The 72,089-nt window shown below is 33.0% G+C and overlaps 4 protein-coding genes across 5 annotated transcripts; 2 read left to right on the top strand and 2 right to left on the bottom strand.

The window, feature by feature from the left end:
• The first annotated feature begins 43,470 nt into the window (after nt 1-43,470).
• Nucleotides 43,471-48,778, top strand: Cp190 (centrosome-associated zinc finger protein CP190). Of its 2 annotated transcripts, none has more exons than XM_088228662.1 (2): nt 43,471-43,591; nt 43,821-48,778. In XM_088228662.1, the coding sequence occupies exon 2, from the start codon at nt 43,897-43,899 to the stop codon at nt 47,893-47,895; it is 3,999 nt and encodes a 1,332-aa protein (XP_088084788.1). In that variant the 5' UTR covers nt 43,471-43,591; nt 43,821-43,896; the 3' UTR covers nt 47,896-48,778. The 2 variants fall into 2 exon arrangements, with proteins under 2 accessions (XP_088084788.1, XP_088084789.1); XM_088228663.1 differs by lacking the exon at nt 43,471-43,591 and adding an exon at nt 43,646-43,752.
• A 1,759-nt stretch (nt 48,779-50,537) lies between these two features.
• On the bottom strand, nt 50,538-52,229 carry l(3)neo43 (cytochrome c oxidase assembly protein COX16 homolog l(3)neo43). Its single transcript, XM_088228664.1, has 2 exons — nt 51,981-52,229; nt 50,538-50,766 (listed from the first exon to the last, which is right to left on the bottom strand). Exons 1-2 carry the CDS (start codon nt 52,106-52,108, stop codon nt 50,589-50,591), a joined length of 306 nt encoding a protein of 101 aa, XP_088084790.1. The 5' UTR covers nt 52,109-52,229; the 3' UTR covers nt 50,538-50,588.
• Nucleotides 52,230-53,332: 1,103 nt separating this feature from the next.
• ear (ENL/AF9-related super elongation complex transcription factor) lies at nt 53,333-57,357 on the top strand. Its single transcript, XM_088228668.1, has 3 exons — nt 53,333-53,502; nt 53,759-53,961; nt 54,138-57,357. The coding sequence occupies exons 2-3, from the start codon at nt 53,781-53,783 to the stop codon at nt 56,387-56,389; spliced, it is 2,433 nt and encodes an 810-aa protein (XP_088084794.1). The 5' UTR covers nt 53,333-53,502; nt 53,759-53,780; the 3' UTR covers nt 56,390-57,357.
• A 3,718-nt stretch (nt 57,358-61,075) lies between these two features.
• On the bottom strand, nt 61,076-70,208 carry Smg5 (Smg5 nonsense mediated mRNA decay factor). Its single transcript, XM_088228667.1, has 4 exons — nt 69,853-70,208; nt 66,183-68,538; nt 65,384-65,639; nt 61,076-61,868 (listed from the first exon to the last, which is right to left on the bottom strand). The coding sequence occupies exons 1-4, from the start codon at nt 69,924-69,926 to the stop codon at nt 61,393-61,395; spliced, it is 3,162 nt and encodes a 1,053-aa protein (XP_088084793.1). The 5' UTR covers nt 69,927-70,208; the 3' UTR covers nt 61,076-61,392.
• Nucleotides 70,209-72,089: the final 1,881 nt, after the last annotated feature.

The following is a 72,089-nucleotide window of genomic DNA, read 5'->3' as shown; positions in this document are numbered from 1 at the left end:
AAATGTTTTCTTGCGTGAGGTAAAAATTAGAGCATTAAATTGTATGGCAAAGTTTCTTGAAAATGTACGACAAAAATTTAAAAAAATATTTCAAAAACAACACACTGCTTTAAACGACGTCACTGGTTCATATGAACCAACCAATGATATTTCCAACCTCTTTCACAACACGGACTATCTCTTCGTTCTAGTAACGAGAGAACCCTTTTAATACCCTATCATCGCTCTAATTTTCTTGCCTCCTCTTTCACAGTAGTAGCCGCTCGATTGAGGAATAAACTACCTACTAATGTTAGAGACGTCCCTTCTTTATTTACATTTAGTCAAGATCGAAATGGCACTTTCTAAATATTTAAGTTGTTCCTTTATTCTTCTTCTTTCCTTCCCATCCCCTCTCCTCTCTTCATAGTATAGTGTTATTTTTTATATTCGTAGTATAGTGATAATTTTTAAATATTTTTATTTTTTTAATCTTTGTTTTTAATTTTTGTATTAAATTGAAAGATTCCATATATCCATGTATTTGTAATTTTCTCAAACTTGGTTTGGGTAGGTGGGAAGAAATTGCCTCAAGGCAATATGCCCGCCCTTATATGTATATATATTGTATTTGTATACAGGGTGTTCTTTAAACTCTGTCACATCCGAAACCACGGTGATCAGTATTGGCAAGAAGATATATTAGCATATTTAAAAAAATATTTAGAACAAAGAAAAAGTTTAAAAAAACAAATGGTTGCTTACTTCTGCAGGGGAAAAGTGAGGGAAGCGCGGCGCAGTGTCAGACTCCCCCCTTCCCCCTCCTCGTTTCACCCCTGCAGAAGTAAGCAACCATTTGCTTTTTTGATATTTTGTTGTTTTAAATTGTATTCGTTCTAAAAAAATATTTTAATGTTCCAATATGTCTTCTTGCTCATACTGATCATCGTGGTTTCGGATGTGACAGGGTTTAAAGAACAACCTGTATAAAGCGTTAAATAAATAAATAAATATATAAGCTGTGAATGATATCCGGTTTGCTTTCATTAAACGAACCAATCGGGAGAACTGACAGAGAAGTACCTCTGACGTACGTCACAGTAAGAAATACATAACTTTAAAAAATCATAGCGCTGATAATACGACACATATATACATTTTTTTTAAATGCACTAAATTTCCTCATTTTGTTGCAACAAATTATAAAAAGATATTTGTAAGAATTCAATTCACCAAGTGCCTGATATCAAAAAGCTTTGCGATTAATGAACTCAAAATCGTCCGAGTCGTTAACAGTTTTATTCACTTATGCATAAACATAAATTGGATATGTTTTTTTATGATTATTTTACTTTATATTGCTTATTACGAGTATGTTAATAATTAAGTTAATTATATTAATTACGTTTTTATTTCCTTATCATGTTAAATTTATTAAATAACTAATTTAAGGCATGTTTTACATATTGCAAAATGTTTTCCTCGGCACGGGACACCCCCAGTGAGGGAACATTATTCTGAATAAAAATATAATACTAACATTGTAAAAGTATAAATAAATAAATAAATGTAAATTTTAATTGTTTTAATATATTAAACAAAATAAAATTACATTGTTTTTATGTACCACTTATATTTTTTATAATTTGACAACCAACTAGTTTCGGCAATACTATGCCTTCTTCACTAGGTGGTGAAACTAGTTGGTTGTCTATTTAAAAAAAATATAAGTGGTACATAAAAACAAAGTGATTTTATTTTATTTTAATATATTAAATAATAATGTTCCACAAAGTGCTTCAAACATAAAAAATAGTCAGTTGTTTTAATTACCAAATAAATAATAAAGGTTTTTATAACTTTTTTGTTGTTTTTACTTATCACGTCACACGCGTATGTAGCATTTACCATTCTATCCATGTTTGATAACACACTGATCAGCTATTGAGCACTCCACTCGTGATAAAAAAATGAAAATAGTTCGATATTTCCCCCCCTAGTATTCGCATATTGCATGTAAGTTCATCCCCCAACGTACAATTAGTGGTGTCACCCTGTGTGGAGTACTCCGTGGATGAGTGGGCTAACGCAAAACACGCGACCTCCTAACGAATTGGGTTCTACACCGCTAATCAGATGCGCTGTCATGCTTTTGTACTATTTTTGATAAGATGATCGCACAGGACAAGTGTCGTAACGTAATTTTACAAAGGCAATAAAAAATGACTATTGAATAAATTGATTTAATCGCAAATTGAATTTTTTATTTTATGTTGTTTTATATTTCAATGAAATTTTAAGTTAAAAATTTTATATTTTTATTTTGAATCTTGAAGTATGACAAACATAAACATATTCCTACATAGGAAAAGATAAAGAAAAAAAAATCTCAATTCAAACTGAAGGTTAATAAATATGACCTGTCATTGGCTGGTTTAAGTGACCACTTTACACACTGTGTAACACTCACCATTCTGCCCATGTTTGAACATTTCCTCAACTCTTCCATCTGTTGACTTTTGTGAAGTAAAAGAGCTGAAACCTTTATCACGTGGGTGAACCAAATCACCTACTAGGCAACGCTTGAAAACAATTTTCCAATTTTTATACTTCTTCTTTTACCAGGTAGATAATACCAGGTATCGCAAACGAGTGGAGGCGTATAAAAAAATTTTTAAATAAAATTAAATTTAAAAAAATAAAAAATACCAGGTATGTAATAGACTTAGTGGAAGTGGACTAAATTTATATTTAGATTTTAATTAATATTGGAGATTTTTTCACTTAAATTCAAGATACCATTTTAATTCAATCGTTTGGCTTCTAAACCCGGCAAAATTATGATGGGGTTTAAGAGTGGCTTAAAATCGATAATGCATTTTGAACGTATCAAACGCACTATGAATATCAAGTTACTACATCTGTCATAGAAAGTATGAGTATGGGAGTACAGTAGATTGAAGGTTGAAGTGTAAAGTTGAATCATGAATATATTATTATATTAAGTGTATTGTTTTATTCACGAAATTTATTGAGCGGTCGGCCTCATGGTGTAATGGTCAGCGTGTTTACCTACCATGCAAGAGGTCTCGGGTTCAATTCCCGGCATAGTTTACATAAAATATTCATTTAAAAATTAGTTTTTTACACAAGAATATTTCATAGTCTCTAGACTGGTACCTGGAGCGCAAGACCGATCACCTTACCTTCATGTAACAAAAATGATGATACGCTGCGATTGGTGTACCAATGCTCAGTGGCGAACGGTGATTTTATTTACAGGTAAGCTATAAAAAAATATCATTTATTTGTACCTACATAGTAGGTACATAATATAATACATACATACTATAAATTGGAATTTTTGTGTGGTTCTGTTTGATATAATAACTCTTATCTAAGCAGTCACCTCAAACAACGTAACTCCGTGATATATTATATTGTGCAGCTATTTTATCCATTAATTTAACACCTAACTTATATAAAAGTTTATAATTCAGTCACTATTAGGTATGCTCATTACGATTGAAAAGTCAACTGGCAATTTGATCTAGAAATGAATAATGCCAAAAACAGCCGCGTCAAGCGCCACATGTGTTGCGAGTCATATGTCAAAAGTATCATCTCAAAGAAAAAAAGTCCTTAAGAAATAATGTTTGAAATACTGTTTTCCAAATCGAGAATCTTCAAAGAATTTGTGTAATCTGCAAGTTTAGTCTGGGAGAAAATCCCGCTACTGTGTTTAATATGTTCAACATATTAAAAAAATATTTGTATGAAGAAATAAGCTGGAGTAATCTGCTACTTCCTTGGCTCATTGCTGGCGCTGGACGCGCTTTATAAATATTTTTATTTATATTTGGAGAAACATACAAATGGAGGCAATGATTTATAAAAAATAGTTATTATTTGTTTGTTTTCCTGTAAATAAAGTTACCGTAAATCATTATTATAGATAGTAAAATATAATGACTTATCTTAATGCGCATAATCGCTCCTATACACTATTTGTCCCTACAATGCAGTGACCTATGAAAGGGAATGATAATGATGATGAATAAATAAATAGATATATAACATACTACATATATCAAAACATAAAAAGAAAAAAAGCATTTGCAAAGAGATGCAGCAACGCTGATTCGACTGGCCCAGGATCGTGATTAATTGAAACATAATCATGAATACAATGGTAATATTTATTGTTTTACTTATTATTTATATACGCCCAGGGGGCTTATAAATGACATGTATAAAATTAAAGAGTTTTTTGGCACAACAGCTTGATACATATGTATTAATCTAGTTAAACAATAATTAAAATAATTTTCAAAAGTATCAAATGATATGATGCTTTATAGATACAAAGATAAAAGACCATATAAAACTAGGTACGTACATAATCAAAAGTGTTTGAAATTTTTTTACGGTAAAAACAAATTAAATAAACATTGAACAAAATTTTATATTGAGAAATTAATTATTAATATTTTTTTTCCCATTACAAACAATGATTGATAATAAAAAATAATGTGACTTCACTGGGGTTACCCGTGCAGAGGACACTTAATAATATACTTTTTTTTATTTTTACGCTTGAAAATACCTTTACTAAGAAGACCTTATATACATAGATAATAACCAAAATGTTCAGACAGTTTTAAACATATCGTATTTATGTTTACATTTAATTAATGTATACTATAAACGTACTTATAATAATAAAAATACGTATTTACTGGTGACCAGATTTCGTCGCGACCGACATCGTCAGACTGGTAGGAGACTAAACAAATTTCTTTGTTGTATACGAGTGCAAGCAGAGGTTGTAAATCATTATTAAATTAATGAAGAAAGAAGGAAAATAAAAAACAAAATTAAGTTATTGTAAATTAAACGTAATTTTATTTTACGCCCCCTAAATATGTATATATCTATATATATTGCCGTCTATATATATTAAAATTATATCTTTATGAATATATATATATAAATATACAAAAAAATATATGTATAAAAAAAACAAATATTTTTACATTACAAATTTAAGTTGTTTCTATTCACTCATATCAAACACACACATATCCTGTCCATAAACCTACCCTCACACCCATATACAATCACACACATATTCACATACCTACCAAAACCACACTCCACTTTTTTACACACGCATCCTTACACAGAAAAAACTCGCACACATGCACTTCTATGAATTATATCTAACTGAACTGGATTTTTATAATTGTATTTATGTGGAAAACTAATTTAACTTAATTTTGTGTTTTTTTTTATAATGTTGTGTATATTTTTTTGTATTGTTGTTTTTTTTTTGAATAAACAAAATTTAAAATTAAATTAAATTAAATACATAATCGAATGCAATCAAATGCACTTATCAGATTATTTGAAAAATCGAATAAATAGTAGGGCTTGCCCTCCAATTACATGTATTCAATTGATTTTAATAAAAGAAAGCACCGGTTTAAACTGTATAAAAAAAACATATGTAATTGAAACAAGGTTCTTGATATAAATTTAAAAAATACAAATTAGGACAAAACAAGAAGATAGTGGGAAGGAAAAAAAAGGAAAGTGATGAAGAATGTACTTGAATATCCTTTTTTACTTTTTATGACTCCGAAAAAAAGTGAAATAAAACAATAAAACAGGAAAGTTAGGGAATGAGCTGAGAAATAGTGACTCAACTTAAAATACGCCACTTTCCAGTGTTTTTTTTTTCTATTAGAAACCTCGCAGGATTCTGTAATGGATTGCTTGAATGGTCACGAATCATTCATACGTTGCGTCGCTTATTACATACTATAGAAACAATGCGATCCGAACAATGTGACAGTACACAGGGGTCCGAATCGGACGGGGGTTGATCCGCTTGAGTAGGCTTTATGAAATATTAATAAACAAGGCAAGGGGCACGGGGGGCCTTAACCCTAATAATTCCTAGGAGTGCCGCCTCTCCCACCCCCTCGGGAAAATAAAACAACAGGGGGATGCGAGCGAATTGATTTCTGGTTAAAATACATCCCCTAGATTATGTATTCACGGACTTCGTTTTTCAATGCGATCCCCCCACTAATTCATGATTTTATGGATTTTTACATTGAGGTAAAATGAAATTGTCCACCACGTGGTGCGGTGTTTACCGCGTTTGAGTAAAGCACGAGATCCCCTGTTCGATTCCTGACAAGATTAGAAAGAAATATTATTTTTTCAAACGGTATTTTCTTTTATACGAAGTATTAATCAAACTTCTTGTTTTTTTTTAGTAATTTATATTTAAAAAATTTACTTTGCAAAAAAACGAACCATCGCGGCACAAATGGGGAAACGGCCCGCTGTTTCCCCGTAGAGGTAGGCAGAACTGATTTTATAAATATTTTCAAGTCTCTGTGTACCTAATAAATATTTGCTTACAAAAGTAATATTTGTGTTCATAAAGTTGCGTACAAAAAAATATTTGCGATGTTCCTATGATTTTCAAATATATTGTATGCAATCATTTCTTTTTTTTAAAATAAATAAGAATAATAAAATAACCACAAAGTTAGTGCTTCATGTATAAACTTTATTATAAATAAGAATATTTGCGTTCTCATGATTTACCTAAATATTTCAATTCTGTGCCATTTTTAACGAGTTAATAATTCACCATAGTAAAATGGGAATCAAGTTGGGGTATTTGGGGTTAGAACCTCGGACCTCTGATCCATGAGTCCACAACACTAACCACGGGACCACAACCCGATCAAAAATGTATCTAACATATAAAGCGATACTCCATACATAATACTTATTTTGTATGGAGTATCAATTTACATCCATAATATGTCGGGTTAAGCCACCCCCAAATCTGTATAAGGGTCAATTTGAGATATTGAAGTCTAATGTTTAAAATTGACAGTTAATTGAATAAACATGTTTATTAACAAAATATTTATTGAAATACGCACTTCAATTTATACGTATATTTTTTTGGCTGATCCCGTGTAAATTGGATTCGTTTCGACGTTTCGCCTACAGAAGCCAACTTTAGGGTAAACTGTGTGAAGATGGCTCCTGCAACGAAAGCCGAAACGTCAGAACGAATCCAACTTACACGAGATCACCCAAAAAATATAGATATTGATGATATATTTAATAACTTTTATTGAATCTTTTAAACGTGTCTTTTTAATCAATTATTTTTTGACATAAATGCAACCTATTATTATTTGTAAGACTTATTGTGTAGTTTATAAGAAACTCTGTATTGTAAAAGCTCTCTGGACGATTAAAGCATAAAAATAAAATAAAATTTGTGCGGAACGTGGCAATTGAGTTGTAGTTCAGTGATGATCAAACATCGGATATTTCCAAAACTGATATTTTCAAAAAATGTCCAAAACACTACAACCCGTTCCAAAAATGTAGACTTAAAAAAAGCAGTAATAAGTTTTTGAATTTTCAAATATCAAACAACTTTCTGTTTTATTCCCCTTAGATATGATTTGATTTGATATGATTGCCTCAGAAATGATACATGGAGCTCGAAGTGATAATGACATATCACTTCTCTTCTGCGTAGGGGTAGGCAATGGGGAGGTTTACAGGGTATGAGCAAAGGGAGTTTGCGGGGTGAAAGCAAAAGAGAACACGTCCAATGTTTAAACGAAGATTTCAAATAGAATATAAAATGCTTCGTTATGGAACTATTCAACAAATAATCATTTTAAAAAAACTAATGAATACGCTTCCATCATATTTTTTTTATCCGCACCCAGTTGTGCATAGGTCACCGCATTTGTATACCAAATCCAGCATTGTCTGTTCGTTATTAATGTGGTCTTACGCTTCAGGTATCAGTCAAGGTATAAGGAATAATTCACGCATTAGGGCAAGACGTTTGGAATACTATACAAAAATAAGTTTATCATTGTCATTCTACTATTCGCACCCGGTGGTGCATAGTCCCACTGATTTGCATGTTAGTGTAATTTGTGTCCTGACGAAAAGACAAGTACTTCTTGATAGCGGCAGACATAGAAAAGTCGAAAGGTGATTTTTTACAATGATTTACTAACATTTTATACATATTTATCATAACTTTAAGGAATATTATACTTTATTATTGAATTACATTTCTCATTAATAATTTATAAAATCGGTTTAGTTTATAATTTTCTCTTTTGTAAGGGCTGTGATTAAAATGTTAAAAAACGCTTTAATTACCGGTTGAAATAAAACATGGCACCTGTCAGAGAAACTTCACGAATGTTCAATAAATATTTTTCCATAAAGTTGTGTAATTAAATGACTGATGATTGATTAATTGATCCACCCCTGTGCGTAGGGTGAGATTGGGGGGCAAAACGGAGGAGGCAAATGTGTTATAGAAGACATAATGCGAATGTAGGTATGTCTGTGGATTTAGATTTGGGGTTGATACTTTCCTACCGTGAAAAAATGTCCGCCCTTTATTTTAAATGCGGCTTCGATGACAGTAGGGGTGAAAATAAGTTTATGGCGAGACGAAATAATAAATGTTAAATCTGGTAATACTGTAGCATTTGAGAAAGTTTATGTTCTTATATTACTGCGTAATATTCTAGGGGGAACTTTAAGATTTCTATTTTTTTTTTTTTTTATTATTTTTAATGTCCAACAAAATACAAATACTTATACACCGTTTCCTAAAATATTACATACTTACTACATTTTTTTACATTTGATTGTTTGTTATTTTTATTTAATTAAACCTACAATACAGCACAACTGCAAATTACACTGTACAAACATGATTATTATTTACAAAAACATATTTTTCAAAAAGTTTGCATTAGATGCATAAAGTCCAACAATTAGTCCATGAAAACTGTAGCGAACAAAGAAAACTGTAACATTTAACTGAAATAAAACAGTAACAATGAGGAGAAATAAAATATCTTCAAACTGTTTATAAAGAATCAACTAATTTAAATTAAAATGCATTTTTAGAGACTAAAACTGGTAATCCCAGCATGGAAAAGATCCACCTCTCTCTGTTCGTCCAGGAAAGCATTCATCCAGGTTCTGGTTCTTTATCACACACAGAACTGTATTTCACTTGAGAAAATGCATAGCTAGGCCTTCGTTATTACTAAAGGTCACTAACTTAATGTTTTGGAATCCCATACAAAGTAACTGACCAATTTAAGAATAACAAAAATAATATTAATTAATTTTAATCTTGCCATTTAAGCAGTGTGCCTAACAATATTTTTTGTTTCATCTTAGTACAAGTACTCGTACGTACTTAGATTAAATTTACGTCAAATGTCATCCCTCAGTGCCTCAAAAAGTAAAATTTACACATAGGAATAATGATATACCTTCCCATACAATTGAAGGTAGGTACTGCAAACGGCAAACTCCCCTTTCTCTAAAATCTTAGGGGTAAGACAACCTTTGTTTTAATATCTCTCTTTAACAGTTCTCTGGTCCCCAGAGCCTTTCTGTAATGGATCAATTCTTTGTATTAGTACTTTACGTAATTTCGTATACACAATGCATACGAGTATGTTTAAAGATCTTTCAAATAATTTTATAAATATAAACAATATTTTTTTGTCTTTTCGAAGAAAAAACGGCATTTATCATTTCTCCGCCTATCTTGTTACATCGATAATTTGAATTTCTTTATGTTAAACGCCTAAATCTGGTTGTAAATGAACGTTTATAATATGATCATGTAATTAAACGTCAAATTAAAAATACAATCAAATCGGAGACGCCATGACACGCAAACATTTCGTGACAAAGGAAAAAAGAAAAAACTACGTGTACTGATTAAGCAGCGTATGATTTTTCCATTATAATCGAAAACACAGGGATATGATATTTATTTTTTAGATCATTCATCAACTTCACATCCCCCGGTGACAGGAAACGCGGGTTGTGTGCCATTTATAAAATAATTCACTCTTTCGCTGTTGCCATTTTGAAAAAGTAATGATTGAGTGTTCGACTTTCAGAAATTGAACGTTTTTACATCTTTTTCGGATATTCAAATATTAGGCAATGCTCGTTCAATTACTTTCCAACAAAAGTATTGCCGCAATGCAATAAATTACTGTCCATAATGTATTTATTAATTTTAGAAAAGTATGCGAATAGTAAACACAATTAATTGTAATTTTGATTTAATGTGAAAAATAACGAATCAAGAAGACAAAATAATAAAAATGTAAAATTAATATTATTGAAGAATTGTTAAGACAGTAAAAAACAATCTGACATAAGAAATAACACACAAATATATAGTCAGACAAAATCAAATTTTAAATATTTCTCCTGGAGATGATTTTTATTTTGGAGAATTTAACATGCTCGTCCAGGATACTGAACATTCTTGGGGACACAAAAGATAAATTTCTTTGAAATGTTTGTATTTATTTATATACATAAGTTTATTGTACATTATTTGAGACATAAGTCCCGACTCCATAGGACTAAAAGTCCTGTGTTGAGATGGGACTAGCAATTAGTTGACACAGACACATGAGTATCACCACAAATATAGGATCAGAAATATTTTTTTATAATTTTTTTTTAACATATATATGGCACATCAATATGGTAAACAGTAAACTCAAACATTCGGAAAATCATCAAGGAGTTTCCTACTCAAATCCCTCCCACTAAGGAAAATCCAGTCCTCAACTCCTTTCTCGAAAATAGTTTTTGTCCTTTTCCAAAATATTGAACACTCTCGGTGCGATAAATGAGAGATGTCTCTGAGCAAAAGTCGTACGGGTATTTCTATCATATTTCTTAATCTACCGCCAAAATGGCGTTATTTAATTTTTTTAAATTATGTAATCGGATGACGACAACCTGTACTGCCCTGCTAAGCCAAAAAGTCGTTACTTATAAAAAAGTGGTTTGTAATTTTTTTTCGAAAGGCTCACATATTTACTAAGCCAACAAGTCATTTCTGCTTCACAAATATGAAATATTCTCTTGTGAAAAAAAAAACAGGTTGGCAAAGCATAAAACAGTAATGTTCGGTAAAATTAGCAATTTAGCAAATACGACTTTTAGCATTAGCAGGGCAGTAATAATGCGCCAAGCTATAGAGGAGCCCAAACGTAGGAAAACCATTCTATGACTCTTGGGTATTAAGTTAGCTACAGTTCGCAGCAAAATAATGGGACGTACTCAGGTTGAGAATTGCCAAATGGATATTAATTTGCATTGTAAATAGTTTTAAATATGTACCTGTGTATGTATTATTGCAGGGTTATTCCAATTTATTTTTCTATAATTCGCCTTTATTTATTTTATAAAATTGAAAATACATGTGTTTGTTTATTTATTTATTCATTTTATTCACAATATAATATACATAAGTATGTTACATTTATTGAGACATAAATCCCAACTCCATGGAACCAAAGTCCTGTGTTGAGATTGTTTTTCTGTCCGTCACATCTCCGAAACGGCGAGTCGTAACGGCATGAAATTAGGACACGTCATTTAAGATGCGATTTCAAGGTTAACTTTATTATTTTCGAGTAAAATTTTAATCGACCTCTACCCGATAAAAACTCAAACTTTAGACGGATGCCTAGTGCGGCCCTGACATATTGTCCATAATCAACTATCAATATCAACAGTAAACATACTTTAATTCACAAATTTATCCCCTAAATTGAGAAAAAATAGTATCTGAAGTAAATATTTTGTTATAATGAAAGTTTTTAAGCAAAATTATACACGTGTCGGGATAATAAATCCAAAAAATCAACGGAAATCATGGGAAAATATTTGAAATTAATTACCTGAGAAAACTGACTCCTTCAACACCTTTGACGCTGCAACCAACCATACTGCAATTCACCATAGTCGATTTTTATTTATTGTAAGGTATTACTTTTATTATTATTATTTACATTATTATTATTTTTTATTATTATTATTATTATTATTTATTATTAATATTATTTGCATTATTATTATTTACAAACAAAGCCAAGGACAGCGACAAAAGCATCCGATCGAACCGTTATGTTTATGTTGTCAAACAAAACAAAATGGCCACCAATCTGTTGCTAGCCAACCAACCAACATCATCATTACTCTAAGATTTTATCTCATTAAGTGTTTGTACTGTTATTATGTAAAAAAAAGGTTTTTCGTTCATTTTCAGGTAGCGCCAAAACAATTCAAAAGAATATCAATCATCAAATTTGATACGTATTATATTTAAAAATGATAATTAATTATTTTAATGCGCTTTTAATTCTAGATTATTATATAATTCATGTGGAGAACCAAAAAGCGGTACACTGGCTGCATTAACGCATTATTTATTTAATTGTTCCCCCGTTAGGAAAATATGTTACCGTCGCCAAGAAGAAGGAATTAATAAACTGAAAAGGGAATTCTTAATGACAACGCCACTTACGAATTCCCACCCCCTCCATAGTGATGCGAATAGCCGGTTATCATGGCCGATTTTTTAAGCGGTTATTTTGGGAAAATCAAAGAGATGCGAGATCTTGGTTTATATTTGACGAGGGACTTGACTTTTTATCCACTTCTTAAAATATGAAAACTTGGAGTTTCATTTTTAGATTTAGAATCAGCTGAGGCTGTTGTCTGCCAAAAAAAAATCAAACGATTTTGCCATTTTAAAATGTTGTTCTTTCAAAATAGGCCATTCATTTTCTAAGGTATTTCTTATGAAAAATATACTCAAGAGTTTGACTTAACTAATATATCGGTAATAAATTACTCTTGAACCGACAGATTACGCCTCTTAAAATTTAGGCTTAATTTAGGTATATTGGTTCTCATCGAAGTATTCAATTTAAATGATCTAAAAAAATAAATTTAACTGGAAAGTTATTAAAGAAAATAATAATATTTTGGTTTTTAAAAATAAATTCAAGTATTATTTATGTTCAAAGCATTAGCTTTGTAAACAAACATTTTAATAAATGTTAGTAAATATTTGTATTCAACTACTTGCCGACTTTTTATATTTACCGGTTTTGAGACGTACCCGTCTCTTCCTCAGGACACTCCCCACACCAACATGCAAATACTTAAATACACTATCACTGTAGTATACATAGTGTTTACCGAAATAATAAATACTTATATTTACTGACGTAAATTCAAGTATTAAAATCACACAAGTTTTGTGGTATTTTTCTTAAATTCTATGTTATATTATAGCTCCAATAATAATCATTGTAAAAAATTGATAAAAAGTAAAAATATTTCAACTCTTGTTAAACAGCTAACATGCATATAAACATTTTGCTAAAAACATATTCTAGAAATGAAATATTCGCATCCAAAATATTATTCTAAAAAACACTTACAAAAAATATTATTCCAAGGGTTTGAACAAATTTAAAAAACAAATTAAACGATTATTAAAGGGATAATTATTTAACCTAAAATTTAAGAAAAATATCATAAAATTTATGTAAACTATAAGCTACTTATAAACTTAATGCTTTTATATAATTTTAAAAACAAAAAATTGACCATTTTATTTATCAACTTTCCAGTTCAATTTTTATTGTAACAAACTTTACTTAAATGTTTTGTTTTATACGAGTACCAATATACCGAAGTTTTGCTTAAATTATAAGAGGCGTAATATGCCGGTCGAAAATTAATTGTATTTTAGTTACATAAAACTAATTTTTATCTGAAAAACCATAGAAAATAGTTGGTTTTTTATCCGCTGCCTGTTTATTTTATTTTTATGAAAGCGTAATTTTGAAAAAACAACATTTCAAAAATTTGAGATTTACAAAATTCAAACAACATATCCTGTATAGCAAATTTAAACTTAACTCTTCCATCTTCTGACTTTTAGGAAAGTATAAGCGATGAAACGTTAATTAGTGTAGATGAGATTCGCCTATATAAAATATTTTAATAATTATTAGGTTATTTTTTTATCAACCAGTGATGCACAACTCTACGATCCCCTCCCGCTAAACTTTTTCTACCACTTTTATTTCGACATTTTTCACAGAAACTTCACGCGGCTGTAAAAAATTGAATTTATTCAATCTCCCGCCTCGGATTTCGTGAGACGCCTCGACAAATTAGTTTCAAAAGTATTTTGTGCTTTTATTAATATAAATTACTTGTAAGCAGATGAAATATGATAATCGGGAACGCAGGATAGCTCATTATTACGCCATGATGATTTAGAAGCGATGGAGAAGATATTTGCTCCATTTGTAAGAAAATTTTATCTCTGTTGGGTAGATTAAAATGCATGAAATTGATAAACTTTTCATTAAAATAAATGTTAGTAAATATTTGTACATAACCACTTACCGACATTTCTATATCTACCGGTTTTGAGACGTGCCCGTCTCTTCATCGGGACCCTAATTAAAATAAAGTACAAATCCCAGTAACACATTCACAATAGTAGAAACCGATAGAGACTTGTTCAATTACGGGTTTCCAAAGATAAAATTTCAAATTTTCATACAAATAAACACATTTTTCTTACCGAAAATTTGATTTTGCTTTATAGATTTACAATGAGGAAGTTTAGTGCCATAATGTTTTCTTACACGCGGTAAACATTAGAACATTTAACTGTACGGTGATGTTTCTCGAAAATGTATGAAAAAATAAATAAAAAATATTTTACAATAAGGAAGTTTAGTGCCATAATGTTTTCTTACACGCGGTAAACATTAGAACATTTAACTGTACGGTGATGTTTCTCGAAAATGTATGAAAAAATAAATAAAAAATATTTTAATAAATATGAACTACTCTTAAGTACTAAGTGCGTCACAAGTTCTAACGACTCAACCACTGATAGAGTGTTGTGATAGATTTCCGGTTTCCGGGAAGCCAAATCACCAATCAGCAGTATTTAACAACTAGAACTTGTGACGTCACGGGCGAATTTTTATTTTATTATTTATTTCAATAGTATAATTATACATTTTTACAATTCAAAAAAATTTCACTTTTTATATTTTTACTAAAACTAAAATCCCACCAAGCCACTTTCTGTAGCTTGTTGGTGAAGATTATATTTATACTAACTTAATAATATTATTAACAATTATAAAAACAATGAATAACAGATAAAAGTTAACAGCCGGAAAGATCAGAATAAACATGTTTATACAAATAATAATATATAAATTTAATTTTTAAATACAAGAAAATACATGAAAATTTAAAATATTTACACCTAAGCTATTATTAATTTATAAACTTTTTTATTAATGATTTCAAAATTACAAAACTTTCAAAAATCAAAGCATAATATGATACATAATATTTTTTTTATTATTTGGGTTAGTTAGATAGTATATTAACAAAAAAAAATTGAAAAAAAACACTGAAAATAATGGGAAGATCGTTATCACATTATTTTTCAAACACAGAACAGTATTCTTCGTCCGCCTGTATATGGACTACTGTTTAAAGTTACAAAAAATGTATAATCGAATAAGACATTAGTTTATCCAACAATACATTAACAAGTTGCATTATAAAATCCAGTACGTATGTAAATATGAAAAAACATTTCAAATTATTTATATTCAAACCCTTATAGTTTTAGTGATAATATCTTCGTGTGTCAGAAATATTATACATGTCACATCTAATGAGACAGAACGAAAGATAAGATGTTTGGAACAGTTTTGGAACACGTAAATGTTAGAGGCTGAATTTCGTCACCCCCACAGCGGGGACGCTAACTGTCGCATATCGTCATATTTCTCCATTTCCCGATAATTTGCGGACAAACCCCATGTTTAATATGTCGCCACATGTGCGACCTTTCCCGCCATAATTCAATTATCGCGCCGAACCGGAAGGCCCGCCATGTTGGATCTGGGGCGGTGTTGCAGCTGCTACGTACGCATAATGATATGGTTACACTGAACATCTAACTCAATTAACGATGGACGAGCACCTCGTTCAATTGTTTGTGTTCACCGTCCATAAATATATAACTTGATCGCACGAGCGGCTGATACCCGAAACAATATGGCGGATCTTTCAATAGCCTTACCCCAAAATCGCGTAAACCTAAACATTTCATTATTATGTGTCGCATCCTTTGTCCAAATCAATTAAACAATTTATTCCGTTAATGTCGTCGTTTTGGTGGTTAAAGAAATCTAAACTATAATGTCTAAAAAAAAACTTTTATATTGACAAGTAAAAAAAACATTCCTTTGTTGTACTGACAGTTATTGAGCAAGGTTAATTTACGGCTGTAATCTGAGGAGAAAATAAGGATATCTTTTGAATTTACAACATTTAATTTATTCGATGGCATTAAATTTTCCTAAAAACACTGTAGAAATGAAATATTTAAAAAGAATATATTATTCTTTAAAAACGTAATATGGAATAATTATTCCAAGAACATAACAAAAATACTACCTACTTTTTTTTGTTATTTAAAATTCTTATATTTATTTTTTTACAAACAAATATTTCAGATTTTGCTTCGATCACATTTTTATCAATCTATCATTTTTTTAAATCTTAAATACTTCGTCTTTATGTAAATACTAATGTATCTTAACTTAGCCTACATTTTAAAAGACTTTTTATACTTTGCTTATATTAAACTTCTAAGTAATTTGTTTTAGTCAGGAATACTTAAGGCGGTTAACAAATATTTACTTTTTTTTTAATGGCGTGATTTTGATAGACCGGCGTTAAAATGACAAAATCGTGGGATTTTCTTACTTTCTATCAGACTACAGCCTTTAACCACTAGGAAATGTTTATTACTTAGTTTTCTGGAGTCGCATGGTTGCTCGGAGAACCTATTCCTATGCTGAAATAGTAAAAAACGTTTACGAATGTCTTCATTGGAGAACCGTAGAACAGAGTTGGACCTTATATGTATGTATTTTTAAAATACTGAACGCAGTAAGTGATGTCCCTTCTCTGTTACAAACTCCTTCCATGTCACTACAAACAATAATCTTTTGCATGACAAATCTTCCGAATCCAACTATGGCTTTAATTCCCAAATTTCAAGAATATGTAGACTAGTAACCTCTTCCAGTGACTTGGAGTTTCTTGGACTGGATCTTCCTGGGTTTGGCAGATCTCTTGTTAATGTCAAAAAGAGTATGGGGGATGCCATGGCTAAACTAAGCTACTGTAAGACTTATTCTACATACATTTGTTCTAATTTACTGTCTTTAGAGTAACTATTATTTTATGTATCTATAAATTCTTTTTTGTTCAAATAACATCTATGTAAACTGTGCAAATTGGCTTAGGCCCTCAATAAATAAATAAAATTAATACATTCCTGGCTAAACTACAAATTTTAAAACAAAACGTAATTTAAAAGTTTATTACAAAAGAGATATTAGATATTTTTTTCATTTGGGTCTTTTTACCTTTATGTCAACGATATAAAATACATTATTTTTCTTTTCTGGGCGGATAAGGAATACAGTTGTGTGTTTAAAATAGAACCGGAATCTTTTAGTTTTTCCTTTCGTTTCCTTCCATTCTTCCCACTTTCACCCATACTCTCCTCGTGGTATTGCTTTTTCTTTTATCTATGATAGTAAGTATGAATATATTGTATAAAACATTATGTATTTTCTAAAATCAAACAATTTTGGTAGGTAGGAAGAAATTGCCTCCCCCTTGTATGCTTAAAAAATACATGTGGTCGTACTGAAAGTGTAAAGGAAATAAATAAATATAAAACCTGGACGAGTGTTTTTGTTCTTCTTTCTTGGTCATGTCTCCTCTTCTAATATATTCCATTCTTTTCTATCGTGTGCTTTTCTCTGGCAATTTTTACCCGCGACTTAATTCACATCACTACCATATTTTTTGGGGTCGCCCTGGTGCTCTTTTTTTTATTTCTAATTTTGTCACTCATGCTAACATTTGCCGTTCTATAGACCGCTGTATCCATTTTAATTTTTTATATTGTATTGGCAGTTAATGTCATAGTTTCTAACCCATATATAACCACCGTAAGGACACATGTGTCGAAGACATTTCTTTTCAAGTTGATTGGGACTTACTTGTTTTTGAGGATATAATCAAGTTTACCGAAGACCTAGTCCAATTTTTCTAAATATCTCTGCTATTTGGTTTTCTTTCCCCGATCGATTTTATGTCCAAGGCATATATATATACTTCAACAGCCTCAATTATTCGCTGACTTTGACTCGCTGCCTACTCCAAGGCAAAAATCCTAAAAGTGGGAAACAAGTGGAATTAAATCTGACTCGTACTAATAGGTTGGACGCTCGCTTACCATACTTAAGGTCCCGGGTTCAATTCATGCCAACACGGACTTATCTTCATTCGATTTCCTTTTTTACGATTTTTCCCTAAGAGTAACCATCGAGTCGAAAAGACTTATTCAGGGTTCCGGTTCTATTTCACACACAGAACTGTATTCTTTATCTTCACGGACACAGACAAAATGTCACTAGAAATGCGTGTCATACTGTTATTTATTTTGTTTCATATTTTATTCTACTTTATATTGTTCCGAAAAAAAAAAATGTTACAACAAAATACAATTTTTAACATAGATTTGAAATATATTAATATTAACGTTCCCCATTATGTAAAAGAAAAATCATTATGTACATAAATAGGAGTGACGTCTTACAAAAATGTGTTTTTTTTTATTTGATTAGTAAAAAATTTCCATCTAAAATCTCTATGAAAATAATTTTTGACTTCTTCCTTTAATATGTTGTATTCCTGACTGCACTTTCTATTTCCTTAGTTCATTTCATTAAAGATATATATTCTTCTGTAAGTATAATGATGTTAAGCTGTTGTTTAAATCAAGATATTACCGATTGCTGTAGGTTTCATACTAACGTTTCGTTATGTATTTTTTATGTTATTTCTTAGCAAATACACAAAAAAATATAGTTAATATAAACAATTTCCCGATGAAAAACTGCTAAAAAGTCATTTATCGAGACCGGACAGAGAGCATTGTACATTGTTCATTTTTTAATTTAATTTTGCAAGTGAGTTTTGAGATTTTACTTTCTCCACATTTACACAATCACGTACAAAATGTAAACCCATGTCCTCAAAGTTTCGCGTGTGTTTTCGTGTAAGGGTAAGTATGGGCTACCTTGGCGTCTAAGTTTCCGGTCAGGCGAGATTAGCAGGACCAATACTGGAGTTCAGAGTTAGTAGTTCAGTAGGGTCAGAGGTCGCCTCCCGAGCAACAGGTGTCCCGGCGAGTCGGATGCAGCCAACATTTTCTCGTTCTGACACTTTCTCTTTGTTCCCGCCAATATATTTTCATTTTCAATATCCGGCGGCGCGGGAAAAGGACGCCAACGCGGCGTCTTCTCTATATCCGGCAAGAAAATTTGGCGCGCGGCTGATGCTAATTTCCCGGTTCAACTAATAATGATTACAATTATTAATTATTCAATTTATAAAATGCTGGTGAACTTTTAAAATAATAATTATTAATTCGACTATGTTAGACACGATACCTTCCGATTTATATCATTAATCGGATTGGTATACTGCCGCCATAGATAAAAAGGCAGATTTTTTACAAAAATTACGAAATGAGTTTAAAATGAGACAATATTCAATAAAAAAAATGTAAACAATTAATAAATAGCAATTTAGTAGTAAAGTAGTAACAGTATTAAAAACAATATACTTATTTAAATATTTTTAAGTTTTTTATCAATAATACAATATATAAAGATTTACAAGCAAAAACTCAGTGTATACCTACGAGTATGACATACAAAGATTTTATGATTTAGAAACAATTCGCATACTGTTTTTTCACTAATGATTAATTACAGTTTTTTTTAATGTCCATTCCAGTTAATAAATACTAAAAAGCGTCATATCTCAAAACATGATTTTTGCAAATAACTGCCTATTGGCTTATGATAGCAGGATAGTTAAATTAATAATATGCGTCGTACCTATTAAGACTGTACGACGTACTGTACAAGATTAAGTTTTTGAAAAAAGACTCATTAATTTCTTTTGTTTAGGATAAATTACTTAACTCCGAGTGCAAAACTTCATTCATTTTTTTTATTTCCTCGAAAGTATGAAACTCGTGTTTGTTCTTATTTTTCCCGATGAGGAAGTTTAGTGTTTTTTTTTGTTATTTTTATTTGTTAATAGACTATCAAATTAAGCCTATTAAAAAAAAAATGTATCGTATTATAATTACTACGATGTCGTAAAGTTTTGTATTTTTTTAATTACCCAGCGCGTAACGTCAATAGTTCTCTTCGGTTAGTTGTCCTGATCGGTGGGTTAGCTTCCCGGAAACTGGAAATCTATTACAACACTATTTTTCATACATAACGTGTAAGAAAACCTTTTAGTTATCTAATTTTGCATGGCACTAAACTTCCTAATTGTTAAACAAAAAAATGTGTTGACATTTTCTCTGAATATTTACAGTCTAACAATTTTAAAAGTTTTTTTCGAATTATAATTAATCATCATGTGTTATATGAAGGTAAGGTGATCAATCTAATATTGTGAATATTATGAGTTGATATATTAATAAACCAAAATTCAATTCTAAGAAGGAATCGTGTGCTAGAAATACCACATTGTAAAACGAAGCTAGCACAGAGACATATGCATATTTTACATGCATATTTTATAGGCCCAAAAATTTTTAATTCATTTTTTACTGATAATATTTCGTTAATCCCAAGTTTTCAAAATTTTCCTTCTTTTAAGAAACGCGCACTATCCAGAGTTAGTAACTCTTTTTTTAGTAAAGATAGTAACTCTTTTTTTCTATGAGATATTTTTTTGCCCTTTTAAGGAATATTTTTTTTATTTTTTTATTTTTATTTCCTTTTTTAAATATTTTAATTACTATAAAATAAAAAAATACCTTCTAATCTCTGACAGAATATTTTCTTTTCTCTTTGTTCTATTATACAAAAATATTATACCTGTCTATTTATTATAGAAGCAAAAAAATCTAAAACATTTCTTGCATACCCACGAACAGGCAATGCCTTTGTGAGAATTTTTGTTTACTATTCTTACTATAAATACGTATTTCATTGCTGTGTCATATTTTTTTTTGACTCTGTTTTACCTCTTGTGTATATTGTAAAAAAAAACAAAAAATAATAAAATAAAATAAAATAAAAACTTACGATTCTGGTGTCAGTCCAGGAATAGTGAAATATTTTAATGTTTTTGTCGTGCAATAAAACATATTGTATTAAATCTTCTAATAAATTAATCACCGTATTTCTACATCTTGTTCAATCTTCTTTGAGGAAAGGTTCTCTAGTTAATAATAACCATTTTCTCTGATAAACGCTATAACAATTCATTAATCATTATTTATCGTAGGCATTTTTCAGGTAAATATTTTCAGATTGTTCAGTTGTGGGGTTCAAACTGTCTGACAGGAGGGTTGCAGTGAGTCAAATCTTTCCGGGGGATGAGATTCTGTAAAATGCTGCGAACACCCAGTTGCATTCTACCGGCAACACTACTGACTAGTCCAACTCGTTAACACTTTGCAAAAATCTATTTAATCACCCGGTCCTTTTGTATTTTAGAGAAGTTGAGTTACAAAGGGTTACCTTCACAGAAATCAACATGTAGAAGAATAAAAGAAATAGGGATATTCAAACATAGGCAGAATTGTGAATATTGCCGTCTGTAAATTGGACTCGTAGACCAGCCAATGACAGGTCAAAAGTAATGTAAATGCCTAGACTTACATTTTCTCTTTTCTAAAATATTTTCCATCTCTGTTTTGATGTGTTATTATACTTCATTGAATATTTCGTTTTATTATTTTTCTTTTATTCTATTTACCTTGTTTACGCTTTTTAACTAGTTGTAAATCAAATGTTTACTGTTAAATTATTTATTTATTTTTAAATTTCATTTTAAAAATAACTGAACTGAACGTATGTTTGAAAGAATGTATTTTTCTCCTTGCATGTAAAAGGCATAATGTGTCGTTTATTTGTTCAAATAAAAACACAATCGTTAAAAAAAATAATAGCTACTGAATATTTAGCGGTTTTTTAAATATTTTTATTTTTTAAAAGACTATCAAACTGAGCCAAAAAAATAATTCATTGTTATGTGTCTTATTATCGTCGCCATGATTTTTCTAAGTTTTGTAGTTTTGAAATCATACCGCCCGTGACGTCACGAGTTTAAGTCGGTGAGTGTCAAAACACACGATTTGTAAACACACGTTAATAGGACGTAGGACTGAACTTCCTTAATTTTGCAGCCCACCTATACACCGTTACCTACATTATTTTATGGCATTTCATGGTCCCGAGCGCAATGAATGCGAATTAAATTCCTAGGACCATCTTTAGCAAGAATTTAGCCTATCGTGAAATACCTTCACCTTCCGGTGACAACTGTCGTCAAGCGGAGGCGATACGGTTGGCTAGGCCATATACTGCGGATGCCTCCTGAGAGCCTTAACCATACTTGCAAATTAACAAGGCATCAGGTTCACGACGTCCTGGACGTCCGCTGCTGACTGTTCGTCGGCAATTTATTTCAGAATTTCGGGACGAGAACCTGACTTGGGAGGACGCAAAGAAATTGGCATCCGATAGAAATGCATGAAAGATCTTTGAGGATACCATATGCACCAACTAGGGAGCGAGTATGGAATGATGAAGACGATACAATACAGTCATGTCGCGTCGCGTCAGTGCCAAAGATCTGTATAAATTTTTTTTTAGGCTTAATAAATTAAACGTAAAATCGCGCATTTATTAATTATAATAAAAAAAAAATTAAAATAAAAAATATGCTTTTTTCCCTGTTTATTATTATGACTTAACGCGGACATATCTTATAAAGCCATAAATCTACAAATGAATAAATAGATAGACATTGAAAAAAAATAATATATTGTATTATATAATGCGTACTTTGTAAATGTTTTTTTTTTATATTCAATAAATAATATTTTTACCATTTCAGTATATCTAGTGATTTACGAGTAGGTATGTATATATTTTTTTCTCTAGCATAGATAAGTAATAGGTACAATGCTTAGCCAGTCATATTATTTTGAGATAGTGTACGTTAATAAATAGATATGTCTGCTGGTAAATGGATTTGATAATAAGAAAAAAAGTTTTGAGATAACTGTAAATTTAAAAATATAAAAAACATTAAAACGATACGAAACCATTTTTTTTTAATTCGACACAACTAAAAACAATAAAGTTGAAAAAAAAAAGTTTGATTTAAGGTATTGTATTATGATTACTAATGCATTATTTTCTGATTGATTTACAAAAATACAAAATAAAATAAAATCGCATATTTGCATAATATATTTAAATGTCTTATAAAACATAACTTTTTAAATTTCTTAGATTTTCACAGACAGATACGCAATGAGTTTTTCCTGGGCTGTTTGTCGTTCGCACGCTACCAACGTTTCGGATCGCATTACAGCGTCTATCATCAGAGTTGACGGATACTTACATGGGGTGAACCGGGTTGTGGTCTCGTGGCTAGTGTCACGGACTCACATATCACAGGTCTGGGGTACGAACCCTACTGTACCACAGACTGATTTCCAATTTCTAATGCAGAGTTATTTACAACTCGTTGAAAGTGACTCCCAAAATTTAAATATTTTGATAAATCATAAGAACGAAAATATTTTTTCTAAAATAAAAAAAAATGCAATATATCAACCCTGATGAAGAACGTTGTAGTGCGATCCGAAACTTCAAAGATGCGAAAGATACGGGGCATTATATCCCAGAGAAACGTTTTGTGTTTTAACCTTTTTTTTGGGAAAAAAACTAATTATCTATGTTGTTTTAAAGTATTGTATTTTTTTTGTATTTTATTATATTTAAACAAACTCTTATTTTAATAAAACCTAAATTATGGGTAAATAGTTGGAATCAAAACATTAAATTAGAAAAATGTACAAAATTTTATTGAAATGTACTTTTGAGTAATAAATTCAGACATTAAGAAAATAATATTAAGCATTCTTTTACTTACATTATTTCTGATTATTCAAAGTCGTCCTTGAATTCAGCACCATAAAACTTTGATAAACTGCGAATTATCTCTAGTATGTTTTTGAGAATACATTAAAACCAGTCGAAATTCAACAGCCTACAAAACCGCGCGAATGTCAAAATTTTCAAATAGCGACGACGAACAATCGACAAATTTAAAAACGCGCTGGAAGCGGGGAAAAAATTGGCGGCAATACGCATACAAGACTTTTCCACCGGATGACGAACGACTGAAGATAATATTTCGCGTTATTTATGAGTTTGACTGATGGTCTGCGAGATTCGCGGAGTTGCTCCCTTCGCGATGTCTGACAGTCAAATGTGATGGTAATCGTCGCGCGAGTAGGGTGGGGGAATGGGGGCTGAGAGGGGATAGAGGGTGCACCTGAATGACGTAGCACACACACAAAGGTACTGCACACACACACACAATACTAAATCTACCCCATACTTTTCGCTTTACAGTTTCTCTCTACACCCCTCACTTTAAACATAATCTGCGGTTATGTTCTAACTTAAATTTATTGCGCGTTTTAAATGTCATTTGTATTATGATAATTGGCAGGAAAGAATGTGACATTCACTTTGCAGTACCTGGGAAATTTTTAAACAAAAGTTTTAAAAAAATATATGGTTAAATTTTCTCCGTTTTCTCATTATTTTCCGAATAGGAACACAATGATAATGCCAAATGCAGATAAGTCATTGTTGTACTGAATCTTACTTCAAGAAGTAATGTTATCAACTCCTCTGTACGTGAATGTCTTCTCATTACTTCAACAATGACAACCCAATTATCACGATTTTTCTTGATAGTTTAGACTGCAATTGCTGCTTTATTGATTTGCAAAAATTCCCTTTCGTTCTTGTGAAATTTCTGCCTGGTTAAACTAAGTGAGAAAACATGTTTTTTTTACATCTTAAAAGCACTTCTTTTTTGAGTAATGAGGTTCTCACCACAAAAATTTCTGCGAGAGGCATGTCACATATCGAAATATGACATTCGCTTCTTTAACCGTTTAAATGCGCAGACAAATTCAACAGATTTTGGAATGCTTTCGGAAAATAAAAATACTGTCAATGGTGACAAGTTTTGTTAGAATCAAAGGTAGAATGGTATCTCTTTTCATTTTAGGGTAAAACAAATTTTAGATGCAAATATTCATGTTACAATGAGCCATTCACATGATATATATGTCATTAAATGAACATACGGTATCCACAAATTGCCTTTTGCCTAATATCCGGAATTTGTTTAAGAGAAGCATTTTATAGAAATTTCTTAATTAACGTATGCTTAAATATTGAAGGAAGTGAGGTAATAAGCCCTGCATTCCCTGGGGCTGGGGCTACAAGCGACTGTCGTGTGACCCCCTGAGGTCGGCTCGACCTGAACACTTATGTGTGGGCCACCTTCTGATCTCATTTAGTCTGATTTCTCAGCACCAGTCTGCTTGGCTTGAAAGGTCCTTCTGGTAGTTAAACTACCGCCAGCGTAGCCTGGTGAATCATTGAAATACTCAAGCCTCCTCACCACGACAAGGTAGAGATCTTGAGGAGGGTACAAATGTTACAACAATAATAAAATGAACTATATTATATGACGATTTCAAACACCCTTGAAGCTCTGTTTTATCCACTTACTTTTTTTTATACCTACATATTATGTAAATTCTATATTATGTTTATAAAAACATTTACATCATCTATTACTTAAGCTTGCTACTTTTCTAATTTTGACAAGATGCATAGTATTTAGACTTCATTTTACAATTTTAAATACAATGTTTCTTGAAATAAATCACTTATTTTTCAACAATCAACTGAGTTGTGGTCTTGTGGTAGTGTTGTAGGATGAACTCACAGATCAAAGGTTTTATGTTAGTATTCTGCTCATTCGGGAACATCCTGGACATTGGCACTCTCAGAACTGTGTATTTTGCTCTTTTCCAGTCAGTATCTACCTGTGTTATAGTGGGCTGGGCGGCGCTATCATAAAACCTCTAATAAACGTACAAAAATTAATCTAGTGATGTTTCGATGTCTCCTTACTTTCCCATCTGAGACGTTGTTTTAATTTATGAAGGTACTGGATATTGAACAATTTTTTTTGAAGAGTCATTGACCCATTTCTGGTCATGTGGTTACAAGAGGAGATCCCAGCATAATGCTCGTACGAGATTTTTCTGTAATTTGAATCCTGAATAAGTAATCCTGAAACTTCTCTTTTGCTGCCCCAAGAGTGTTCAATGTCCTGGATGAACATATTAAGTTCTCCAAAACGACAGCTTTTTTCAGAAGAAGTGTACAAGTTTAGATTTTGTCTAAGGAAAGAGGCCATTGCAGAAGACTGCTTTGCATAGATTTATTACTGTCCAGATGTTTATTGAAATTTATGTAATCATTTTTGTTTGTAGTATCCTTTAATAATATGCATGCTTCCACTTTCTATTTTGTTGTATCCCAACTCAACACAGGGCTCTTGGTCTCATAGAGTTAGGGTACGTTATTATTTTTTTGTAATGCGTATCTTTATATGAATAAATAAATATAAAATTAATACATGTTTAAACCCCACTATAACAGAATTAGATTCCAATTTTCCAGCACAAGTAGTTTAGGACTTTTCAGAAATGGGTAGAAAATTGAAATATTTGGGTAATAATTAATAACGAGCATTATATTTATATTTTGATCAAATAATTTATTTTTTTTTAAATTTCAAAATGAAACATTTTACCATAATTTACCTTGAATACAGTACGAAAGTTAAAATAGAGTGGGTTTTATATATTTATTAGTTGTGCTTTAAATTCTTTAATATTTTCGATTCGTTTTAATTCAGTAGGTTGATAATTTATTGAAATTATTTTTTCCCAAAAAAGTTTTGTTCTGTCCTTTTTTTTTCATTAAATTTATTAATATGCTATTAAGGTACATTTCTTATATTTTAGTTTCAATATTTAAGTATAATATTAAGTTTTTGTTTTTAATGCTATTCCTCTCCAAAAAAGACACAAGCTTTTGTAGTTAAAGAGAGACATGCATTGAATTATCATTAGAATTTTTATTTTTTAAAATACTGATATTTGTCAACTGTACTTTAGAAACTATCTAATTGTTTTTTTTTTAGCGTTCCTTTGATTTTATTATTTACTTACTTTATTGCCTTTTTTTTGAAGAAATGCTACTAAAATTTTATGCCATGATACTAGAATTGTTTCTTGTAACTTTTCGGGTATTTAAAATTATTTGTATTGCACCTTTTAGTATATAATATATTCAATCCAATTATAAGGAAATTTTGTTTTTCGACAATTTTGGAAAAAACATATATTTTTATTTTCACCACAACAAGCCAAGAGACTCAATTATAGGAGTGAATTACAGAACACCCAGGCTTGAGAAAAGTCACACTAAATGTTTGTGTTCTTAACGGGAATCGAACCTTCCGTTTGTGAGTCAAGCGTCTTGACCACTACACCACGCAGGCCGCCATTCAATTTACTCAATAAACCTTATTTTACATCTAGGTTTTTTTATTTCTGTGTTTGCATAGTAATTAAAAATTGCTTGATTACAATATGCAATTAATAGAGGGCATACGTGCATTTCGTGTCCGCTTTCTGACCCTGACTCAAGCATATGGATTGATGGGTTTTTGTCAAATAATTTTACAACATGTTTTAAGAAGAATCCATTTAGTATAGTAGACAGTTGTCTACTAAACAATGTTATTGAAAAATTCATTCAGTCATTTATTAAAAAATCATTATCATCATTTTCTTTCCGCACCTAATGATGCATAGGTCACTGCATTGGTACACCAATCGCAGCGTATATTGATTATTTTTGTTACATGAAAATAAGATGATCAGTCAGGTATCAGTCCAAGGACTGCGAAATATTCTAGTGTGATAACATCATTAAAAATAAATGCATGGTAGGCAAACGTACTGACCATTACACCACAAGGCCGACGTTTAGTATTAAATGTTAAAAAAGTATTCACAATCCGTAAATGTCTATGTCCGGGCGAATAAATAATACAGTTCTGGGGATGAAATAGAAAATCCCGAACGAGTGATTTTGATTCGATGGCTGCTCTCATCCTGAAAAGAAAATCGAATAATGTGAATTTTTAAAACTTGTATATATTTTTTGCTGCTTAATAGGTAATCGAAATATTAAAAAATAAAAAATAACCACTATTTTTCATTTTCGGCCATTACTAATGATCACTTAACCGGGTCATATTTAATCGTTTTTCGATTTTATCAATAATTGAGTAGTGTAGAATCAAAACTCACGTTTTGAAAATAGGCGTAAAATATTTCATCAATAAAAATATGGCAAGTTACTTTTATTAGTACTATCTATCCATAAAACGTTGCTTTGTGGTCAAAATGTCAGTTTTAACCATATAAAAACGCCAAACAAAATGGGCGTTGGTGGTAAAACTAACATTATCCATCGGATAAAGTAAGTTTCGACACCAAGCCGCTTTCAACCATCAGCATAGTAATTTTAAGGTTTGTCATCAGGTGGGAAATAGATGATATTGCAAAAGGTTTACATCATAATTGAAAAAAAAAATCCTTAATTTTTTTCTTGCCACTGGTGGAAATCGATTCCATGACGCTAATTTGAATGTCAGCTTACTGTTGGACCCAGAATCAATTCAAATTTATTAAGGGGTTTCGTTTGGTATATATAATTTTACTATCAGAACCTGCTGTTTCCTTGTCTTAACTATAAAAAGTCACAGTATACAAAAACGTGGGCTCAATACTCACATAATACATTAAAAAAACTATCGTCATTTTTTTATAAACGTTATTATTAGCTTTATATTTGAATACAGAAATCAAATACGTTTTTCGATTCCAATTTTAGTATAAAATCATTTCTCTAATAAAATATAAGGATATACAAAGAATTGTTGAATTTTTCTAAAATAATATTTTTTTTTTAAATTTATTTCAACAGAGAGGGAATAAGTTTTCGAGTAGAAATTTGGAAGTCTAGGCATTTACAGGGCTTATGACCTGTCATTGGCTGGTTTAAGTGGCCACCAGCCAATGACAGGTCATAAGCCCTGTAAATGCCTAGACTTCCAAATTTCTACTCGAAAACTTATTCCCTCTCTGTTGAAATAAATTTAAATATGAACAACTCCCTAGGGAGGAAATCCAGCCAGTCTGCAAGCATTTGGACATAATCAAACATTGTTAATATTTTTTTGTTTAATGTAAGCTTAGATTATACATTACTCAATTATTATCTTTTGAAAATAATCGTATTTGGAATGGTGAGAATCTAGGTGTTTTTTTTAGAACATTTTTTCTTTGCCAAGCGTATGAATAACACTGTAAAGGATTGTGTGGGTACATATAGGTACAAGAATAAACGAAACTCGTAAATGTACTATTGGCTACTAGTGGCATACCTGAGATTTCCCGCGATTTCCATCGGTAAAAAGACGGGTAAAAAGGCTTTCCAGCTACCACCCCGCCCCCCACCCCGTCTCTCCGGCCAATCAGGAGCCTCTCCCCCCTCCGCCTCCGCAGAAGGCGGGGCCAGAATAATGCCATCCTGAAACAACGTAAAAAGTCTGAAAACTGCTAATCCGATTACCTGAAACTGGGTTGTTTCAGCCCTGAAAGTAGAAACTGAAAATCTGCTCGGAGTATGAAGAAAAATGCTGGACTTCTTCATCAAAAAGGATTCATTTTTAGATATTTTAACACACCGATGACATTCACAAATCTCTTTTAATATTGTTTCGGCGTGTGATTCGGTGAACTTGGCGTAGGTACAGTGAAATAAGATGCTTATAGTTTAAAAAAATTAGGAGGTTTAAATATGCATATTTTAAATTTCCCGAAAACGAGACCGTTTTGCGTCCTATGGGAGACACGGCAAGTATGACGTTTTGACGCCAAACTTGTACGCAAAGTTTGTTAGAAGTGAAATCGGCAGTCATAACGCGTGACGTCAAAATGACGTGGTGCCAACAGCGAGCCGTTTTGTATGTGCTTATTTTTAAACCCGAAAATTATAAACGAAAATTTCTTTCAGATACATTGATAGTTATGTCATTAGAAAAATAGTAAAAATGCGCTCTAAATGCATATTATATTTTTAACGATATTCCTGATTTCTGAAAATTGTATGTCGAAACTTCTGCTAAATTTTTCAAATTAAACGCATTTTAAATTAAAAAATACGCCAATAGGGTATTTTTATAAGATTTTAACGATTCTAATAGGGAAATATCAATTTCAAAGTAATAAGGGTCTATGAAATACTGTCGAGTAAAAAAAATATTTTTTAGTACTTGTAGTAAAATATTTTATTTTTTAACGTATAATTGTCAATTCCCGCGAAAACGGTCATTGCATTCGCCACGCTTCTAATACGTCACGATTCATGTCAATTTTGAACTTTGTTTGTAATGTTAAAATTATTATAGAACATCGTCACGAATCTTGACGCCACAATTATCAAGGCCAAAGTATGTCGCGTTTTTCTAGGGACATATTGTTTTCATATATTTTTTTTATATAACTAACAATATGTCAAAAACAAGTTTTTATTCATATTTTTTAGGTTACAGTTGGCGTAACGTCACTTTACACACGTCATACCCGCCGAGTGCGCTTCTAACAAATATTCCATACAATTCCAGTATTGTTAATAGACTAAGAAAGCAAACCAATTTTATTATCTTTTTATTTTTATGGGTCGTGATTCATTTATACTATAGCGATGATTTTTAATGTTTACAATTTTGAAGTAAAACCGCTCGTGACGTCACGAGTTTAAGCCGGTGAGTTTAAAGGACATTTAAAAGGAGAATCAAATACCTGTCATAAAACTCTAAACGTTGAGAACATGGCTACCCGGAAATCGGAAATATATCAACACAAAACAAAGTAGTTTAAAGTAGTTTAGTAACGTTTCAAATAAGATAATTTTTTTCCTAATTTTCTAGAAACTTCATCGTACAATAAAATTCTCTAATTTTTACAGTATAAAGGACACATTTTTCTCAATTTCCCGTAGCTCTGAACTTCTTCATTACTATAGGTACATATTTTTTTCAAAATACAATGTTAATTCTTGAATTATGCAAAACATTTTCATCATCGTCCCCTTTTCCCATACTCAGTGGTGCATGAGGCACTGCATTGGTAAACCAAATGCAGCATAGTTCGATCATCTGTTACGTAAAGATAAGCTGATCGATTTTACGCTTCAGAGCAGTACAGGAACAATGAAATATTGCAGTTAAGAAAACCACTGCACAGCAAGGCAGACTTATCTCAACTCGATTTCCTTATTCAGAATCTTTACCAAAGAGCAGGCATCAAGTCGAAAACACTCGTCCAAGTTTCTGATTATATAACACACACAGAACTGTATTCATTGTAATTCATCCTCCTGGACACAACGGATTGAGAACATACCTTATTTTAAATAAATATGTTTGTATTTGAAGCACAAACTGTGTGGTTATTCATTATAATAAAATAAATAAAACAACTTTGCTTTTAACCGCTATTTTTTTCCACCGACCGGTTTCAAAGCGAACCTTCTGTCTAGCTTCAAAAATATTGATATCAAATTACCACCCTCGTAAGGAAAAAAAACTTGATTTATTGGGTCCACGTGTAGTATTTAGTTAACACGATAAAAATAAAATAGGAATTAATTCACTAGTTACGTAAACCTTGACGAAGAAGCTTGTTTGCTTTGAAACCGGTCGGTGGAAAAAAAAAAAATTAGTGGTTAAAAACAAAGTTGTTTTATTTATTTTATATAAATATGTATTTATTTTTTGCACCACAACAGGCAGAAGGCCTAATTACAGTGGTAAATTTTAACACAGAAAACCAAGACTGTGGGACAAGAATCGGGCTGTGGTTCTGTGGCTAGTGTTGCGGACTCACGAATCAAAGGTCCAAGATTCGAACTTTGCTCTACCCTAACTTGATTTCCATTTCCTAATAGTTATTTACAACTCGTTGAAAATGGCCACCAAAATTTAAATATTCGGGTAAATTATAAGAACAATGTTTGAGTATGCCCAAATGCTTGCAGACTGGTTGGATTTCCTCCCTAGGGAGTTATTCATATTTAAATTTATTTTAACAGAGAGGGAAAACATGTTTGAGCACTTAGACATACTCAAACATAGTTGAATTAACTACCTGGTAAAAGAAGAAGTATAAAAAATAGAAAACTCTTTTCAGGCGTTGCCTAGTAGGTGATTTGGTTCAGCCGGTCGAATCTCACCCGCATACTATAGGTTTCAGCTCCTTTACTTCACAAAAGTCAACAAATGGAAGAGTTGAGGAAATGTGGATGTTCGAACATGGGCAGAATGGTAAATGTTACACAGTGTGTAAAGTGGCCACTTAAACCAGCTAATGACAGGTCATAAGCCCTGTAAATGCCTAGACTTCATTATTCTCTTCTCAAAAATGTTTTCCCTCTCTGTTGAAATAAATTTAAATTATAAGAACGCTATTATTGTTTCCTTTTTTTTTTTAAAAAACAGTGCGTCAAGAGTCTTATTTTATTTGACACTTTATATACATATACAATAAATATACATATAAAGGCGGGCATATTGCCTTTAGGCAATTTCTTCCTACCTACCCAAACCGTTCAGTTTGAGAAAATTATAAATACATGGACATATTAAATCTTACAATGTTATACAAAAATGAAAAGCAAATATAAAGAAAAATAAATATATGTATATTTAAAAAAATAACACTATACTATGAAGAGAGGAGAGGGGATGGGAAGGAAAGAAGGGGATAAAGGAACAATTTCAATATTTAGATAGTGACATTTCAATCTTGACTTAAATGTAAATAAAAAGGGGCGTCTCTAACATTAGTGGGTAGATTATTCCACAATCTAGCGGCTACTACTGTGAAAGAGGAGGCAAGAAAATTAGAGCGATGACTGGGTATTAAAAGGGTTCTCTCGTTACTAGAACGAAGAGATAGCCCGTGTTGTGAAAGAGGTTAAATGAGCTCTCTCAGATAAACAGGCGAAGTGGGATTATTCAAAATATTGTGAAGAAGTGATAGAATGTGAATGTTTCTTCTATGCCTGATACTGAGCCAGTGTAGTTGCGTGCGATACTCGGTTATGTGGTCAAATTTGCCAAGATTAAAGATATAACGAATACAAATATTCTGCAATTCTTAGCCATTACACTACGGAGGTTTTTAAAATAACAAATAAAAAAATAGTAAATACCTACTTACTGTAAAAGATTTCGTGGTCAGATTTAAAAAAAAAAAAAAATTAGGTCATAAAAATTATGTTTTGATATATTTTCTTACTTAATTAGTTTCCGAACATTTTCCGCAAGAAATTTTCAGAAAGTGTGTTCTAGAACACACTTACTACACACGACACAGAACACAGTTCTTCCACTTAAGTGTGGAATGAGGATGAATCAGTCGACGTACATTTTAGTGGATCATTTAGATCCAGTAGACTTTTTATACTTGGATAGTCCTAGTATAAATATAATATATATTTTATAAATATTTGTAAATATTTTTATTTCGTCGGCTTCGTGGTGTAATGGTCAGCGTGTTTACCTATCATGCAAGAGGTCTCGGGTTCGATTCCCGACATAATTGATGTAAAATATTTATTTAAAAGGGTGTTTTCACAATATAATATTTCATTGTCCCTGGACTGGTACCTGAAGCGTAAGACTGATCATGTTTTTTTATTTTAAGAAGAAATATTAGCGTTCTTATAATTCAAATTTATTTCAACAGAGACGAAAAACATTTTTGAAAAGGGAATATGGAAGTCTAGGAATTTACGGGGCTTAAGAACCGTCATTGGCTGGTTTAAGTGGCCACTTACACACTGTGTAACATTCACCATTCTGCCCATGTATATTTTATAATGTTCTATATAATGCACTTGAATCAACCTTGACAAATAAATTTATGTCGCAAGAGACAAAATTATCAGTTCTCGATGGAGTCCTGGTGCCGACCCTAATGTATGGGAACGAAGTATGGACATGGAAAAACAGGGATGAAAGTAGGCTGAATGCTGTCGAAATGCATTATTTCAGGCGAATGTGTGGTAAAACTATGTACGATAGATGCACAAATGTCGATATCCATGTCGGTTTGGGCATGTAGAGCGAATGGACAGGGAGAGGACGGCTAAAAAGATTTACGATGCGAATATTGATGGACGTAGAAATAGAGGAAGACCAAGAAAGACAAAGACATGGCATGGCCAAATCCAACAAATACTTGAGGATATGGACATGTCAAATATCGAAAGTCAAAATACTTACGGGGAGGCGGCGTGACGGTTTGTTGTTGTCTATAATATAATCTACGGTAATATTATAAATTCTAAATTTTTTTTTTTTTTAGGGATTTTTACAGCTATTACATAAACAAAATAAGTAGAAAAATATTAGCAATGCTAAAGCCAATTTAAAAAATCCACTGTAAATATAACGACACATAATATATAAGAAAAGAAGTTTCGTAATTGTATTTGTGTGACGTTTGTATTCATGTGTATGTAAATGTGTGTATGCGTGAATGAATGAGGGAGAGGATACATGTGCGTTATGTGTGTTCGTTTATTTGTGTTTCCTTTACATCGCAACGAAGCGACCAATCGACTTGATTTTTGCATAAGGGAGAGCTGAGAAGCAAAGTAGGGTACTTATATTTCGTCTCTTAATTTAAAAAGTACAATAAAAAATATAAAATATAGCAACCATTGGCAACATTATTTGAATGAGTAGGAGGTAAGGTGGGCTGTCAAAAATAATTAATTCGAAATTAATTAATTTAAAATCTAAAATTGACTTTCTTTATCTATAGTTAGTTTGTTTTGCTTTTAGTTTTGCAGTATGATTTTGGATTTGTTAACAGAATAACTATGCTAGGTCGTCATAGACTAACGGATCGTCGTATTTTTGTTCATATCGATTGTTGGAGGACCGGCAATCGATACAGTCTACTTTTTATCCCGAAAAAACATATCATTCCATCAGAGAAATTCTTATTGTTAAACGAAAAAACTAACCCCTCATACCACTCGAGCGAAGCCGCGGGTAAAATGTAGTAATATAATATATTTATGTTTTGGCAATTTAAAAGTTTTTTACAATAAAAAAAAAACTGTTTCAAATCCGCAGATACTCACTGGATTTGTATTTAGAACACCCACCCTCCCATTTCCATAGACACCACTCGTGTGTATGACGAGCCCATAGAACGGGTATTATGCGCTTTGGAGTGCTTTCGCCTCTCGAAAATAAAAAGCAAAATGTAAATTATGTTGTATTTTAAGGCCCTTCACACACCACTGCATATCACATGTGTGTTGCATGTAGGCCATCACTAACTTCACAGCAGAGAGGAGTGTGAAGAATATTGTACCTGCCTAAACAAACACAGTCCAGTGTACCGTTTCTTCGTAGGGGAGACAGAGATAATAAAACGACACACATATAATAATGCGGAAACCACCCAGTCCACAATTAAAAAAAATATGAGATATTAGTGTAATCGTGTGCAGTAAGGTCAATTCTATGTTCTGTTGAAAACAGCCAGGCCACTTTCATACAAAAAACTGTAATAATCACCTTCCTAAAATTGTGTTGATCACAAAAACGGCATTTCTCAAATCGCAGAAAACACCCACAGCACTAAAAAAATCTTACGGCATAGATCCTGATGGGAAGATTAATGCCTCTAGAAATCTAATTCTCTTAAATAAATTAAAGTGGATAAAAACATAAGTAATCAATTGTTGTAAATTTATTATTTTAAAAATACCTGCAGTAAAAAAACGTGTTTTAACACAGAATGTCATCTCATACGTTCAATGTTTGAATAAGGTATCATTTAATATTAGATCTGGCTGTTATATGCAAAATCCATTTTTTAGGTCGTGTTAAGCCAGTCTTAAAAACAAATTAATTAAGTGATTCTTCACAATGAAGTACCCTAATATACATATAAAATACAATACAATACATAATGACAAAACATACATCAGCATTTTGCTAGGGCTGGCTATTTTCTGCAAAATGCACACCTTAGGTTGTATGGTCATCCAGCCTTTAAAAATCATTCAAACTGATCAAATATATAAAAAAATTGTAATGAATTATTATTCATTTGTCAAGGTAAAATACAGTCCAACTGTTGTGTAGATTTGATCATTCACTCTTTTCTATGAATGCATAACTACGTTCTATTTATCCTTACAGATAGATCTAACTTCTATATTTATGGATCTTTTCACGCACGCACGCCCATTATTCTTCGAACTGGCAGGGTTTTTGATAGTCCCGTACATTCAGAATCCTGCACAACTCGTTGGTTCGGACCAGGCTTAAGAGCGTTTCGGTGATATGAAGTCCGCACGAGGTGACATATTCCCTCATGTTGGAGAGGGTTCAGAAAAAAAATCTGAGGTATCTCTACGTGAGGGAGTTTGGTAGTTATCCGTGGCTCTATCCCACTGCGTTCCTCTTGGGCATGCTTGAGACCAACCGTCTGCAACTTAGAGGGGTGGGTTCACACTGACCCATTTTTTCAGACTGATAAGAGGTTTTATCGAGAACTCAGCCATTTTACAGAATATCAATTTGTATGTTCCTGGTGGTTATATACGACGGGGTCAGCACAGACTGTTTTACCTCCCGGCTTCCACAACCACCCTGCCTCTGGTTATGCCGATTGGAAGAGCAGTCAGGCAGCCGAACATTATCACTTTGGAGATCGACATCTTTCACATCTGTGAAACACATCAGCATCATCATCAAATACTCTTGCTATTGAAGAGTATTATTCCTTAATAATGTCGAACCATTGCTCAAGGGTTCCTGGTTTAATATGTTGTCCCAAAATAACACTATTTTGTTATTTGTAAATCAATCAATTTGAATTATTCCGACTTTTGACACATCAAGTATTTGTTGGATTTGGTCATGTCATGTATTTTTCTGTTTTCCTCGTTTTTTATATCTATCAACATTCGCATCGTAAATCTTTTTAGATATTATTTCGCTGTTCATTCGCTCTACATGTTTAAAATTCCATAATGCTTACGTCTTAGCTAATGTCTCTTGGTTACTATTATGGATCTTATCCGTTTTAGATGCTAACTCTGAATTACTTGATAAGTTAGAACGATTGCAGAATGTTTGTATACGATATATCTTTGATCTTTGCAAATTCGACCACATAACCGAATATTGCACGCAACTACACTGGCTCAGTATGAGGCATAGAAGAAACATTCACATTCTATCACTTCTTCACAATATTTTAAATAATCCCACTTCGCCTGTTTATGTGAGAGAGCTATTTCAACCTCTACCACAACACGGACTATCTCTTCGTTCTAATAACGAGAGAACCCTTTTAATACCCTTTCATCGCTCTAATTTTTTTGCCTCCTCTTTCACAGTAGTAGCTGCTACCCACTAATGTTAGAGACGCCCCTTCCTTATTTACATTTAAGTCAAGATTGAAATGTCACTATCTAAATATTTGAGTTGCTCCTTTATCCTTTTTCTTTCCTTCCCACCCCTTTCCTCTCTTCATAGTATAGTGTTATTTTTTTATGTATTTTTATTTTCTCAATTATGTTTTGAATATTTGTATAAAATTGTAAGATTCAATATGTCCATGTATTTATAATTTTCTCAAACTGAACGGTTTGGGTGGGTAGGAATAAATTACCTTAAGGCAATATGCCCGCCCTTATATGTATATAAACTGTAGATGTATAAAAAGTGATAAATAAATATCGCAGGGGGAAGAGAAGAAAGAAATTCGAGGATTTTTCATTTTTTGCATGCGAATAAACTTTGCTTTATATAATGGCCGCACCAATGATTAATCGTCAAATTATGTATAAAGCTGTTTAAAAAACGGAAAACAACATATGCGGTTTGATCAATTCAACCTAATTAAGTGTTTTGGGTTATGTCTAAGATTGCAATAATATTTTAATATAAAATCATCATGTTTGATTTCACGTTTTCATATTCATTAACGTTTAATCATCGGTGTGGCTAGATTCGAAGCGAAGTGTAAAAACACGCAAAAAAAAATAATCCCCGAATGAATCCCTCTCTTGGCCTCTAGGGGATAGAGAAGGTTCAGAATAGCACCCCAGGGCTGGTATTCCGAACGCAATTATAGCGCGTTATAGCGCGTATTTGGTATGTAAAAACGCGCTCTGCAGCGCTAAATGCTTTAGGAATACCAGCCCAGGCGTTCAGTGGATGTTATGTCTGTACTAAATTCAATTTGAACCTTATTAATGTACTTTTACACTATACATATACGTACCAGTTTCCCTTTAGGCTAATTTAACGAGCGGGTAAAGGTCAAACCTATTCTGAAATACAAAAATATTTTTATTTCTAAAATGTAATGACTTGGAGATGTGGTACCACGGAGTTGAATATACCTAGGTATTTTAATTATCTATTTAAACACCATTATCATTCTACTTCCCTTCCCATTCCCCCTCTTCTCTTCATAGTATAGTGTGTATTTTTAGTTTATTTTTATTCCATTTTTTTTATAAAATTATAAGCTTTTGTATCAGTACCTAGAATATGTCCATATAAATATCTACTTCTTATTTTCTCAAACTGAATGGTTTGGGTGAGTAGGAAGAAATTGCTTTAAAACAATATGCCCGCCATTATACAGGGTGTTTATTAAACCCTGTCATATCCGAAACCACGATGATCAGTATGAGCAAGACATATTGGCACATTAAAATATTTTTTTAGTATAAATATTTTTTTTTTAAAAGCAAATGGTTGCTTACTTCTGCAGGGGAGTAACGAGGATGGGGAAGTGGGAATCTAGTGCTGCGCCGCGCTCCCCTCACTTCTCCCCTGCAGAAGTAAGCAACCATTTGTTTTTTTTTATATTTTTTTTTTTTTTTAATTTCTTTGTTCTATTTTTTTTTTTTAATGCTAGTATGTCTTCTTGCCCATACTGATCATCGTGGTTTTGGATGTGACAGGGTTTAAAGAACACCCTGTATAATATAATGATGGGCATATTGTAAATAATAAATAAAAGGTGTTTAATACGGAGGTCATCGATCGTTTTAACGGAGCGTTCTCAAGAAAGGGATTAATTAATAAAAACAAAAGACAGTTTTATTTGAACGTAAAATGGTATACTTATATAACAATGAGGTACCATTGACAATCATTGAATTTAGTGAAATAAGCATTACGTTTTTTTTTTAAACAATGAATTAATAAATATAGTTATGCAACATTTTTTTCTCGAATTACTTTAAAAACACAAAATCACGTTACAACCTTCTACGTGGACATAATTCAATTATAAACATACCCACTTTGAAATTTAGTAAACATTTTTTTTACAATGTAGAGTTAACCTATTAGCCTATAAGTAGATTAAATTTATTTTTTAATCAAAATGTAGAGCCCCCTTGAAGTTAAGTGATCACTCACAAAAACGGCGCTGAAATGGTTATAATTTATTCAAGAAAAACTACATGTAGTTTGTCATATGAGGCCCAAAGAGGCCACTAGCTGAGGCTCAAAGGGCTGATCAACTGAGGCCCGAAGGGCCGATTAACTGAAGGTCGAATTTTCTCATTTCGAAATTCATTTAGGTACCTTTTATTTTTGAAATTTGAAAAAGGAATACACTCCCTTCACGAAGTATTATCAACATTAGCAATATACATAGCTTTTATACGCTACGCTATTTTCATAACATTAGCACGCGATCGAAATATAAAAAAAACAATTATTTTCATACTAATCACTACCGCACTTAGGTTATGAAGTCTCAATTACGTTTCCTAGCAAATTCAACCAATTTACTAATAATAAAAAAAAATTAGTATACCTACTTAACAATGTTTTGAGTATGTCCAAATGTTTGTAGAACAAAAGGCTGAATTTCGTCCGAGTTATTTAGATTGAAATTTGTTGCAACCTCAAATAGAACAAAAGCGTTCTAAATTGTTTGTTTGTTTGGATTTTAGTTAAACAACAAACGTGTAACAATTAGGGCTAGCAATTTTCATCTCAAGTACCTACGGCCCGTTGAATTGCTGAAATATGTAGCTAACTTCCTGGTAAATAATCAGAGAACTGTTTTTCTCCGTATGAGTGACTCTATTAGGTTATTACTATAAGGTTGCAACAGATTGTAAAAATGTGTAAAGTAGCCATTTATTATTATTATTATTATTATTATGGATAACTTATATAGCGCCATTTTCGTATTAAAATACCCCAAGGGCGCTTTACAAAGTGATTATATAAAGATATAAATTTAATTTTAACTTTTTACCACATGCTAAGAATTTATTCAAATGATTTAGAGAACAAGTGGGTTTTAAGTTTCTTCCGAAACATCACTTCACTCTCACAGTTTCGGACCTCTGCTGAGAGAGCATTCCATGCCGTAGGGCCTGCGACCGCAAATGCGCGTTCGCCGTATTTCGTGCGCTGATTGCGTAGAGGTATAATAACTTTTCCTTTCGACGTACATGCAGCTGATCTAAGCGTAAGACGTCTGTCAGCTAGTTCATCTGGAATGCAGATTTCCCTTAGATATTCTGGAGCAGAGTTGTGCAGTGACTTATACATAAGCCAATAGAGTTTGTATTCCACCCTCTGTGGAAAACGTAGCCAGTGTAATTCCCGATGTAGTGGAGTGATATGATTTAACTTAGAGATTCCAAAAATAAGTCTCGCTGCGGCATTCAATACAGACTGTAGGCGAGTCATTTTATTCATTGGTAGACCTGCGTAGATACCATTACAATAATTGACTCTAGACATTACAAACGCATTTATTAATTGACGGGCGGCATCAACTGGCAATTTTTTGCGTATGCATTTAATCTGTCTCAGCTGGTAAAACCAACCGACCAATGGCAGGTCATAAGCCCTGTAAATGCCTAGACTTCCATATTACCTTCTCAAATATGTTTTCCATATCTGTTGCAACAAATTTCTACCTACTTACATTTTTCCTTCTCAAAAAATGTATCCGTCTATTGAAATATCTATCAATCTAAATAAACTTCCTGGGGGATTAAATCCAATACTTGCTGGTCTACAAAGATTTCAATTCAATCAAAATATTAACCCTACACTGCCCAATGTAGACGATCTGCTATCTGTTAGATACCAATAAATAATTGGAGAAAAAAATTGAAGTGTGTAGTTCGCGAACGACCCTGTCATACTGACAAGGTCGGAAACATTGAACTAGACATAGGTATGTTTCTTTCATCTCGGTCAGTTAGTTCGCGAACAAAAAGAGCGCCGAACTAAATGGATCTTTGTGTCATTCGGATCTTTCGTATATTCGTGTCTTTTGGATCTCTAGCTCATTTCGTTCATTCATTGAGCGAGATTGTGTCCTTATCTCTGTGGTTAGTAGGAAGATTAGGTACCTGCATACAGGGTGTTCTTTAAACCCTGTCATCCGAAACCACGATGATCAGTATGGGCAAGAAGACATATTAGCATATTTAAAAAAATATTTAGAACAAAGAAATTTTAAAAATATATATATTTAAAAAAACAAATAGTTGCTTACTTCTGCAGGGGAGAAGTGAGGGGAGCGTGGCGCAGCACTAGATTCCCACTTCCCCATCCTCGTTACTCCCCTGCAGAAGTAAGCAACCATTTGCTTTTTTTTAAATTTTATTTTTACTAAAAAAATATTTTAATGTGCCAATATGTCTTCTTACTCATACTGATCATCGTGGTTTCAGATGTGACAGGGTTTAATGAACACCCTGTATATGCTCTGTTTGTCGCAAGAGGCAAAATCAGCAGTTTACAACGGAGTCCTGGTCCCGACTCTGATTTATGGGAGTGAAGTATGGACTTTGAAAAACAGGGATGAAAGTAGGCTGAATGCTGTCTAAATGCGATCTCTCAGGCGAATGTGTGGTAAAACTATCTACGATAGATGCACAAATGTTGAGATCCGTACATTATGTAATGCTGAGACGAGCATTATCGACAAAATCAAGAAAGGAGCTCAGCGCTGGTTTGGACATATAGAACGAATGGACAGCGAAAGAGCGGCTAAGAATATTTACAATGCGAATCTTGACGGATGCAGAAATAGAGGAAGACCGATTCCTTGAGAAGATGCATGAATGTAGAGGAAGCGAGATCTGTATGCAAAGATAGAGTGATGTGGCGTTCCTCTCTTCCTACCCTTACGGGGAAACGGCGTGATGGTTTGTTTGTGAACTATATATAGTAAGTACCTAAATGCCTATACTGGCCATAAAAGTTATTTCACATTTCTATCACTCGGCAATATACATACTAGCCTTTATAATTTATTTCGGAAATCACCAAGGGTAAAATTTTGTTCGATAAAATTTGAAACAAAAAGTCAGTTGCATGTGTTCTATTAAAAGTGTAATTTAGTTAAAATGTTCCAATGATGATTTACTTGTATTTTTTTAAATATTTGACGTTATAATTGTTTCCTCAACTTTCTTCTTGTTTTTTACTGGGCATCCATCCTAAGAAAAAAAGACCCCATCTTTCATTGTTAGATAAAAAAATATTCATAAAAAACATTATTTCTTGTTTTCCTTATATTCTTGCATTTTCGAACCTTTTATGTCTGATGTAGCATATTGTTTGCATACCTAAAATATAAAAATAAAGCTGAAAAATTAAATAAAACGTAACACAAATATATTTTTTAGTTAGAATTAGAAAAATTGAGCAGTGAAGGGTTAATATTACTTACATTAAAACAAGATTATATACTTTAGATGTACTGTCTAATAAATGTACAGCGTATACTATACGTATAATTTAGATGCCCATGTAACGATTGAATAACAATAATTGTCTTAAATAAATTCTTATTAATTGACCTTATGTTCCTCAAAATAATAAAAATTACGTATGTAGACATAATACCTACTCGTTAAGTACCTGCATATTTATTTTTATCAAGATTGGATCTATTAAATAAAATAAATATTAAGTGGCATCTAATGTTTATTTTAGCAAACAAAATTTAATACCTCTGACATAATTTACCGTTTCTAAAAAATAGGTTTTTGGATCAATATTGGTGTACCAAAATATTGTTAAATGCGTCTACTAGATGGCGTTCATCGTAGTTTACAAACTACGTTCATCATCAAAATATACGAAGAAAATATATTTTTTTTACGAATCTACACACATTTATATTTTATTGCCTTTGAAAAAAAAAAAAATTAATTATTTTGTAATAGATGTATTTAACTTAAGTTCGTTTTACGCTCCAATTTAAAAATATAAATGTACAGTAGCTAATATGACTAATGTTATGTTATCGTGAACGCTTCCATTTTGATCGCCATCTTTCGGATAGCTTTCACACGTCTACTTTCGCTAAACGGAACAAAATGAAGTTCTTTGACAGAAATGAAGTTCAGTTCTAATAAATACAAAGGTCGGTAATTTATACGTTTTGTTATTTAAATAGCGTAGATATCTAATTTGATTTTGACTTATAATTTTATCGTCAGGTTGCGTTTTTAAAATACGGTATTTTTATGAATGCTATTGGTGCCGCCTGGACAAGGCAGGGTCGACGATGATTGCAGTATTAATGTACTAGTTAGCTTTTAAATGATAAATAATTATAATTACGTAGTTAATATCACTGGACTTTATTTCAGGTTGTTCCAGGCAATGTAGATAAGCGCTGAAATAAGACTTCATAAGTATTTTCTCTATTAATACTGAGAAATAAAAATGTCAACAACTAAGCAAGTAAAAGTTGACAACTGGGGAGTCTTCTTCCTTCAGCGTCTCAAGCATTTTTTCAACAGGACCGACTATTGCGATTTGACTTTACAATTTCAAGACTACGCCCAGTTGAAAGTGCATCGTCTCGTCCTTAATGCTTGCACCGAGTATTTCGAACTGTTGGAAAGGACATGCGAAATGTACGATGACTGCTTAATAATGCCGGACGACTTACAAGTAGACGTGGTAGTCCCCATCGTCAACTTTATGTACACAGGACAGTTGGAGTACGAGTACAGCCTATACGACAGGTTATATTCCACTGCACAAATCATGAACATGACCGTATTAACCAAACTACTCGATGCCCAAAAAGGAGAAGCTTTGCCTAAACAACCCAAGAAAGAAATATTCCTTATGAACGAACATCTTTCTAACAAGAAAATATCTCCGAACAACATAATCGGGAGTTTCCCGAAGAATTTCTCGAGGAAGAGAGTCGGTAATCGGAAGCAGTACGGACCCGGGCCGGGACTTAAGGTAGAAACCCTCGCAAAAGGGACTTCCATCTTTCCGCAACTGACTCCAAAACCCAAGTTTGATTCTCCTAGACCCACTAGGTACGAAGTGCCCGAAGAACTCGAGAATGAGGATATCTTTGAATCTTCTTTTGCTGATATTTCTTACGAAAGTCGGCCGCTAATGAAACTGACTAAGAATCGCGACATGCGCGAGAGTGGCGGAAGAGTTCAGAATATTTACGACGAAGCATCGTGCTCCAGGAAGTTTGAGGAACTCCAAAGAGGAACCACATATAAGAGACCTCGATCCTCATCTTCGGATACTCCGGATGTGAAGCATATTGACTTGGAGCAAGTCAGTGAGTTCACATACCAACAGAAACTCCGTTCTGAGTACATTGCGCAGGACGAACAATCTGACGATGAAATTTTCGATAATATGAATATGGATTATGAAAAAGATGCCTCGCAAAATCAAATGAAAGAAGACCCTAATTTATTGTTTAGTCAAATGAATGAGAATGCTGCAGATAATAAATCTAAATTCTCGACAATGAAGGATCCTAAATCAAATTTTAATCATGCTAAAATCATCAGTGAAGTACTAAAAAAGTACCCCCATCTCGTGAAAAATAACAAGAACATAAAATTGAAAATAATGTCCGGCACCAATAAATCTATGTCTAGTCCGAAGAATTCTCCGAAATCTTTTCCGATTAATCAACAAAAACGGTTCGCCACGAGCTCTTCGATGAAAATTTTGAAAGATGATGACGATGTTAAGCCCGATTGGACTTACGTCAATAAAAATATGAACTCGGAAGTGATGGCGAAGTTAGTTTCTCTCGGTGCTGCCAACATATCGGGCCCTTGGCTGTGTCTCATGTGCGGTACTCCAGGGAAAGCTCTGAACTTCTGCTCCTACCACAAGTACTACCAGCACCTCGTGGGTGTGCACAAGGAGAAGATCTCGGCCAACATCTGCGAGTACTGCGGCTACAAGTCAGGCAAGAAGAACCACCTGCTTCACCACCTCTACACCAAGCACAATGTTCCACCGCCCTCCACCCACAGCTTCCCCAAGTGTAACCAGTGCTCTTACATTGCGCTCACCGAAGCATTCCTTATTAAACACAAGCTGTCTCACCTCGACAACCGAGAATTCTCCTGTAACGTGTGTAACGCCTTATTCCGCACCAGGTCGCAGATGCTGTTTCACATACAAATATCAGGCCATAAGATAAGTCCCGACAGAAAGGCTTCTAATCAGTGTGTTTATTGTAATAAGATATTTTTGAGGGAAACTAATCTCTACACCCATCTGAAGTTAGCTCACAAAGAGTTAGCCCGAAAGGATGGCATCATAGATAATTCTGACGAGGAAGAAATCTACGATGACGAACTAAAATATTCAGATAATATCGGTAATAAATATTCCCAAGAAGAGCATGTCAGTATAAAAGAAGAGTATGATGGAAAAATTCAAATTATTTCCAATGTCTTAAACAAACCATCCAGAAATTCACAAAAAATACTAAATTCTCAACTTCTCAACAAAAATGCAATTGAACAAGTAAGAAAATCTTTCGCTTCTCCCGTAAGGAAATTGAGGGAGAGGGACGATAGCCAAAATGTCATGCATATGATGGAACATAGTTCAGAATCTGAAGCATTGGGAAATGTGGCATCTGGAATCGCAACAAGCTTGGGACTCGTAGATCGTATTGTAGTTTTAAATGACAACGAATATATTTTGCAATCTGAACAGGGTGATACCATAGAACAAAGTATGAGCCATGTTCAAGTAGGAATTGATAACGATTCTGAAATGATTCTTTCTGATCTACCCGGAGATACTTATACTGCTCCTTCAACCTTAGAATGTAATATGCCACAATTTACTTCCGCAGCTCAAATTTTGTCCTCAAGAATAGTGAACACTCCTCCAAAATTACAACCGGCAAGGAGCTTTGTTAATCAAAATCAACCTATTCAGATAGTAGTTTCCGGAAACCAACAATACAAAAACTTGCCATCCACAGCACCTGTGGTATACACAACAAATAATGAATCCAAAGTATCTAATTCTGCAACATTAACTAAATTCATTGAGCCGCAATCAGAAACGGTACAACTTCAATCTACACCCGATGGTACTGTAATGGTCCTTCAAGATCAAGACTTTAGTATGACTTGTGAACAAAATATTCCCACTGATGGCTCTAACATTGTAGTGGTATACAGTCATCCTTTAGAATCTGAGGATAAGGATTTCGTTCAAGTAAACAATGAAAATCAATTTACAGAAGGGGAGGAACATCAATTTGAATCTGAGAATCAAGAAGTGGAATCGCATGTAGAACATTTGGAAGAAGATCAAACTGAATCTGAAAATATTCTATCTGATCAAGGACTCGTTCACGAAACAGTTGAAACTTGGCAGGAAGATGCAATTGAACCTTCACAAGAGGATGACGGAAAATGTGACTCTCTCGAAGTGCAAGAAGAAATTTCTCTTAGTCAAGAACTGAGTGATCCGATAATAGAAGATCACAATGTGACCATTAGTGACGAATGCAATGTGCCCTGCGATATCCAAAGTGAAGATATTCTCACTGAAAATACTGAGATAGTCACAGCTGAATCTAACGAAGTCATTATATCCGCCCAAGAGTCAGAAAATCAGCTCCTGGCTGAAAGTAGTGAATTGGACAGTGCTGTTACAGTAGAAAATGAGGAACCCTCTGACTTGAATGTTGAAGAAGTTTCTTCTAGTGTGGATCAAGTAAATATATGCATAGAGGAACCCGTCAATGAACTGTCTCCAACTCAGCAAGATGACATCGATCCATTACATGAAAATGTTATCATATTGGATACGGAAGAAGCGATGGAAGTCGTTCAAGAGGAAACAAATATTATAGAGACGGAAGTCGCAGTAGAATCTAGTGAAATTGAAGGTATCGGTGATAATGTAGAAAAACTAGCTTCCGAGTGGTCAGACGAAGAAATGACATTGAAAAAAGTGCCTTTCCAGGAATCAGAAACTTCTGAAACAGTAGAAGAAGAAATTTCACCAGATCAGCCCATGGAAGTAGAAGAATCTATCGAAAATATTGAGAAAGAAGTTCAAAAACATATTCAAGAGAAAGAAAGAGATGCCGAGTCCAAATCCGATAGTCCAACTGCAGAACTAAGTCCCGAAGACACTGGTAACAATGAAACGGAAGTTAAAGATCAAGCTGAAGATAACGGCCACGACTTGGATACTTCAAACACATCGTATAATAGCGACTCCGGTACTCGTTCCACATTAAAACAAAAGACAGTAGAAAAAATCTCCACCCTTTTAAATGACTGGGAAGACAACGATTCACAACCAGAGGTGATGGAAACGGATGGTAAGAAAAGTGATAGTACTGTGCAGAAGGACACTAACATCGTAAGGTTAGTGAGTGACTGGGATGATGATGATGATAAATAGTTTCAAACTTCCAATTATTATAAGTAAATTAATACATTCATTTCTTTTGCACACCTTTCAAGGCAATTTTGCTGTGGAATCTATAAAATAATACATAAATAAGATTATGTAGAATTGAAAGTAAATCAACAAATACAAAAGAAACTAAAAGAAAAAAGATTCATGTCTCATTTGGAAAAATAATTATTACTTGGATAGTAACAATGAAAATTAATCTAATGCCAAATGGAGCTTTGACATTTTATTCTTTCTAGTTTTCTAGTATTGAGTACAATAACCTATGCATACAACAATTTATGCAGCTACGAGAGTTTCCACATCTTAATATTTCTGTTAAGTCATACTTCATCTTTGAAAAGCCGCAAGTGTAATGTATTTATTAGGTTATAATAATATTATAATATGGTAGTCTTATTTCGCTTTCTATTTGTTGTATGAAACTAGGCTTTGTAAGTAAATTATACATATAAACAAGAATGCTGCTATCTATAGAAACTAGCAATAAATATAGACTATTTCTATCTTGATTTATGCTATGTAAAAATGTATTGTGAATCTGTTAATATATATTTTTTAAGAATAATATAGTATTAATCTGATAAATTATCCAATAACATAGTAGTATTATGAAAAATACAACAATCATCACAAAAAAACCGTTAATTGGAATGGGATATGTAAATTAGTTATTATTTTTCTTTATTTTTTATTTTTCTATATGGCTTTTAATATTTGGTAATAGGTTTTTATGGTAATTATTATTATGTATATTTTGTATTATTATTTATGCTATTTTAGGAAATGATTTGGACATTACCAGACTTATGTTGCTTGATTTTATATTTTAATACATAAAATATATTATATGACACACATTGTGAAATTACGGTGTTTTTATATTTATTTTCATAAAATACCTAAAATAAATCATTTTACAAATGGACAAAAATGAATTGTATTAATTTATGCCCTCGTGATACAAACATTATTTTTTGGGTGTAACTTGCAGAAAAACCTAAAATTATAATATTTTTTAAATCATATTTTAATTTCATAGAATCAGATTGCGGTCTTATGATTGTGTTGTGGGCTCCCTATCCCATTCTACAACTAAATTTCCATTGTGTAGCACAGTTATTTAATAGTTAAAAATAACGAAAAATTGTCATATTTAGGCAAATAAATCCTCACATACACATTATATTTCTTAAAAAATTAATTCTTATTGTTTTTACCAAACATTTGATTCCCGACAATATTGACATGTAATATTTATTTAAAAGACCTTTTGACTGCAACATATATCAATCAAATTGTGGCCCCGTAACAAGACAGTTTCGTCGCTGAGCTTAACTTTGCTCATAAATATTGTGGAAATTTCCTTATAATAATAAAAAAAGGATTATAGAAATGTAAATTGGGATAACCCTACAATAATAAATATATAAGACAGCTTTTAAGAAAATAAATACATAGGCGTATGTGAAAATTAATACGGATTTGGCAGAATACAATAATAAATATATATACAATCGACCGTGAACAGCCAATACCTCTTAACTGGCATTATTATTTTATATTATTAAATATATTAATTATTTTATGTTTAAATTTTCAATTACAATAATTTATACCATTATAAGAAAACCAAATATTTAAATACATAAGTTTAAAAAAAAAAGGAGGTTTTTTCTTTTTTTTAATTTATGAAGATGGAGATATTGGCGGTTCACAGTCGATATATATAATAATGATAATCGTGTCAAACATTTATGAATATTTTTGTAATATAATATTTCAAAGTGTTATTTCATTAATTTTGATTTTATTATTATTATCTTCGGTGGAAGAAAAAGTGTGTACTGAATACAATTTCAAGATAAATATATCAAACTCGATAAAACCTTGTGTAAAACAAAAGCAAGGCAAAAAGACTGTGCCTATGGCAATGGCGAACCGTGATTTATTTTATAAGTAGTCTACAAAAAATGTTCATTAATTTGTACTGACGTATAAGTACATAATGCATATGTAAGTAATATAGTTATAAATGACTATTTTTTTTCCCGTGTACACTATTTGTCATCCATCAGTAACTGTTAACACGAAGCACTGGCCGATTCCTTTTAAAATTAATAATTCCAAAAACGGCCACTGCAAACGCCACATGTCCTATGTGATACATAATTTGCCAATGGTATCCTAACAAAGAAAAATTGTCCTTCGGAAATAATGATCGAAATACTAGTTTCCAAATAAGAGAATCTTCAAATAATATTTGTAATCTGCAAGTTTGTTTTAGTACTAAAAAGGCTGACTTGGGTTAAAGATGTCAAATATAGTGTACTTTTTTGTATGGAGAATAAGCTGAGGTAAACAGCTAGTTTCATCATTCACCGAGAATAGGCTGGGCACTGGGTGCACTTTTATGCTATGCATAATCGCTTATTTTGACGATTCGCCCCTTGCCTACAGTACATTGTTTTGCTGGGAACTGTAGCTAATTTCACGATTGATAATCATAGAATGTTTTTAATCTTTATGGGCGGCTCTATAAGCGGAAGTGTGTTATTACTCAGAACTTCAGGGTACTGATAAAGAAAAGGGAGGGATGGTTCTATTACAGAAATAATTAAAAGACATTTTATTTAACAACTTATCACTATATTTACATAGAATTTAATATAATAAATTTAATTAGCTTCTTTTTCTTCCCATGGTCTTGCGATTCGGACATTTTGCCAATTGTCTACATCGATATTCTGTATTTTTTCATATTCTGTTTCTAATGTGACCTCTCCGGACTCCTTCATGTCTATACCATGTTTTTTCGCTTCTGACTGTATCATTTTATTTTGTGAATATTTATATCTGAAAATCAATGCATAGATTATGAAATATTTATAATAATAGCAACCAATTTATGAATAAAAAATATCTACCGAAAACTCTTTATTTTAAGAAGCATTCCATAAATATTTTCAGGAGTGGAAAAAATTGGAGTAATACTTTTTTCAAAATTAATTACTAAAAGGGTCAGTTTTCAAGAAAATAATTTATAGGTTTACTGCAGAATAATATCTGTACCTCAGAGGCAGACGGGTGCAAATTCAGAATTTGATGAAACGACATTTCGATTTTCGTATCCAGTTTATGATAATGTCCATTGATTTTGAAGAAATATAAGTCTTATAATGAATGAACCAATGTATTAAGATACTGATAATACAAAATAATGTTCTGAATTAATATAAATCACTTGGAGAAAGTAGATTCTTTAGGCTATTGTTGAACATTTGACGTTTGGATTTGCATCCGCCTCTGAGGTACAGATATTATATTGTGTTTTTATTACAATGCAAGTAAACTCTAGAATCTTGTAATTCTTATGCTCTATGAATATATTATGAACACAAAATCATGTTGAAATAATTGATAAAGTGTATTTTTTACTTTATATTTAAACATTATTAAATGTGCAGTCGTACTTGGCACTATTAGTAATTTATCAATATCACCAAATATGGAAGAACATTCAAACAACTATTAGTAAGGTAAAGGAATACCGGTAATAATTTGGTAGTCAGGTAGCAGAAGGGACTATCTGATTATTTTAAGTTTGCAAATTGAATTAGAAGCTTTCTTTCAGCTCCTAAATTTTTTTGTGAATTACATATAGCCCCTTCTGCCTGACTACCGATTAAGGGAGTGCAACTAGCAGCTGGGAAATACAGGGGTGGTATTCTGAACCACTTTTGTGGCACTAGAAAACAGTTTTTCTTGTGTATTCTGTATGTAAATACGCAAGACAATGCGGCTCTGAGTGTTTGGAATACCACCCCAGAAATGGTAATATACCATGTTGTAAGGCATGCTTTATACCAATTTCACCATATATCCTACTAATTTGTTCCCGTGTATGTCAAAAATGAGGGTAGATCTATAAATAAACTTTGTTTAGGGCACTCTGTATCCCTACGGAATGTTTAGTATGTAGAACTAGGTAATGCTGAGTAAAATGTATCGAGATATTTAAAAGCCGAATTCAAATTAAAAAATAAATCACAATCGAACGTAACATTTACCTAAGATTAGAGAATTCTCGTAAACCGAAAGATCCGCCAATAATAAGTGTGAAGAATGGTATAGCCATTCTCATAGACCGTTTTTTGAATAATCTTTTAAAACCTTCCGAAATTGAATTAGCAGACATGTTTTACAACTTCAGGATCAATAAACTTCGAAGACTACAATATTATTTTTTATTTGATCGACTTGAATTTTTCCGTCAGCTGCTGTCAATTTCTGTGTACCATAGACACCTTCTGACTTCTGACATATTAACGCATTATTAGAAAATAAGCATAGACGATGTCAAAGTAATTAATTTGCCAGTCATAAAATATTTTTTCCACTATTTTGAGTAGGTGGTGGAAAATATTTATATTCCTGCTTACTGTCTTTTTTACACTGTTTATCAAGAAATGACGAAATTTACGTGGGAGTTTTCTTTTTTGTTGTTTATTTATAGTAACCCTATTTGTATACTTTGTACTTATATTTTCAGGAGACATGAGGCATTTATGGACCTTTTGAAATATTCAAATAAATCAAGCAAAACAAATTTTTCTGTGTTTGTCGATATGCTTTTTTATAATAAAGGTAAGAGATGATAAGTTTAGATCGTATATATTTATTTTTTCTTTACTTACAAACATTAAAATATTGTTTTCAATGAAAAACTTCAGCCCTACGGGGAATTGAATACGAAAAATGTTTTCTTACACGCGGTAAAAAATAGAGCATTAAATTGTATGGCATTGTTTTTTGAAAATGTTTGAAAAAATTTTTTTTTTAATTAAAATAAAAACGCACTACTTTGAACGACGTCACTGGTTCATATGGGCCAACCAATGATATGAGAGCTTTAAAGGATATCCGGTTTGCTTACCGAAAACGAACCAATAGGAAGAACTGACAGAGAAGACCCTTTGACGTCACATGTGGAGTTATTTCAGAAATACAAAACTTTGAAAAGTCATAGCACTGAAAATACGATATAATTAAATACAAAAATATAAAATGGTTTAGTTTATTAACGAATAAAAATATATATTTAAAAACTGTGAACTTCCTTGTTATATGTAGATGCCTAATTATAGGTTACCAATTAATCTCTTTTTAGAAAAAATACGCGAGGTCCCTTTAGAAATGCACCTTTTTCCAAATTAAATCAAACAAACACGAACCAAGTGATATTTTTTATTTATAAATTATAGCACTTTAAATCATAATAATTAATATATAATCTCCAATACCTCCAATGCAGCAATTTGAACCAATAATATTCCAGTATATAAAAAACCTACTTCCTTGCTTTCTAGAACTAGCAATACTAGCAACATTTATACTTTGTTTAGGAATGGAATTTATCACCAGAGGCGCCAATAGTTCTATAGAGATTGGGAATTTATTATCATGGCCGATCAAAATATCGTGATATCTCTACATATATACTAAAAATATTTCTACTAATAAGTGAAAATCTGAACACATTTTACGTTTGATTTATGATTTATGTCAGTGTTACCTTTCGAAGTTTGTCATGTGAGTGATTTGAACTATTTATAATTTTACGATACTTTTCTCCGTCTTAGGATTTTACAATTGTTAAGATGTAAACATACTACGAAATACAATCTGTTTATTTTTAATAGTTTTTAGTCAAATTAAGATGAACTTCGGTGCGTGTTATTGTCAGTTTACTATATTACGCGATGTTTTGAAATGTGTCGATCTCCAGCCACCGAAATAGCAATTTGGTTCAATTTTTATTTCATTGATTTGTGTTTACCTATTTCAGATAACAAATAAACCGCCTAAAAATGTCCATAAAGGTGAATTTCGAAATAGGGCACGAAGCATCTATAAGGACTAAACGTACTCCCGAAGGATTCACCCACGACTGGGAGGTATTTGTGCGGGGCATTGATTCTGCAGATATCAGCCAGTTTGTTGATAAGGTTGTCTTTCAGCTGCATGAGACCTTTCCCAAACCAAAGAGAGGTAAGATATTCGCAGTTCTGTTCTACTACAAATTATATTAGTTACCTCGGAGTAAGTTTAACGCATATTAGGAAGATAAATATTGTTCTATAGAGGTGCATCTAGTATATCTTGCTATGCTAGCGGTGCCAGGGTATTTATTCAACACTTGTTTGAACTCATTCTTGCCTTTTCAGTTGTTAAGGAACCTCCGTACTGCGTGAAAGAGTCCGGATATGCAGGATTTAATTTGCCCATTGAAATATATCTAAAAAATCGAGATGAGCCTAAAAAAATCCGATTTAACTACGACCTTCACCTGCAACAAGCTGGGCCCGCTATCATAAAGACACAAAAGGAGAAGTATGTTTTTCAGAACCCTACGGACGAATTCCGGCGAAAACTCTTCAAAGGGGGTGGAATGGTCGTTAACAACTCCGCATTCTCTCTCCACACCCCGATAGATCACGACCGCAACAGTGGGGACTCCTTTGTGGATGAAAAGCCTCAGCAGCTCATAGGGAAGCCCAAACTGGGAGGAGACAGCTCCAAGAAGCACAAGTCCAAGGATCACAGGTCTGAGGACCTCCCGCGACCCTCCAACAACTTCGTGAACCTATTCGGGACCCCCATTCACAAACCATCTCGTGTTTCCCCCGACCCGAAGAAACCTTCTCCCAACCCTACTAAGGCTGAAAAAAAGGAGAAGGAAAAGTCCCACTCGGAAAAAGATAAACAAAAATTGAAACACGACAGTAAGGAAAAAGAGTACAAGGAAGATAAGTCCAAACAATTAAAAGATGATAAGGAAAAGTCCAAAGAAGAGAAGCGATCCAAACCGCATAAAGAACGGGAACCCGGGAAGGAGAAGAGTTGCAAGCGGCCGGCGGAACGCCCCCCCTCACCCGCACCACCCACCAAGAGGCCCGCCCCCACACCCCCGCCCATCCCCCCCAGCCCTAAGCCAAATGGCTCTGTGCCCAAGGAAGACCTTAAATCCAGCAAGTATCCTGAATCGGAGAGCAAAAACAAACAGTCGACTTCTAAAATACCGGAAAATAATCCGACAAAAACAGAAAAGAAAGTAAAAAAGGATAAAAAAAGTCACGATAAAGATCGTGAAAGTAAAAAGGAGCATAAAAAAGACAAAGAAATAAAACCGACTATTCCAGAACCCAAACCTAAAGAGGCTGTTAAGGAAGTCCCTCCTGTTAAAGACAAGGATAAGCCCGTAGTTAAACCATTCCACAAATTTTCGTTAGAAGATTTTGTGAAGGATCCTGCCGATTCTGTCAAGTATTCCGACGGATCTAAACACAAAGAGAAAGGTGACCGCGAAAGAAAACACAAACACAAGAAGAAAGATAAGAAACGCGATGAATCTAGAGAAAAAAGAGAATCTGGAAGCAAAGAAAAAAAACACAAAACAGATAAGCACTCGAATAAAGAAAAGATCCTCGCTGAAAACAATGACTCTCCGAGTGTTTCTGAGAAGGCGGACTATAATACAATACCTCGGGAAATTGATAAAATTACTCCGATTCCCAAACTATTCAAAGAAAAAGATAGAGGCCAACTGACTATCTCCCCTATCTCTATTGATACGAGTTCCCAATCGAGCTCAAAAAGTGCTTCTAAAACTAGCAAATCGTCCAAAAACCCTCTCGGTTCTATGATCGAAGCCTTGAGTTGCAGTTCACATAGTGAATCAGAAGTGTCGGCAATGTCCGAGGATGAAGATGTGTCCTTAACATCTGAAAGTAATAGCAGATTTGCCAAGTCCACAAGTAAGACACCAGTGGAAACAGCAAAGACGGAAACTATCAAATCGAAACCAGCTCCAGAAACACCCAAAGTAGATAAACCCCCTGTAGAAAAATTGGACAAAAGTGTTCAAGGCTCCAGCCACAAGTCTAAAAATAAAGATAAACCAAATAAACACGAAACCAAGGAAGAGAAGAAGCAAAGGAAACGGAAAAGTGGCTCAAAAGACGATTCCGAAAACAATTCCAAATCTTCTAAACTTTCCGATGAACCAGACCACGGCTCAAAGAGCAAGCGACCGGAAAATAGCAATCTTCTAGAAACCACTTCTAGAGTAAAAGCAGAGTCCTCTCCTCGTGTCAAAACCGATACTAAGGTCCAAGATGATGGCGTCTCCAGCAGCCTTAGTGACCACCCCCTAAAATGTGACTCACCACTGAGTGAGGATGCCTCCCAAATCGACAGGAAACAGATATCTCCCGACTACATGATTCAACTGAAGGAGCTTCAGCACAGGATAATGACCATACAGAGCAACGACGAGTTGGAAAGGGTAGTCAATCTGATAGCTGAAACAGGAAAGTATGAAGTTACCAAAAAAACATTTGACTTTGATCTGTGCCTATTGGATCGCTCGACTGTTCAGCAACTACAAGAACTGATTGGTTGTGAGTCCAGGGCGTAGTTTCACTCCTCATCGACTTCTGCATTGTGTTATCTTATCCTTGTTATAATCGTACCCTTGTACCTAGAATCTTGCATATTTTCAAATACCATGTCCATATTACTCCGACAATTTTTTTAAATCTCGGCGTTTTTATTCACATTTGTACAATCATTATTTGCATATTGCATATATTTTAGTGTTTTATTATCGACTCAAATATCTATACTCTTAAGATATAAAAATCAAAACCAGTTCTTATAAATTGATCTTTGTAAAAATAAAGGATGAAATTCCAATTAATACAATACGTTAAAGAATAATGAATTCAAATTCTCCATAACTCACACTGAGCATGATTTTTGCCATTTTTTGTAGACATAGTGATGAGTTTGATTTTGTGTTTTAATATAATTGATTTAATGTGAAAGACATTCATAAGTTGATAATTTTTTCAAGTTTGCATTTATCTCAACAATATAATTACGATTCGCATGATAATATACTCACTCATAGTGTATTTTTTGTCAAGCATTAAATCTTTCTTTCTTTTTTCATGTGATACTTTTCTTCTTAAGAAATCATCTGTACTTATATGTGAAGTATTCGAATGTCCTACCCAAACTTTTATAAACACCGTTTATATATTATTTGATTGAAAAATTTTAATTTTGTCAAAAATTTTCTCCGTCGTGTTATCCCTGACTTATGTCTATCAAAAATAAATGTTTGAACGGTAAAAATCAGATAATTTCACAGACTTCACGTACTTACTATCGGATATATCCTGTTGCCTGTTGACCGCAACTTAAGTATTTCAAATTCTCCTTACCTCATTAATTACATCGGAGAGTATTATTACATTTTGTTATTAAACTGTTATTCTTTAAAATATTTATATTGTGCATACATACAAAGTGTAATAAATGTACATAATATATATTAACTCAACAGAGATGTACATAATATAACTATTGGAAAGGCACCAATATTAAAGTCAAAATAAAGTACATAGTTATTATGGGTGTGTTGTTTCACATTTATAATTTATTTAAAATCTACAAATAAGGTTTGAATTTACCTGGATAATTTTGTATTAATTATACCAATAATGTTAATACTACAATCATTGTATTTTATAGAAAATTTGGCATAAAGCTGTTTTACTGTAATTAGCATAAATTCCGCCTTCATATTTGCTATCAATTATTTACTCTTCAGTACCAGTGTTTACTTTTTTAATAAAATGCTTGTAACTGTTTTTGTAAGAATAAATTTGTCGCGCAATGATCGCTGAATGTGCAAAATAAAAAACTGTTTCTGGTGACGAGATCAAGTAAAATTTTGGTAGCAAGTATTGTGCCAAATTCATACAGATAATCATCAATTGTAAATATTAAAGAATTAATTTCAAAATAATAAAAATGGGATATTTGTTATACTTCACCTAATCATAATCGAGCATTTTAGTTATCTAAAACATGTTCACGGATATCTAATGTATTATAATTTTATATATGTATAATAATTTTAAGTATTTTTTATGAAATCACACGATACGCATAATTATATATGTAAATAGTAGAATTAAGCTTTAGGAATAGATGAGAGATCATACAATCGTTTGTCTATCAATATGTAACTATGTTTACATTTATTAGGATAATATTTATTTGTGAAAATATTTTACTATACCTAGTTTAATAAAGAACTATTTGTGGTTTTCCTAGAAAGATAAATTTACCTATAAGGAATGTCGTACTGTAACTACATAATATAACTTGTATGTCAAGGACTGTGTGTTCAGTGTTTGTTTCGCTTTTTGAACATTTCCAAGATATAACTGAATAGATTATTTCTTGCATTCAAAATTATATCTGATCTCATAGAATATATCAATTGATCTGATTATTGAGAGGTGGTCACTTTCTGAAGGCATACTTTGTACATAAATTTACAAATACGAACTGCTTAGCGATTATGTTATAGTTGAACCATTTTATTGTGCATTTTAGGTATTGCGACATACCAATTTTCTTTTTGCCCGTATAACGAGGTGAAGCGACTTATTTATTTACTTTTTATCATATAAATTTTCTTAAAATTTATTGGAAATTGCTCTTTTTAACTTCACTGATTTAATACAATATAATTTTGTTAAAATGTACATAGAATAGCTCTTCATTTTATTTAAACTTATTTATGAAATTTTTATTTATTTTTTATTTTAATAAATTTTACGGTTATAATCATATTAATATAATATACATCACAAATGTTGAGTTCAGTTTGCGTGAGACATCTGTAAAATGTTTCCTCTGAGAGTGAACTCGTAATGTTGTAGGTAACTTCATTATTTTTGTACTACAATTTGTGATCCTATAAAAGTTAAAAACATAAACTGTTTTATTTATAAATATTTTTAACTATTCGATTTATTATTAATTCTTCTGAATTGACTAATGTATTTTTTTTCTTATCCATGTTTTTCTTCAGATCCAAAGACTTATTTAAAAAGCATAACCAGGTTTTTCCATTTGGCACAACAAATATTTTTACTTAACAATTTTCAACGTAGCCTTCTGAAAATTATAAATATTATTTCTTATAGCATTGTAAATACAATGCATAAAAATGGAAGCTCATACATAAACTAATTAATAGTTGCATGCTTTGATAATTAATCTTTCGTGACTCTTAATGGAACATTAGTGCAATATTTTTATTTTGTTTTATCATTTACATATTCACATTTATTGACTTGTGATAAGAGAAATGAATGTAAAGAATATACGAATTTTTTCTTTAACAGACAAACAGAATTAATGTCTCTGCGTTTTTGTGTGGCTTTGTGTAGAGATATTGTGACGCCTGTTTAGTCTATTTTATTTCAAACCTTAATGTTTTCTTACTAAATCATTGGATCTTGATTATTCATTTGGTTATAGATTATTTTTTCTTTCTTCTCTTTAATAATGTAAATATGAACATGAATTGCAGACATTCTGATCGTATATTTGTAACTGACATCATAATTGATTAATAGTTTCATTATCGTAACCCTTCGGTTGCCGTTGTACTGATTAATACACTTTCTTAAAGTATTACTAGTGATAATGCAGTAATGAACGTCTGCCATTATCTGTATGTAGTTGGGATTGAAGTATTTAATTATTCAAAGTTTTAAGAAATCTATCTAGTTGAAAAGTATACAATGCTGAAATTGTACATTATATTTGCGAGGATGGATTCGCTTTATATATTTTTGTATATAAATATGTGTTTGTTTTTGTGCATCAATGGGTTAGTGGAAAGAAAGTGTATGTCTTATTTTTTTTAATGAAATTGTGTCAAAAGCATAATGACCCTTCTGTATACTGAGTACATACATAGATTGACTCATAAAAGGAAGCGATTTAACCGGTTAGTTAACACGCTCTCCATTTCCATGCTCGAAGGGCCGGCCTTTGTATTCACTTTACGTGTCGGCATCTAGTATTCTGAAGGATTTTAGATTTCGTACACTGAGACATCTGTTAGAAGCTTGATGAAACACTAGGACACGAGGAATCATTAAATTTATCGACACTACAGTGGTTCAAATGAGTTTCTAAAAATTTCGCGGCCTGCTGAGAACTGTCACAGCAATACCTAGCTGCACAAAACAGATTAGTGGGAATGTTTTGAAGACAGAAGAGATTTTTGACTCGTCAATTTTTTTTATCCCAACATGGGAATGGGTTTGTCAGCGGATTTTAGCCATAGGAATTATGGGGATTTGCGGCCATGTGTATGTAGGAAAAAAAATTGGTATATTTTGGTGTGTCAAATATGCATACATACCTACACAATATTATGATGCATTTTAAATACTTTTTGACTGATGATTTTTACCAACTATCCCGGTAGATTAAATCTTCTGTAATATGAATTTACCCCATTGCACAGAAATAGATAACTATATCTATAATATTATTAAAAACACACCTCGGCATACACTGTCTTCACCAAACCGATTGACAATATCTCAACAATGTAATTTATTGAAATCTATCTAACGGGTCAAATACTATAAGAAAAATCATTGTATGGTAAAGTCATATTCGTTTAATCATCCATTTTATCTACTGTTATATTAAATTTCTCCCTAACAATAATTATGATATGTTGATGATTCCCAAAACATAGTAAGAAAAAAAATAGATGATCTAGTTCTAAGGGAATCTTAACCTGGGAAGTACCTCACTTCCAAGAGAAATAGATACATTTAACAGTTGACGAAACGTAGAAAAAATTTCCCTTATAAAGAAAATAATATAATATTTTGTATTTATAAAAGCGTATTATATTTCAAATAAAGTACAAAAAGTATTTGTTATATCATGTAGTGTGTATATTGGTTCATGATCCAAGCAGATAATATATCTATTTGTCTCTATTGATGTGATGTTTTATACATTTTTGTGTCTGTCTGATTCAATAAAGAAAATGCACAACCTTTACATAATATTTTATTGTCACGTATCAAGTGCTTATTATGGTCAAACCGCATTAGAGTGTCGCTGCGAGAATATTTATATATATTTTGTATGGAGTGTTGCATGGTGTAGCACAGCTGTAGTGCAGTTTGTTTCATTCAAAACAGTGAAAATAATATTTAGTGATGCTGCGAGTAACAATACAAGAAATCGAATAAAACTATGAAAAACCATTTGTAACATTAATTTATTAAGCAGTCATAGAAGGATAATATATTATAAATTGAAATAATAATAAAACAATATATTTTAACAACAAAACTAAGTTGATAACAAATTGGACAAATTAATATCTTGCGCAAAATATGAAGGCCCAAAGTCTGCATTTTCAGCATTCGGCTGCGATAAGTTTTAGATAAGCACCTTCCTTACCGGCGACGGACCAGTCCTATCATACTGAAGTCTTCCTTACTGCTCTCAGTACTAAGCTCGCTGCATCCAGTTTGTCTAGAAATCCCTGCACTTGACAGTACAACTCTTTCCCAATCACCTTTTCCTGCCACCTTTCCCGAAACAGTGCTTCCACTTTAAACAGAATTCCTGGATACTTTCTACACCGACTCCGGCAGTCTGAGCTAATCCCGAATAACTGAAATCTTTCTGTTCGGCATAAGTTGAATGATCAGATCCCGTCAACAAAACAACTAAGTTTTCATTATTTTTCTTTGCTTCTTCGTTAATATTTTCTTTAACATCTCCGGAACCATTGTACTTGTGTCCGTTCACAGCTGCCTCTGGTGATTCCTTGGATAAAAAGAAGTGACAAAATTCGATGATTTGGATAAAGTTTTGCACGTCGCGGTGCATTTTTTTGGGATATTTGACACAGGGAACTGGAGCAGTTTCGGTAATGCGTTGGGTGCGGATAAAACGGGAACCGTTTCGTAATTGTAACTCCAGCCAGCGGATAGCACTTCGAGCTGCAACAGATTCCTTCTTCAGGGCATCGATAGTCTGCAAAACTAGAAAAAAAAATTAATTTTATAATCATATATGTAATAACGTAGATCCAACCAACTTTTTCATAAAATGAGTTAACTATCGAAAGGAAAAATTGTTTCGTGATTTTGTAAATTTTTTGTTCTTTTCTTATGTCTCAACACAGGAGAGAAGTCTAATGGAGTTGAGATATTTGTCTTGTATAGCAAATCATCGTATTTTAATGCGCGTAGTATTCATTGTTTCCAATAAAGGTGTCTCAAAACCTACTTGAATTTCAATATTTTATTAAAACAAACACTGCAGTTGAATTTTGAGGGTGTTTTCTTTTCAATCTAAAATATGGCACGGAGGCTACATGTGGAACACAACATCCAACTAACGCCTTGCAAATATTCACTCTTCACGAAATTTTCAATCACATTTTGACATAATTGTGGATGAATTTCGCCAATAACTCACTGGATTCCGTTTTGAGCTCCGGAATTGTCTGTGGATTATTTGCATACACTTTTCCCTTCAGAAACCCCCAAAGGTTTCAGATCACACGATCTTGTAACTTCTTAAAAACCTTCACGAGCCAGTTAACTTCTCCGTGCTGCGAGAATAAGTCGTCCTGGAAATATCATCAACATCAAGTTCATCCAACGCAGACCATAAAAAGTTAGTTAACATGTCACGATAACGAAGACCATCGCTGGTGACTGCATTGCCGGTTGCATTCTTAAAAAAAAAAGGGCCAATGATTCCGCCAGTCCAAAATCCATACAACACGGTCACGTGCGGTGGGTGCATAGGCTGCGTTTCCGGTCCCCGAATTTGACAGTTCTGTTTATTGACTCACCTATCAAGTTAGAAGTGCAACTCATAACTAAAGAAGAGTTTTTTAAATCACCATCGACTTGTTGATGCTCCATTATCCAATTTATGAATATTCGGCGCTGCGCATAGTTTGTTGGCTTAAGATGATGTGTTAATTGAATATTGTAAGCGTGCGTGTGCAGGTCTTTAGTCAAAATTCATAGCAAAGAGCTTCTGGAGACGTTTAATTGTTGACAATGATGACGAATGGAGATGGATGGGAGTTTGTGTACACTTGTATCTAACTGCTGCAATATTTTCAAGCTATCAACCCATATGAGGACGACCACCTGCTTTAATATCCTGCGGGAGAGCTAACAGTTTCAAATTTATTCATTAAATTCTCCACAGAGGCCTAAGATGGTGCATAGTGATGACCGAAAAATGTGCGTCATTTTCGAACCGTCTGTAAAGTTGTCACCATTTTGGTAGTGAATTTTCTATGCCTTGCTCGACTGAAAAACGCTGCATGACTTAACCTCAAACTTTGCAGACTACAACTGCAAAGTATCCGGGTTCCATGTTTTGACGCAATGAAAATTTGAAATTCAAAATTCAAGTAGGTAAGACACCCAATATTATAATGTTACTTGTGATCATTGAAGTTGTCTACAAATTTATTATGAATTTAAAGCATCTTCAAATATTTAACTGTGTGTCAAGTGAAAATGTATAATACAGTCACACAGTACATCTCGATTTGTGATGATTACATTTTCATTGGCAGCAAATATTCAATATTTTTTCCATTACGCTAGAGACAAACTAAAAGATGTTTTATTAATGATTACCATCAACATAATCAAAATAAAAATGTTATCTTTTTTTAAAGCCCGTTTTCAAGTGCAAAAATAATTTTCAAGGAAAATTTATCTTCACACATTAAATTAGACGGTAGAATCAAATGTTTATTTATTTGCAATTTTTTTGTTTACATTTATTGATTGGAAACGTGGTTTTTTTATTACCTTTATTTTTTTACACCACAAATATGTCAGAATTAACGTAACAAATAATAATTGAGATGCATTGCATTTAATGTACCGAGCGGTGTCCTGTGCGCCACTGGGTGTTTGTAAACTAGACACATATAAAATACAATAGGAAACATCATAAATTGTTGCATTCGCCCAGTGAGTTTATGAACTCATTTACCAATCACTTTCCATTGATCCACGACTCGATTTGTCAGGAAGTTCTTTCTGGGGTTGTGTGTCAATATGGCTGGCCTCGTGGTGTAGAGGTCAGCGTGTTTTCCTGCCGTGCAGGTCTCAGGTTCGATTCCCAACATGGTTGATATGAAATATTTATTTAATAATAAAAAAAAAATATTTCAGCTCGATTGGGCGGGTAGTACAAAACCCAACCAGCTGTATAACCATTGCAAAGTATAAATAATCAGAAAAACAAGACAAAGAAAACCATAGGTAAGCAGAGAGAATAGAATGCCATATCACTCCGTGTTTGCATAAAGACCTCACTTACTCTACATTCATACATCTTCTCATGCACACACACCGATTATTCCTACTGTTGACATATCCATCTTTAAGTATTTGTTGGATTTGATCATGCGGTGTCTTTCTCAGTATTCCTCATTGACTGCATCCATCAACATTTACATCGTATATCCTTTTAGCTGTTCTTTCGCTGTCCATTCGCTCTACATGTCCGAACCAACGCAGCACCCCTTTCTTGATTTTGTCGATAATGCTCGTCTCAGCCTTACATAGCGCATGGATCGCGATATTTGCGCACCTATCGTACATCGTTTTACCACACAATCGCCAAAGAGATTGGATTTTGACAGCATTCGACCTATTTTCATCATTATTTTTCTAATTCCATACATCGGGGTTGGCACCAGAACCCAATTGTGAACTGCTAGTTTTTCCTTCTGCAACTGCTATTTGTTTGTCAAAAACAAAGAATAGTATAAATACATATAAACAATATAACACAAATAAAATATTTGAGAGAAAACCTAAAAGAATTTAAAGATAACATAACTAAAAAGAGATAAAAAAAAAAACAGAATAATTGAGTACAATAGGAGACAAAATTAAGAAGATCAGCAGTCGAACATCCTGCTCCAATGCTGCAACAACCTTGATTCCCAGCAGTGTTCCACTAATTGGCTGCTTATGATGTTAGGGCTTTCTCCCAGCCGTTCTCTGAGGCCTGCTATCCGGTGCCGTAGCAGTCCATTCCAAAGAGGTGTTTTTACACTAGAATATTTCATAGTCCCTGGACTGGCACCTGGGCCCCGATTACAATGGGAAGTTAACATTTAACTTCAATTTTATCTACAAAGTAAAATTAAGTTTTCTGTACGAAAAGCAGAATATGCATACAATTTTTTTCTTCCAAATATGTTCGATTATAGGTTACCGACGAAGATACTTAAAATGTTCATGCAAATATACTCATTTTCGTACACAAATATAGTTTTTTCTTTTTAGATAGTCAAAGATAACTCTGTTAACTTCCCACTGTAATCGGGGCCTTGAAGCGTAAGACTGATCATCTTATCTTCATGTAACAAAAAACTTCAAGATACGCCGCGATCGATGTACCAATGCAGAGCCCTATGCGGAAAGGGTGATGATGATGATGCTATATACTTAGTAAAATATTTTTTTTAGTGTGTTGCACAAATAATCAAATTTATTATTACCTATTGTTGGTATCAGGACGATAACTTTTTTGGAAGCCACTATTTGCTTAACTAGATAAGTTTGTTGGCAGAGAGCTTCAGCATCCAGCACCAAGTAAGCCGGGAGTTGCGGTCTCTTGTTGGCGCTAACTTCACTCTCTAACGCACGAACTTGCTCCGAAAGCCAGAGTCGACCCAAATTCTTCATCAGGGAGCCTCCGGACACATTCTGCTTCTCTGGTATTTCCACACATTCCGACTTTACTTTGAAGGTTTTCTGAAAACGGGACATAAAACATTGCTGTCATGTTAAATTATAATCATATAAGTCATGTAGGACAAATGGATAAAGAGAGAAGCATTCTTGTACCATTGTAAACTAGATATTATGTAGCGAGAGTGAATGGTAATGTAGGACGAGGGTGATCAAGGAAGACATGGCATGACCAAATAAATTAAAATCTTAAGTCTGGTCATGACATAATAGAAGGACATGTATGACGAGATGTATGAATGTGAAAAGATTAGGTGTCAAGATAGACGTGTCCTCTCCTCTCCTACCTGCCCAAATATTTCAATTTTGGGTCAATTTTTGACTAGTTGAGCAAGGTTTGCATTTTCGAACTCTCATACGTTAAATCCACGTCACTACATAGATATAGACTTATGTCCCATCACAGCCACGAGAGTTAAAAAAATATTTATGTACAGTGTATAAAAAATATAATTATCTACTTTATATTATTTCAATAAAAAAACTTATGCATTTACTTCTTAAATATTTTGTAAGGAATATTTAGAGGAGAAAAAAACCACTTGCCTGATTTTTAGAATAATGAATATCTTTTACAATTTTCCCGTGTTTCTTAAAGTTAGAGGTTTTCTTGTTTATTGGTTTCTTCAACAAATATAGCTTCAATCTCTTATTGTAAACAATTCCAACATTCAACTTAACAATGAAGATTCCAAAGTCTAGGAATTTCAGGAGTCGTATCGCATTGGCTTCACTAGTGGGTAAATTACAATTCTGGTTAGCCCATTCTATTCCTGCTATTCCTTTCTCCAATATCTCTAAAGATCGCACTTCATAATCTTCCACCAGGGGAATCTTCCGGTAGGTGTACTTGTAGGCGAAGAAGAGCTCATGAAAGGGTTTCAAGGATGGGTGGAATTGATTCTCCGTAGAATAGTGATTTTTAAATAGCTTCGGAAATATTTGGCGGTGAACAGTATTTAGAATATCTACCATGGTCTGGAACATTCCTCGGCCACTTGGGCCGCAAGAAACAATCAAATCCACTTCTCCGTGAAGCCAATTCAAAAGTAAACGTAAGGCCATTAGAATATTATCATTTTCTAAGAATTCCATTAAACTTTTCTCATCAAACTCCTTTGTAACATTATTATTAGTCACAGTTTCTACAATATCAAGAGGTTTCTTTTCAGTCTCTGGACGAGTTTCGTTTTCAGGTACATTTTCATCTTTATTGTGCAAATCACTGTGACTAGATTCCACACTGCTTTTGTCATTTTTTGAAAGAGAACCTTCCTTAGAGTTCTCCTGCTCGTCATCGGAAGTTGAGGGGGAAGAATAAGTATCTACGCTTGCATTATCATCATCGGAGGTTGAGGAATCATGATCAGACTTCCTCGCTTCATCGTCACTCTCACCCGACAAATCTTCAGAACCAGTTTTATCTGAGCTATCGAAAGAGTCGATTCGACGACGCCGTCTCCTTAATTTTTGCAAAATAGAAGATTTTTTCGACTTGATTTTATCAGTTTTCGTAAGTTTCGGAGACAAAACTCCGTTGGAAATAAAAGAATTTTCGTCAGGAACATCAGTAAGAATTTCTACAGAAATACTTTCTAAATCTTGAGTCATATTGAAATCTAATTTGGAAATAACTTTTTCTTCTTTTTCCTCACTCGGCGAAACTTTAATCGGTTGTAAATTGTGAAAACCATTTTCTACAGGCATCACTTTTTCTTCGGGGAATCTTTGTTTCTTTACTTTCTCTTTGTAATTTTCGATGACCTCTGTGGGATCAGTGATCTGGAATCCAATATCTACAAGATCACTCTGGAGCTTCTGTAAAAGTTGAGATAGGACAGCGAAGGTAAAAGCTTTCAGAGGGAATAGGTGGGGAGAATTATCTTTTTGCAGCTTATTCACACAAAGTAAAATAATAATCACAAATTTATTAATGAGCTTAGGATTCATATATTCCGGTGACACTTCATTCTGAAGAATATATTTGACATATTCCTCGTGGCACGTTGTTTGATCAGGAGTGACTAGAGGACGGAACTGTAAACATTCCTTCAAGTCGTACAAGGCACCGGCGCATACATCGTTGAAATCTGGAATATCTTTTTCAAAAAACCAGCAATCCACAAGAGATAGGAATTTGCAGATTAATAACTTGACAGATTCTTGTTGGTCGATAACATCCGGATTCTTGGAGTTACTGCCTTCGAGCTGCTTCGAGTTCTTATCGAAGATTCTTATCAAGTTTCCTTCGCACCCTTCGAACGGAGTATCACGGGACATGCACAGGATGTAGTAACGAACAGAGTCCAGGTGGTAGTTCTTCCCGGTGTAAAGGGTCCCGAGCTGGTTGTAGGGTGCTCCCATGCGGGGGTCCACTGCAGCTGCCTGACTGTAGTATCGGAACGCCATGGATGGGTCCCATAGCTCTTCGTACTCTGTCTTATACCTGCTCAAGTCACCCAGGTAAATGAGACAGGATTGCACGAAGGACTTGCCCCAAGCTATTAGTTCTTCGTTTCTTTTAGATGAGCGTTCAGCGTCCTTATCTATTTGAGGATAGTCGACAAGATGGTCTACGTCTGCCTCAATGTCAGCTTGGGCCAGGAATATGAGGTGATGGTAGTGGCCGATGCCGCCCTCGATGTGCGCAAGAAGAAGGGGCTCCTGAGTGGAGCCGGGAGCGCGGAGGCGTTTGGTGGCCGCGACGACCTCGTAATAACCCTTTCTCCAGAGCAATTCTTGAGCTTTTCTCCCATACAGTAGGGGGTCAGCGAGAATCAACTTCTGACAGTTTTCCCGGAGTTTCTGTCGCTGGACCTCGAGGGAAGGGATAAACAGGTCCGCCACAGCGTTGGCTCGAGCAGTTCCCTCGTCCACGCGTCGGGCTGCTTCGCTGATGTATCTGTGGGAAATATTAATAATCAAGTACTTACTTCAAATATAATATATATATTTTATTGTTTTGTATTGTAAACTTATGTATACTTATATATATGAAGAGTACTCTCTCAGTAATCCGCCTGTGGCATGTGTACAATTAGTGAAAACGGCGGATTATAACACATACATATAAAATATGGTCAAATTTAAAACAGATATTTGGTAAAAATAGTTTTTTATTTAGGAATTTGTACGTACATCTTAAAGTTTAATTAATCCAAATTATTTAACCCAACCTGAGTGCCAAGGTTTACAAAGCTCGGCGCTTGAGTCTATAGGCACGCGGCAGACTACCAAATTCAACACACGAATACCGGCGAATTGTAGAGCTTGATTTTGTGCTTTCAGCTGGTAAAAACAACCGAGGATTATAGTAGTTGTCGGATAATCGAACGGCGAATTACTGAGAGAGTACTGTACTTCAATAAATCAATTTTGGCTATATTAAAAAATTGAAAAAACAAAAGTTAACTTGTCAGTTTTATGTGTGGAATATGATAAAAAATATGTTTGTTTAAAGGGAAAGGGTGAATGTAAGAATGGCACAACAAATACTTAAAGAGGATTATTGGAAAATGTCTAGAATGTCGTGTAAATAAGCAATGCATAGAAGGAAACATACAATATCAGGAAAAATAAAAATCTGTTTCCAACACTCTATGCAGAATAGACAAATTCTGCATGACGCAAAGAGGCACAGTGAATAGCTTATTTGTAAATATACCCATATTTAAGTAATTTTTCATCAATTATTTTACAATTATTATCATAACTACTAACTAGCAGAAATGGTATTAACTTTAAGACACAGACTAAAACAAGTCCGAGTTCCTATAGGCTATCGTTTTAAACTGAACAACTGAACCAAGGTAAAATTTTAATGTCAAAGGTTAAAGATTGTCTTACACTTTTCAATGGAAATAGTTCATTAATATAATAAATACACTATGCGCACACCTCTAAATTTTTTATTAATAACGTTTAAATAAACCCATGAAAATACCATGCTATTGCAAAATATGGTGTAATTCGGTTGTATTGTTGTAAAATCAGGCAGGCATACAATAAGTATAGGTTAAGTCAAAAGGCTTCATGTTCAGATTGGATTTTAGAGTGAAACTTAACAAACGCGTGGAGAAAGCGCTTAAATTTCCAACTGCAAGGTAAGAAAACTGTTTACATTATTGTTTACTAGTTAAAAATAAAAGAAAAGTGGAAAGCAGACATAAATCTGCTACGCAAAAGAAAACATATTAAGTTATGGGGCAGGTTTTACCTGTATAACTTCCTTGTAAGAGCATTGCGCTCAGTAGCATCACCATCCAACGTCTGATTGACACTTTTCTTCATTTTTCAAGTCATTTTCTGGGAAACACATGTCAAGATATCAACATTACATTGCCAACATTGTGTGGGTCGGCAATTACAAAATTATAATTATTCATCTCCGAAACGTAAAATACTAGTATCCACCGCGAAAGAAATACCATAACAATTGCAATTATCGGATTACAGAAAAATCATATAGACATTTTGCGAAAATTTTCGCTGGCGAAAATATTTGTAAAAAAATGAACTTCTCGACGTGACGGAAAATGAAAATAATGACGCAAACTCGAAGCTCAAATGGATGTCGGCAAAACAGATTGTACACTAAGTTCAACAAAAAACCTTATTTGTGTCTAAGAAAAATTCATAGATGTCTCTAGCAGTTACTAACATAGTGTTAGAGAATTTATATTATAATGTGATGGGTAATGAATCTGTAAGTTTTCGCATCTATTGGATTCGATCTCTAAGTAAATTATTGACTTAATTACACGTAATCAAATGAGATTTCAGCAATAACACCTATAAAGGCAAAATGTTACAGTGTTATTTTTTTTTAATAATATAGTACATACCTACCTACACTGTAATCGTCGAACAATGAGGGAATTGCAAAAATGCGACATTCACTTTATTTTATATTTGATCTTAAAACAGTTTCACAAAGGTTTTGTATTTTGGGTTTGAAAATAATAATACATATATAACGAACCCAAGCATTATGTTGTATCCCAACTCGAACACCGGGCTCTCGACCTCATAGAGCTCTTCTGCTTCTTGGTGGTGGGGGTCAGTGCTATGCAAGCTCCTGACGTCACTGCGACCTGTGAAGATCTATTGTGACGGGTCCCCGTGAATAGTTCTCGCCCTCCTATCCTAGGTCTATAGAGAACCTGTCTACTATGTGGAAGGCGAGAGCTTACATTTTGCTAAATACCCCCCTCCAAGCCCAGATCCGTCAAGTATCGGGTAATTAGGTAGGGGGCGAGCTCTTTGACATCCTCAGGTTTAACCAGTGGTCCCACGAGGATGAGGCTCCTTTTATAATGCAAAGCATCACATTCACATAAATATATAAAATGTGTATAGGTGTTTCCTCATCTGCACTGCAGAACCTACAACTAGAAACTTGAAGTTTCGGAAAGGTTCATTCTAGAAAGGTGTTTTTTCAATCTGCAGTGCCCTTAAAGAGCTCTAGTGATAGCTCATAGAGTTAGCGATACGTTATTATTATTTTTTTACTATGTATGTTTATTTATATTAATAAATAAATAAATATCTGCGCATTTTTCGACTTGCAAAAAGCGTATGATAAAGTAGATAGAATGAAATTGTGGGGCGTGTTGGAAAAATATGGAGTAAACAATAAACTTATAAGTGCAGTATCGTCTCTCTATGAGGACAGTTCAGCGTGTATAAGAGTTAATGGGGATTCACATCTTGGTTTGCGATCTCAAAAGGCGTGATACAGGGATGTGGAATGTCTCCATGGTTGTTTAATCTATACATGGACAACTGTATGAAAGATATAGAATGTATGGGTATTGGAGAAAAAAATGAATCATTTTTCAGTAAGCTGCTTGTTGTATGCTGATGATGCAGTTCTGTTGGCAAGCAGCGAGGATGATTTGCAACAAATAGTCTCTAGAATGTATGATGTATGCCTGGAGAGTGAATTGACAATGAACGAAAGTAAGTCAAAAGTGATGGTATTTGAAAGGGGAAGTGAGGTTACTGACTGCATAATAAATGTAAACAACGAATGTCGAACAAGTAAAAGAATTTGTTTATCTGGGAAGCATGATTTCAAGAGATGGAAGAGTAGAAAAGATGTTAAAAGGAGAGTGAATGTGGGCAACAAAATGAACGAAGCACAACGGAGTTTTAGTCCCAACACTTATGTATGGAAGTGAAACATGGAACTGGCAGAGGAAGGATGAAAGCCGAGTGAACGCGGTAGAAATTTGATCTCTCAGACGAATGTGTGTGAAATCAATGTTTGACAGGGTTACGAATGATGAAATCAGGCGAGAGTGTAAGTCTGAGTCAAGTACTAATAATTGATATGATTAAGAAAGGATCTCTGAGATGATTTGGTCACGTAGAACGAATGGACGACGAAAGAATGGTAAAACAAGTATATATTTATTTTCTCATTTAAAGATTCTTCTCATCGTTTCTTTG

Source organism: Micrasema longulum, unplaced genomic scaffold (assembly GCF_059751315.1).
Source record: "Micrasema longulum isolate JH-2025_06_02 unplaced genomic scaffold, ASM5975131v1 h1tg000600l, whole genome shotgun sequence".
Lineage (NCBI taxonomy): Eukaryota > Metazoa > Arthropoda > Insecta > Trichoptera > Brachycentridae > Micrasema > Micrasema longulum.
This window is presented reverse-complemented; position numbering and strand designations above follow the sequence as displayed.

Excerpts from the sequence above, each read along its gene's own strand:
- ear (XM_088228668.1), top strand. The coding sequence starts at position 53,781 with ATGTCCATAAAGGTGAATTTCGAAATAGGGCACGAAGCATCTATAAGG. Across the intron at positions 53,962-54,137 it reads CTTTCCCAAACCAAAGAGAG|TTGTTAAGGAACCTCCGTAC; the intron begins GTAAGATATTCG and ends TTGCCTTTTCAG.
- Cp190 (XM_088228662.1), top strand. The coding sequence starts at position 43,897 with ATGTCAACAACTAAGCAAGTAAAAGTTGACAACTGGGGAGTCTTCTTC.
- Smg5 (XM_088228667.1), bottom strand. The coding sequence starts at position 69,926 with ATGAAGAAAAGTGTCAATCAGACGTTGGATGGTGATGCTACTGAGCGC. Across the intron at positions 68,539-69,852 it reads CTTACAAGGAAGTTATACAG|ATACATCAGCGAAGCAGCCC; the intron begins GTAAAACCTGCC and ends TATTTCCCACAG. Across the intron at positions 65,640-66,182 it reads TTCATTATTCTAAAAATCAG|AAAACCTTCAAAGTAAAGTC; the intron begins GCAAGTGGTTTT and ends TCCCGTTTTCAG.